The 67535-nt window shown below is 51.2% G+C and overlaps 1 pseudogene; it reads right to left on the bottom strand.

Moving 5' to 3' along the window:
- Window positions 1–9187: 9187 nt before the first annotated feature.
- On the bottom strand, window positions 9188–57702 carry LOC121165953 (annotated as a pseudogene).
- Between the last annotated feature and the right edge of the window lie 9833 nt (window positions 57703–67535).

Consider the following 67535-nt stretch of genomic DNA (forward strand, 5'->3'; position numbering starts at 1 on the left):
AGGTTTTAAACTCAGCTTTCGAGAGAAATAGAAAAAGGAAAGGGGGAGAGCAGCTAACAAGCCACAAGCCATTAGAGGACGGGAAACAAACTCATCAGAGGCCAGAATGGGTAATTTTGTCTAGTTTGCTCAGAACAAAAGCCATCAGAAAGGTGTGACTGGTGCCTTCTGTTCTCATGGTGACCAGTGGGGTCACTGACTCCTTGCCTTCTCCCAGTGGAACTGGAAACTCAGAGGAGAAACCAGCACTTAGCCCCTTTTCCCTCAGGGCAGTGGGGACTCCACCTAGCCTGTTAGGTAGACCTGTGGATTTTCAAAAAACCTTGCCCTGTTTCTCACTGTACTGGGGGCCCTGCCCATTAGCCCATCTCAGGCCTTATAGTAGCACAACCTGCCTGCTGTACCTCACAAACCAATCCCAGCTGGGAAACCCTGGAGAGCTCCAGGACGAAGTGGCTGGCACAGTCAGGAAGGCACCGTCATCCCAACAGGTGTCTGTGCTGTGTGCAAAGATGCTGTGAAATACAGGAGCTGAGGGGTGTGAGGGAGAAACCCCCGGGGACCATGCCGCTTGGGTGGCAGGTGTTTTTAACAAGAAGAGTGAGAATTTAATCATGTTTGCCACTGAAAGGATGGCAAAGTTCAGCTCTGTGTTTACTCTGGTAGAAGGTGCTCTCATCATCAATGCTGTAAAATCTCAAGGAAGAAAAGTAGGCCAGGATCCCTATCAGGTAGAGAGGCAGTCCCGCCCTCCAGGAGTTGCATTACAGATGCAGCTTTTGCTGTCCTGTCCTTACCAGGAAGTGAGATTCCTGCTGGCGGTGCTGGTCCTCCCGAGCTTGGGAGAGAGGTGTGGGCAGTTTTCAGGCTGAGCAGCCGTGGCTCTCCTGTGCCCTCATGTTCTCTCCATCTGAACAACAAAAGACAAGACATGGCTTCACGTTGATCCTGAAAATGTAGAACTTAGGTGGGGAGGGGGGATTCTGAAGTCTGAACACAGGTCACACAGAGTGGGGTTCACTTTCGCTAACTGATCCTTCAGACACAGTGAGTCCAGGCACACTAGCGTGTAATGATGAGCAGACGGAGAAAAGCTTTGTGGAGACAGCAAGTGCCATGTCTAGGTCTTCTGGCATCAGGAGAGAGCAGTGACCATGAGGGTCACTTGTGCCTGTAATTCTGAACGTCATTTCAGCCTTATGGCCATGGTCTGCTCATTGGAAATGTCCTGAGTGGCAGAGCATGGCTAAACATGATACCACTAATTTGTACACAGTGAAGTTTCAACTGGAACAAGGAAACTTTCAAGAGAAAGATGTTGCTAGGTACTCACAATGGGTGGTTACATTCTGTGAGATGATCTCGGCCCTGGAGAACCCCGGAGAACCCCAGAGCGCTTTGAGCATCTTGAAATTTTAAATTGACTTAGTGATGCAGCCATTCATAGAGACAATGGCTCTGTTTGCTTATGGCGATGAGAGAGGCAGGGCTGAGCATGTTTAATAAAATATTGAAATAGAAACAGCCTTCTTTATAATACATAGGAATAAGTCAAGTTTTAGTTTAACTCATGGGAGAGCATAGTGATATGTAACTGGAATATTGATTTAGGTAGTTAATTTTTTAAAAATTGAAACCTTAAATTACTTCTGATGCCAGAACAGGATGATTTTGGGAGTCTCCAAGCTGTAGAAGGAAACGCCCTCAGAAGCACCTTGCCCTCATCGCCTTCCACGGAAACCATCCTTGGGGCGAAGCAGGGCTGAGCGAGCTGAGCTCTCCCCTGAACCTCGCCCACCCACACACTCGACCCTACCTCCCCTGCAACCCTTGCCTAGCAGCCCTGCCCATCAGTCCCCTGGTCTCCTGTGTGGATTGCAGAGGGACTCACCTGAGCAGTCAGGTGGAGGGATGCTACAGGTGCAGGGATGCCCCCAAGAAGTACCTGCAGTGTTTTAAGAAAGGACGTCTGAGCTCAGCTCTCTGTGGACGTCACTGTAGTGTCTGTACTGAGGTGACAAGACCCCACTTGGGAACACAGGCCACACAGTCCCCAGTGGGATGCGTCACCTGCCTCTTCACTTTTCTTTATTCTCCCTGGGTAACAGCAGTCAGGGGAGAACGGTACTCACAACTTTCTCCATGTTCCCTGGCAGGGGGCGGGTGTGTGTGTGTGTGTGTGTGTGTGTGTGTGTGTGTGTGTGTGTGTGTGTGTGTGTGTGTGTGTGTGTGTGTGTGTGTGTGTGTGTGTGTGTGTGTGTCACAAGGGACCCAGCCTTGTGAATAACACTGAGGTTGGTCCTGAGGTCACGTTATCCTAATCCAGGACACACTATGCAATGGTCCTGCCTCCTGTGAGTCCCTGGTGGCTCCGGGTCTTCTCCCTACAGTGTGTGATGGGCACCCTCTCCCACGGTCCACCCTCACATGGAGCACCTGGTTTCCAGTGTTATTGGTCCTGTGTCCTTGAGTTCCAGACTCTCAATGTTCATAACTCAAACTTGAAAGAGTGCTTAAGAACAATAAAACAATGTGGTAGATATTGTGATTCAGCAGGAGATGAACCCCGTGGCTTAGGCCTGTACCCCAAACAGCGTGCCTGGGATGTAGTCCTGCTTGTTTCCCATCCAGTTTCCTGCTGATGTGCACTCTGGGGGACACCAGGTGATGGCTCAGGTAATTGGGTTCCTGCTACCCACATGGGAGGCCAGGATGGATGTCCCAGGCCCTGGCTTTGGCTTTGGCACAGCCCTGGCTGTTGCAGACATTGAGCCAGCAGATGGAAGGTCTCCCCCACCGCCTGTAAACAGGAGCAGGACTAGAGGTTGGGGTTTGAGCAGTCACAGGTGGAGGCTAATGACTGACAACAGAGGCGAGCCTGGAGCTCTGAGGGAACTGGTGGCTGGTCTTGGAGGGCGGTGGAGAATGACCCAAGGCCTGGGGACCCTGCACTCAACGTGGGAGTCCTGCAAGAGGTTCCTGGGTTTGGCTTCAGATCAACTCAGCTCCAGCCATCATGACCGTTTGGAAAGTGAAGCAGCAGATGGTAGACTTTCTGTCTCCATCTCTTCCTTTCTCTGTTAATCTGTCTCTCAAATAAAAATAAATCTTTTTTTAAAAAGAATAGCTGTGATGTAACATTTTATAAAGACAGAACTGGGTAGGAAAAGAAAGATGTTACAACTGAATCAACAAAATTACAAAGACTTATTATGAACTATGGCAGTTGTTTGCCAACAAATTGGAAAAATTTACAAGAAATTGTTAGCTCAAGCCTGGCGGCGTAGCCTAGCAACTAAAGTCCTCGCCTTGAATGCACTGGGATCCCATATGGACACCAGTTCTAGTCCTGGTGGCTCTACTTCCCATCCAGCTCCCTGCTTGTGGCCTGGAAAAGCAGTAGAGGATGGCCCAAAGCCTTGGGACTCTGTACCCATCTGGGAGACCTGGAAGAAGCTCCTGGCTCCTGGCTTTAGATCAGCTCAATTCTGGTCATTGCAGCCATTTGGGGGGTGAACCAGCAGATGGAAAATCTTCCTGCCTCTCCTTTTCTCTGTACATCTGTCTTTCTAATTTAAAAAATCAAAATATGATGCAGTGCATCATATGATTATCACAATAAAAAGCATTTGATAAGATCAACATCCTTTCCTGTAAACATCCTTTTAAAAAGCAGTTAAAAAAGAAACTTGTCTCAATGCAATAAGGGCAATATATGACAAACCCACAGCAGGAAAAATGTTGGAAGCATTTCCACTAAGATTCAGAACCAGACAAGGATGCCTATTCTCACCACTATTATTCAATAGAGTTCTGAGAATTTTAGCCCCAGCTATTAGGCAAGAAAAAGAAATGAGAGGTATGGAAACTGGAGAAGAGAAAATCAAATAATCTCTGCAGATGACAAGACTTTTATGTAGGGGAACCGAGAATCCACCAAGAGACTGTTCAAGCACATGTGTTAAGCCAGTAAAGTGGCAGGTTATAAAATCAACTATAAAAAGCTAACAGCATTCTTAAATACCAACAGTATTCTGGCCAGGAAAGAACCTATAAAATCAGTTCTAGTCACAATAGCCACAAAAATGTAAATGTTCTAGGATAAATTTAATCAAGAATGTGCAAGAACTCTGCAATGAAAATTGTAAGACATTAATGAAAGAAATAGAAGACAAAAAGTCTCCCGGGTTTGTGGATTGAAAGTATTAGTATCATCCCATACTACTCAAAGCCACTGGATCAACGCATTCCCTAACAAAGGTCCACGGATATTCTTCACAGGAATAAAAAAAAAACATCCTAAATTCACATAGAAACACAAAAATGGAAGCCAAGCTGGAGGAATAGCAGTGGATTTGTTTCATCCCTCTGGGATTCTCTCTGTGCTCATGTGTGCTTTTGAAACTGCCTTTGCGCAATCACAGACGATCCCCTCGCACGTGTCATCAGTCACCTCAGTAAGGAGTTTCCAGGTCATGTCCATCTCTGACCTGCTTAGCACTCCACTTAGGTCTTCTCTGTCCTCATGGCTTCATTTTAGTAGACTGTGTGTGTCCAGAAACCTATTTCTTTTAGATCATCCAATTTTGGGGGATATAGCTGTTTGTAATAATTCCTAATGACCATTTTATTCCTGTGTTATTTATTTTAACCTTTTTTCCTATTTTATTAATTTGTATTTGGCCATCCTCTCTTTGGTTAGTTGGACAATGGTCTGTTTATTTTTCCATTCCACAGATCTTTTGTACTTTTTTGCTTCAATTTTGTTTATTTCCTAATTTTGATTATTTCTCTCATCCTATTAATTTGGGTTTTGTTTGTTCTTATTTTCAGGTCCTTCAGATGCATTGTTAGATTATTTATTTGCTGCCTTTCTAATTTCTCAGTGTTGACACCCATTGCTCTAAATTTGCCTCTCAATTTTGCTTTGGCTATATCCCATATGTATTGATATGTTGTGTTGTCATCTTCCTTTGTTTCTAGAATTTGTTGTTGTTGTTGTTATTGTTGTTGTTGTTGTTGTTCAGCTGACCCAATGTTCATTCAGGGGTGTGTTGATAAGTCTCTGTGCCAGAGTGTCTTAAGGGTTAATTTCCAGCTTCACTCCTTTGTGATTGGAAAATAGTGTGTTCTAGAGAAAAGATGGTTTTCTGTGTTTTCGACTAGGAGGAATCTCTTTTGGTGAGGTAGCTCTGGGGGTGAGGAACGCCTTTGCCTCCTTCAGGTGTCTGCTACAGCAGGTGATGGGGTGTTGGGGCCATGCTGCACCCCTACTGCCCCACCCAATCCTGACGAGAAGCCTTGAGTTCCATGTTCCTCCCAGTCATCCTGTGGGTGCTCAGTGCAGACCACCTGCCCCCTTCATCTCCTTGGCTTTCCCAGAGCCTGAAGGTTCCATGAGTGTCCCAAGAGAGGGGACACAGAGACCAGCTCCCTGGGGGTGTCAAGACGCTAATGACATTCATGACACATTCAACCCCTACACACACACACAGTGTCCTGACTGCCCTGTGTATGTCCTTCCCCTAACACAAGACAGAAACTTGCCTTGCAGGAAGAATCTGGGAAAGACTGGAAAGACTGGAAGCACCCTTCACTGCCTCCAGGCAGCTCTGGCTCACAGCTGAGCTGCCCTGGCTTGGGGCAGAGACTGACAGATGTGAATGCAATGGTTTTGCTCATCCATCCCAGAGCAGCTGTTCTCAGATCTGTGTCCTTCTGAGCGGTGAAACATCATCAGATCCCACAGTTATGATAATTGTGTTGTGTTTTTTTTTGTTTTTTTGCTTTGTTTTGTTTTGTTTTGTTTTTGTTTGTCTATGTTATTCCTATTGAAACTAACTGTGGCTGAAAGGGAGTTGAGACTTCCTTTGCTTCCTTCTTGCTGACATTCCTCTTGGTGTTTAGAAATGAGAGCCGAGATGTCCCTGCCCTGGGCTGTCCTCACGTGCATGTGTGTCCATGTGCAGAGTGCGTGTGTATTGATTTGCCTGTCTCCTACTGAGCTGAGTAGGAGTTCACTTGAAGTAATCCAGTAAAGTTCACTTCTCTTTCTGTAATCCAGCAACTTGGGGGTCACTCAAGACTTCTTTCTTGCCTTTCTGCATCCTCCCTTTGAAGAAGCAAGCTGGCCAGCCGGCGTCCACCAAATACTTTCTAGTTACCCCTTTGTTCAACCCTAGAGGCAGTTCTAGAATTGTTCACCTGTTCTGCAAGAAGCAAATTTGCTGATGAATGAATACAGTGTAATGTTTGACCTCAGTTTCATTTTTCTTTTTGAAAAATTCATTATTTAACTTGAAAAAATTACAGAGGGGAAGAGACAGAGAGAGAAATCTTCCTTCCACTGGTTCACTCCCCAAATGGCCGCAACAGTCACAGCTGGGCTGGTCCAAAACTGGGAGCTAGGAGCTTCTTCTGGATCTCGCACATGGGTGCTGGTGCCCAAGGACTTTGGCTTTCTTTCACTGCCTTCCCAGAGAGCTGGGTTGGAAATGGAGTACCTAGACACAAACAAGTGCCCCTGTGGGATGCTGGAGCCTCTGGGAGACAAATGGCCTGGATCTCCAACACACCATCTCCACAATTCCATTTTCTATTGTCTTATAGTATCTAGTCAAACCATCAGTTATCAAAATTTTGCAAATCATGTCCTTTTCTTAGGTTACAAACATTAGAGTTCATTGCTTACTTTATAAAATTCTGCAGATTTTGACAAATACACAGAATCCTATATCCATCACCCACTGATAGTGCCGATCTCTCACCTTAATATTTCCCCAGGTTCGTCTTCTTTGTTTCAACCATGGCCCAACTTGCACACCTGAAAACCAGTATGGGTTTTCCACCCTGCAATACTTCCTTTCCAGGAATGTTCAGTGAGTGGAATCATAAAGCAGGTGGCCTTTCCAGTATGGCTTGTTTCACACCATAAAGTGTGTCTGCACTTTAGTTATACTGTTGAGTTCACCAATAGCCTACTCCTTGGCTCAACAGAAATTCAGCCTCTGAAAGGACAGTATTGGTTTATCCTGGCCACTACTGCTGTGTCCCAATGCTTGCACCTTAAGCTGATTATGAAGGAAGCTGCTATGAGCACCCGCATACAGGGTGGATATGCGGTTGGTTCAAACCCAAAGACGTGCTTGCTAGGTCATTTGTTAAATCCGTGTAAGGATATTAAACTGTCATGCCATGTTCCATAGAGGTTGGGTCATGTTGCAGTCCCACTACCATCAGTGAGAATTCTTGCGCCAGAATGTGTTGTGGTTGTGCTTGGTGCCGAGGTTGCCATCTAACTGATGTTTAGGCGTCATAGTTTTAATTTCATTTCCCTGATGACATGTGTCCCTGATGTCCATGTCTTCTGTATATTTCTCAATTGAATCGTGTTTTCTTCTTTACATTCTGTCCATTTTCTTTTTTGTTGTTGTTGTTCATTTTCATAGTTGTATGGTATTCTAATATGTTAATTGTTTGGACAGAGTTCTATATTGTAAATGCAGGAGATCTTATGTGTTTTAATTACTTTAAATTTAAAAAGTATATCTAGCATGGTGTTTTGAGCAAATTACAAGATCTTCTTACTCAAATTATGTCTTTAGAAGATAATCATAAGGGAAAATTTACTGGGTCTAAGTATGAAGAATGATATGAGGTATCTTCAAAAAGTTTGTGAAAATAGGATTAAAAGATATTTGTTTTGATACCAAATGTTTTTGAAATTCATGAGTTTTATCGAATATGCATTTTCATTTTTGATGACCCCCACATGCATAGGTTTAAAAGTTTTTGATCAAAATAAACTTACTGCGCAGTTCAATTTTTCATGAACTTCTTGTATCCCTGTATTTCTAGGGGATAGAATGGAGGTAGTTTTTGGTTTTGTAACTGTTTCCTAGATAGCTCTTTGGAAACATTGAGCTCTGTATGAGTTTATCAGCTAGGAATTAGTAAACGTCTGGTGGTGTCTTACAAATTTTGTTCTAATTTAGAGATTCTATACCTCTGTAATGCTCATTCCACAAACTGTTTCTGGACTGGGTTATTTTCCACGTATTGATTTATTGCCTAAATTCTGTGTTTTAACCTCATATGCAACATTTTATCTAGAAAGTTCTAGGCCCAGAAGTGCCCAGGGCATTGCAGAGTGTTACAACAACACAGAGTGTTTTATCTGAATCCACCACAAATGTCTCCACTTTCCTTTGGAGAAGTTTAAAGTGGTATTTGAATCAGTAGGAGATAATCTTCAAGTTATTGTTTGATTAAAAAAAAAAGCATAATATTTAAAAACTGGGAAAACTGCATTTCATTCAGCACCTTAAAAATCTTGTCATTTTTTGTTTCTGAGAAATTTTTTCACTAGTGGTTAAAACCTGATTGGAAACTTCTTCAGTATGGGAAAATACACGAAGCACACAATTTGCCCCCTTATCATTTTTAACTGCACAGTTCAGTGGCATTAAGTGTATCCCTTTGTTAGAGAGCCGCAACTACCATCCATTTCCAGAACTATCTCTTCTTCTTGTGTTGAAACTCTCTATGCCCCCCGCTCCCAGCGCCCTTCTGCCAGCCCTTGGCCACCTTGTGTGAAGAGATTCATTTGTTTTTTCATGACGCAGTGATTTCACTCAGCATGCTATCTTCAAGGTTTAGCTGTATTGAGCCATGTGCGAGGAAAATGTGGCATTGTTTGTGCAAGCCACATTTTATTTACACACTCAAGTGGTTGTTGGGTCTCTTCCACCTTTGGCTGTGGTAATGATGCTACTGGGAGTTTTGATGTGCAAATAACTGTGCTAGTTCCTGTATGCAATTCTTTTTGGCATGTGCATAAGGGTAGAATTGGTGGATATGTGGTAACTTATTTGCATACATAGTTTGACCAAGTGCAAATCACTATTGAATGATCAGAAAGTGGTGCGGAATTTTCTAAGTGTCTGGATCACATCATACAGTGACAAGTGAGATCTACTCATACTTCTGTGTGAGGGGCCACACACACAGAAAGTACATCTGTGTTCACTCAAGCACACATGTGGTCCCGTGATCTAGTATGACCCTGCCATATACACACATCTAAGTAAATAACTCAGATAAAGCTCAACTCCACATGATTCCTAACCCAGTACAGTGGATGTCATGCTTAAGCCTGGGAAAGCATTTCTGCAGCCAGAGCAGCAGCTCATCTAGGAAGCTTACCCGTCCTTTGAGAGTTAAATATCCAGATGGATTTCAGCAAGATGACTAAACGTTTTTCAGTACAGATGAACACCAAAGGACTGATTGTGGCATAGCTGTGGGCCATGATAATGTAGACACGATAAAAAGTAGGGTTGGTGTTCCAAATGACTCTAGAGAAAGAGAAAATGCATTCCAGGATGGACATGACCGTGAAGACGCCCATGAGCAGCAGGATGGTGCGGGTGGCCCTCAGCTCTGGGGAGGCTTGTGGAGAAAGGCTGGTGCTGTGAAGGTGTCGGGACTGCCTCTTATGCCTGCACAGGAGAGTCACCATGTAGCCACTGGAGAGCACCATGAGCCCTATGAGGGGGACTTCTCTCAAAGTCACCAACATTGAAAATATCTGTCTGAAGAAGTCGCTCATGGGCCAATGAGAGCAGAATTCACCGAGGAACAGTGCATTGTCTGAGGTCCCATTGGAGATTGCCATGGTGGTGTATGTGAGGTGACTGCTGACAGCCATATAGAAGACCCACAGGAGAACGAGAGAGCCTAGGCTGTGACCAGAGTGTGTCTGTTTGAACTTGGCCAACCAGGAGCTCCTGGGGCTGAGGGTGATGGCCTGGAGGACACTGAGCAGGCAGGTGATACACAGCGAGAAGCCCCGCAGCACCCGGTACATGTAGATAACTGCTTTACATGTCATATCATCCAAGATGCCCCAGGACCCAAACAGGTCTGTGGCCATGAACCCCGAAATAACCAGTATCACCAGGTGAGTGAGGGCCAGGAGCGCTATGGGTAGGTCTGTGGGCCTGGGTCTGTGCTGTAGTAAGAGTTTGAGGATGTGGGAGAAAAGAAGGAAGGCATTGGCTGAGATCCCAATGCCGATTTCAGTGTAATAGGTATATCTCATTTAAGTGGTTTGATATAGTTTGCTTTGCTCTTTTTATTCACATTATAGGCGAAAGAAGCATATATATATATATATCTGAGGAGAAAATGAGGAATAATCTTTCGTTACAAATATTGGAACCTTCATTTCTCTCCACCCACACCACCAATGGACGCCCAAGTTCCCCTCCACCACAAAGAGGCCCCCTCTGTTTTGTCATGACTGCATTGTGCATAGCGTCTTTGATCTCCAGTCTCGATAAGCTTTCCTCCACATTGAAAGCTACCACAGGTCCAGGACCCTACTCAGGACGCCTGCATCCCCTGTCAGGGCCTACTCTCCTGCAATATGCACAACCCTGAGAGGGACCTGGTTCCTCGAGATACTGTGTGGGAGTGTGGGTGAAGTCTACATACCAAGCATAGAATTAGATCTGAAACACAATGGCATCTTAGAAATATTTTTTGTTAAGCAGGTCCTTATGTGTATGATAGAAGAGACTTTAAGTTTATTCTTTTAATAGTTGGTCAACTCTGCCTAAGGGAGAAACGATGTTAAAAATTACAATAACGGAATATTGTAACACCTTTACTTAGGGAACTCCTTTGTCATTTTGGGTCTTTTCTCTGACTTTCCCAAGCTGTTCCCACCCCATACCAGCTTTGATCGCATGTCAGAAGCTGTAGCCTAGGAGCAGAGCCCAGGGATCAGCTCTCAGCAGAACATGTGGGTAGGAAGTAGGACCACACACATAAAAGTTTCAGGTTCACCCAACATTAAAGTTTAATTAAAGCCCAGAAAATCAATTCATTCCCCCAACAGATCTCCATAGGAGCCCAAACTTTCATCTCCCAAAGGTAAACAATATCTCTATAGCTTTATGAGACCCAGTGCAAAAATTATAATGTACTTTAGCCCAGGGGCTGGTATATGTCCTCTGGAAAACACAGCTTTGGTTCAATTCCATTCTGATATAGGAGAAGCGTAACATATAAAATGGATCCCAATTGCATAGAGACAAAGAAACAGCATTTAACAGTGGGAGGTGTTGGGAGAGATGGTTCGTGGATCCTTAGACCACGGGCTCTGTAGGAAAAGAAACTAAGAGGAAGCAGGAGTGATGGGACTGACATTGTGGCAAGGGGGGTTAGGCTGCTGCCTAGAATGCCGGCATCCCATGTGGGTGCTATTTCATACCCTGGCTGCTCCACTTGTGATCCAGTTCTCTGCTACCGTGGCCCAAGTGTTGAGGCCTGTGCTCTCTCTGTAGCTCTGCCATTCAGATAAAGAAATCTTTGAAAGGAAAAAAAGTAAAGGAAGCTGCAATGTTAGTCATGTACCCGGGATACCATTTCAGGTAGTATCAGAGAATTGGATTTTCCTAAAAGGAAAAATTCTCTAGCGGTTTAAACATAAATAAATAAATAAATAAATACCAGCTTATCTTTCTCGCAAGCAGTGGTCAGGCAAGGTGAGGTGACTTCGTTCTCCCATTCAGCATACGTGGGTCTGCCCCTTGGAAGATGAGAAGAAGGCGCCCTAGCAATACGCGCACGTCTTATGTGCAGAAGAGGGGAACCTCCCCTGAGAGTTCTTCCTTTGTGGGAAAGTCAATCAACACAGCTGCAGTGGAACACAGTCGAAAAATCCCTTTAAATCTAGGAATACATCACGTGCTCTGGTGCCCCCACTGCCGGGGATAGATCTGGAAGACAGGAAACCATCATGTCAAAGACCACCTGACCCTGCACCCCCTCGAGAGGCCAGGGGGATGGGAGGGGGAAATGGAGGAAGTTAGGGTGCCAAATCAGAGTCAGCTTGAGGGACTCAGGCCCTGGGGTCACACAGCAGAGGGGGCTGACTACGGCTCGTTCTGCCCCGATATATGTATCATGAGCAAATGGAAGAGGGATGTCCTGAGACGCCGTCACAGCATCGTGTCAAGGACCTGATGTGCTTGGCGCGCGCTGCTTTAAAGTCATCTGTACCCTATAAGATTGAATCGACACATTTAAAAATGTGTAAATAAAATATTTTATGAGAAAAATAATAATAAAAAAGAAAAACATTAATCAAAGAACAGTTGTTTTCCATGCAATATGGGTCCATGTGATCAGCAGCATATTGCCCTAAATGGTATTCTTGTCTTCAATGTCATTAAAGATGGCACATGCCTAGTTTTGTATACTTTCTCCTATAAATAAAATATGCAGACTGATGGAATTTGTAACTCCTTAGGAAGAAAAGTACTGTTGTGACAATATGGGAAAAATCAGTCAGGGGGTAAAAATTGGGGGGAGGGGAATCCCAGACTATACAGACTTATATAATCAATTTCAAAAATTAAAATTAAAAAATAAAATATGCACTAATTAGAAGAATCACTTTAAACAGATGCACATTAGTTCATGAATGACATAGTTCTGAAACTTTCTATTATGTCATCTCTGCAAAGTCTTTAATTTAGTCTGATTTGATTTTTTAAGACTCGTGCACATAGTGATGTAAACTCCCTGGGCAGCTTGCTGTGGGCATGAATGAATCAGGGGTGTCTGACTGCGTATGTTCAGCATCCCTTGAAAAAAAGCAAGGTGACGCTTTGTCACCATCCTTGCATTTGGAATCATCTACCTGCAGGAGCACAAGCTGCAGAGTGACATCATTCATTAAAAAGCTGTGAGCTTCACACTGGGAGAAGAGCAGGTGACAAGAGCGTACACTCACTTTCTCCTCCGGATACCCAGGTGATTGTTTAATCACCCAAGACCACAGCAAGCATGGAGAACTCGGTCATGAAATGGGGAGAAAATAACAGAATGCGTCATAAAACCAGGAGCTACAACTTACCGTTCCCTCATCGCATGCACCTGCCTGAGTGATGCTTAGATTGTCACAAGATAACATAGTATGTAATTGAGTTAGTGCTGCAGCAAGCTCCGAAAGGGCATCTTAGTAAGAGAAAAAAGAAAAGAAAAATAGAAACCTAAGCTAATTATTACCTGGGGAAAATCCTCTATTTTTCTGTACCCGGAATTGAAAGGGCTGAGCACCTTAGAAGCAGCCCTCCCCAATGCTTTTCACAAAGATCCCCCCTCTGGGCTAAGCATGGCAGACACAGCCGATGTCTCCTCTGCAGCTTCCACCCCACTCACCACTGCCCCGTGTCCCCTCGGTCCCTGCCCGTCTGTGCATTGAAGAGCCACTCACCAGGCAGGCGTGTGTAGAGGATTCCACGCACCTGAGAAGCACCTGAGCACTTTAAGGGAGGGCCATGCTGAGCTCATCTCTCTGCGGATGTCATGTTGGTGTCTGCACAGAGCTGACATGACCTCGCCTGGGAGCACAGAACATGGAGTCCCCAGTGGGCATGTCACCTGTCTCCATGTCTCTCTTATCTCCTGGATAATTACCATCTGGGGAGGTCCGAGCTCAAAACTTTGCCTGAGTGAGAGGGTCAGCAGGGGCCAACCCCGTCATTCTGACTGTGAGGTCATGTTAGTCCCCCCACACTCCACGCTGTACAGTGGCCCATGGGACTCCAAGGTCCTCTTCCCACAGTGAGGACCCCTTCCCCTCGTGTCCACTCTCTCCTGGAACACCTGCTCCCTGGGTGTTGCTGGCCCTATTCCCGTGCTCTCAGGTTCAAGGTCCGCTCTGTGACTCTGATTGAAAAGTAGATTTAATAAAAATAAAATGAAAAGGAGGCAGAGAGAGATTTTCCATCTACTGGTGTACTCCCCAAATGGTCATAATTGACCAGGGCTGGGCCAGGCTGAAGCTGAGGGCCCAGGGCTTCATCCAGGTCTCGCACGTGAGCAGCATCTTCTGCTGCTTTTTCTAGAGACATTAGCAGGGAAGGTGGAGCAGGTGGGACATGAACTCGCACTCAGTCGACCTCTCAGGGGCAGCTTAACCCACTGTGCCCCTGACATCCTTTGTGTTTGCCATGTCTGTCAGGCATCGATGTCACAGCAGGGCTAATTATTTCCAGGAATGATTAGAAGGGACTCTTCTCTTTCAGTGCTTGGGAAGGATTGGTGTAGGTTCTGCTTTAAGTGTTTGGTAGAATTCATCCATGAGGCCCTCAAGTCCAGGGCTGGTCACCAAGGGGAGGGTTTTGGCAAACAACCGAATCTCCTTGCTGGTTTTCATCTGCAGATCTCCCATTGCCATGTGACTGGTCGTGGCTGGTGTGCTGTTTCTAGACTTCTGTCCGCGTCCCTGTGCTTGTGTGACCAGTGCTGTGTGGTTGTGGCTGTTCCTCCTCCTTGCCCTTTGCTCTTGGGGTGGCACCAGTCCCCACGTCCTCTCCTTCTGCTGGACTCTTCTCGCTTTCTTTCCTGAGTTGATCTGCTTTGTAGATGACACATTTAAGTCCTGTTTCCAAGATCCCTTTGTGTTTGCTGATTTTCTCTGTTCTGTAAATCTGTGTTCTAGCTGTTGGTTTCTTCCTTTTGTGTGGGCTAGGTTAATATGTTCTGTTTGTCTGAGTCCTTCATTTGTAATGTTGGGTTGTTGCTACAGCCTCTTTCTTCTTCCTTCACTTGCGCATCTATAACTGTAAATGTGTGCCTTTGCACTGCTTCCCTGCAACCCCAGGTTCTGCTGTGCTGTGTTGCTATTTTTCCTCTTGTCTCTGTGCATTTATTTTAAGGTTGATGTATCAGAGAGGTAGACAGAGCGAGGCCAGCCATTGCTCCCATTTGCCCTGTCACTCCCCAGATGCCAGCACAGCCAGGGTCGGGCCAGGACTCTCCCGGGTTTGGAGGCAAGAACTGAGATCTCCTACTGGCATGACAGGGCCCAGCTGCTCGGGCCATCCTGTTGCCTCCCAGACTCCACACTGGTGGCAGGTGGAACTGTGGGAGGTGGAACCAGGAGCCAGTCCAGGTCCTGACACGGGATGCGGGCACCCCACCTGGCGTCTGCCTGCCAGGCCAGGCACCCGCCCACCTAGAGGGCGTCTAATGGTCCTTGCGATTTGTCCTCTGGCCTTGCGGTCCTATAGGAGCATGCCGTATCCTTTCCACCACTTTGTGAATGTTCCAGTTTTCATGCTGCGGTTGATTTCCCACTGCCTCCCTGTGTGGACGAGGAAGACACCGTCCATTGGGGGCCACGCCTGCTGCCCTAGTCCTGTGAGATGCCGGGCTGGGGGTGGGGGTCTGCTTTCCCTGTCTGCTACTTCCTACTGTTGTTTTTTTTTAGTTTACTGTCATCATCAAAATTGATTTTTTTATCTAGCAGTTTTTAATATTTCAGCATGAATACTTTGTAAATATTATTCACATACACATACTGTCTTTGCTGCTGTTTTGTTGATCTGTTATTTCCCTGTTTTGATTATTTTGTTCTGTTTTTCTACTGTTTATTTTCCTCTTTTGTTGTTGTTTATATTTTATGCACTTCCAGTTCTTGGCTTGACATCTTTTATTCCTAGATTTTATTTCCCCTCGTGTTTAATGTTGTTATTTGAACAGCATGATCGACTTAATTAGGACTCTTAGTGTAGTTAATAGAGCTGGTGTCATTTTACTTTTCTTCATGGTTTTCCTCCCTATTTGTGTTTCCTCATTTACTGTTTTTTATTATTATTTTCCACGATACAGTTGTGTAGGTACAAGGGTTCTTTCCCCCCCTCCTCTTCCTCCCTGTTTCCCTCCCACCATCTCCCCACCATCTTCCCCTGAATTATCACAGTGCTATAGTCCCTCCCTAACAGTTACAAGCTTAACTTTCCACTACTGAAACGCATCCTGGCATGGTAGGTACAGCAAAGGTAGGAACTCTGGTGTCGTACTGTGCAGTTGCCGTGGGAGCAGAGAGGCGGCTGCACGCTGCCTTTACTTCCGGGTATGCTAGTCTCCATCATGCAGTTCACCTGTGAGAACGCATGTCCCTACTTAACTACTTACATCTGTTAATCTTGTGCTTTGCATAAAGGATGCCTTAGAGCAGAGAACCTGGTATCTGTCTTTTGGGGGTTGGCTTATTTCACTGAGCATAATGGTCTCCAGTTGGGACCATTTTATTGCAAACTGTAGGGTTTCATTCTTTCTCTGGCCGAGTAGTATTCCGTAGAGTAGCTGTACCACTGTTTCTTACCCATTCCTCTTTCAACAGGCATCTGTTTTCAGGTTTTCACTATTGTGAGCTGTGCTGCTATAAATAGTTGCAGGTCGCGTTTTTGGTTCGTTCATACAGGAACGTTACCTGTTAGTAACATCAGCACAGTGAGTGTTGGTCATCTTCATTTTTTGTCAGAATTGTCCTGAGTGACTAGACAGTGTGACCAGCGGCTGGGGCTCCCTCTGGGAGGAGTCCTCCAAGGACCCCAGGTCCTCAGGACCATCAGCCACCGCGGCCAGTGGAGTAGCATGCCTGTCAGGTGGCTGCAGTTAATTGTTTACAGCCTGAGCAGTCAAGTGGCCACAGGCCGTTGTGCAGCCAGCCCAGGGTTGTGATAGAACCGTGTTGGTGAGATCTGTGGGTCCCAGTGCAGGTGCTTGATCCGGGTCCAGGGCCCCCCAGGGAATTTTATTTAACACGGTGGGCTTCCTCTCTGGCAATTTTTTTCTTCATTGAGAGATGGATTAAGCAACATCTTCATCAAATTGGGAACACCTGGTGCAGGTCCTGAGTTCCGGCCTGGGTTCCTGACTGTTGACCTTCAGTCACTGCTTCGGGCGCTTGGCCAGAGCAAGGGCTGCTTAGAGCTGGGCGCAGGACGCAGCCTTGGGGCGTGTCCTGGGCCCGCACCTCCTGTGCCATGGGCCAGGATGACTTGGCGGCCCCAGGGACGTCTGTGAGTGAGGGTCTCTCTGGCCCAGCCTGGGAGTCCCGGCCCGCGCGGGGATCCGTCCTCCGGTTGGGCGGCGCGGGCGAGCCAATCAGTCCCGGGCTCGGGTGAGCTGGTGAGGAGGAAGGGCGAGCTCGGGGCTCGCTCCCGGCGCCTGCAAGTCGCGGTTCCCCCACCTTGGCGTCAGAACCCCAGATTCTGTGGCTCCCCGATCCCGGAGCTCGCCCGCAGCGGCTGCCTGCGCTCTGGGTCGCTGTGGCCCACGCCACGCTCCTGGCTCTCCTGGATACCCACTTGCAGGACCGGCCTCCTGGGACTCGGTAGCTCCCCTCGCCAACTCGTCAACAGGTGAGCCACATCCCTGGCGACCCCTGCCTCCTGCACTCTGTACTGTGGGTCTGGCTCGCTGGGGAACCGCGCCCAGGAGGGCACACAAGCAGACCGGTGCGTGGAGCACCTGGGGCAACTTGCTGGGGGCTCTGAGGCGGAGAGGCTGGGCCGGGTTCTTGCGAGTCGGGAAGCTGCCCAGGGCTAAGGCCGCCAGCTCCGAGGGTGAGGTGAGCCGGCAGCGTCTCTGCGCCTGCCTTGGGATTAGAACTGCCTGCTGGTTGAGTCCGGCTCTGCCCTCTTAGGGAGTCAGGTGTTAACGTTCTGGGTTATTCTGTACTGACCCTGGGAGCAATCTGGTCAGAAGTGAGGAGGCTAAGGACTGTATCCCAGGGCAAAAACCATGGGGCGGGTGGGGGTGTCTCAATGTAGACAGTTGGAGAGGGACCAGGAGGCTGAGGGGCCTGCAGGGCCCCTGTGTGAGCCCGGGCTGGGGTCTTCCTGGCCTGGGCCTCTGCTCCTCCCTTTGTGCCTGGGCTGCAGGGAGAGGCGCGGCTCGCTCGCGGCCTGGGGCGGTGTGAGCGCCTGGAGCAGCCAAGTGGTGCAGTGTGAGCTCCCGGATACGGAGTACAGGACCAAGAGTTCTGAGGCCTGTGGTTTTGGTAATGGCGTTTCTGCACTGGTCGGCGTCAGGTGTGCCTGCTGCACACTGAATGGACATAGCAATGGTCTGTGGCCCCATCTCCAGTCCGCCAGCCAGGAAAGAGGCTCATGGGGAGCAGGGCTGGGAGCGCTTTAGGCTGGCCTCTTCCCCTCCCAGCGTTCTTGCTGCAGTCTGAATATTTGTGGAGATGCAAAATGAAACCAAATTCTGTTACCTGCTCATTCACTTCCATATTGGTAGTTTTGTTGCCAAAAGCATTTTAGGACTATTCTGCATTATAAAGTGGTTTTCTTTCTTTTTAAAAATTTTTGGAGTGATTACTGGCTATTTTTACTGCTTAGAGGTTTTAAGAACCAGCCTTAAACTCATCTTGAACTGTTTACTGGAAAGACTGGTTACCCGAGTCTTCTGTGCACTGACAATGCTGACAGGTGTTTCAAGGTGTTTGCTCAGGGTGTTAGGGGTGCGGCTGCACCAGGTTCTGGGCGCATGCGCATTAGTACACCTGCGCGTTGGTGCCCACACTTGGGGCTCCAGGAGGGTGGGGGATCGGTTCTGGGGTGTGAGATAGGTTCTGGGGCAGGACGGAGGATCCGCTCCACCTGCGGAGGGAGAGGAAAGGACTGAAGCCCCGCCGCCTGGCTCATCTCCCTCTGCCCCCACTCTCCGTAACCCCCTACCAGCCCGAATGACTGCACAGCCTCTGTTACCTGAGGTGAAGGACTTAGCTCAGCACCCAGCCCGCCAGCCTCCACCCCTGCCCTCCATTCTGTGTCCTCTCTCCCTGCCATGACCTGCCTACCGTGTGTGGTTAATCTGCAACTCAAATCTACAACACCGGTTCAAATCCTGACGTCTGTGGCCTTCCGTTCCCTCCTGCCCTTGACTCCATTCGTGAGATTCTAGAACTGAGTCTTTTCCCCCAAATTTAGTCTCCTCTCTTGATCCATCTGGTCTCCCACATGGTTGGCAGTAGCACACATACTTGGGCCCTCCTCTCTTGCTTTCCTGAGTGTATTAGCAGGGAGGTGGCTGGAAAGGGGACAGTCGGGCACTCAAGTCAGTTCTGTGATAATGGGAGGCGAGCATCAAGCAGTGGCATAGCTCACTGTGCTGCAGTGCTGGCCCCCACTTCTGCTCTGTCTGAGCTCTGCAGAGTCCGGGTTCCCTGTCAGCTGAGGAGCCAGACAGAAAAAACAATGTAGGAAAAGCACAGCTATCCATTCATTGCCTAATTTCCCCACATTAGGATTTTTAGTCATCTGGAATATTATGGGCTTGATTCCACTGTGATTAAGAACGTGTTGATAGCGATTATTATCTTCTGTAATTTTCGACTTGTCAGACTTGAGCAATCTTAGAAGATATTTTATTGGTGGACTTCAAAAGAATGAAAATTCTCTGACAACTGAATCAAGACCTTGGTTCATTACAGGGCTTTTTTTGTTTGTTTTTTCTGTATCTTCAGTTCTTCCTCACCAGCCTTACTTTCCTGTTCATGAGGGGCTGTGCCAAAGCCCAAGGCTTGGATGGTAAAGTGTTGGTTTCTTCTTAGTTTCAGTTAAGTTTAAAATTGTACTTTTCTTGAAACTTTCAGCACTTGATGGTGCTTTTTTTTAGCCCTAACCATACGCTTTACCCAAAATGTTATTTTGACTGCAATATATAAAAAGTTTTCCAATTTGGAGTTACCTTTTTCTTTTTAAAAACTGTCTATTTGCAGAACATCAAATATAGAAAAAGAGATCTTCTATCCACTGATAGGCGGTAGTGGCAGGTTCTAGTCCAGGCCAAAGTCAGGAGCCAGGGACTGCATCCAGGTCTCCCACATGGGTGGAAGGGGCCCAAGTCCTTGGGTCGTCCCCTTCTGAGCTCCCAGGGGCATCAGCAGGGAGCTGGAGCAGAAGCAGGGCCGCTTGCATAGTTTGCAGACATTTTCTCCCATTCTGTTAACTGCCTCCTCATCTTGTTGATGGTTTCCTCTGTGGTCCAGAAGCGCCTTAGCTTGGTTTAATGCCATTGGCTCATTTTGGTTTTGGTTGCTTGTGCTTTTGGGATACGTTCCAAGAAGTCTTTGCCTTTGTGTCTGTCTTGCAAAGATCATTTGTATTTTCCTCTAGCAATTTTATGGTCTCAGATCACAGCTCTAGATCCTTGATCCATTTAGTGTTGATTTTGTAAAAGGTGCAAGGTGGGTCAGAGGGAGGTGTCTTGTTTCGTGCTTTGCGCATGTAGATCCAGTTTTCCCAGCACCATTTGTTGCCGAGATTATCCTTTCTCCCTGGATTGCATTTGGTTTGCTTCTCAAGCTGGGCCTGGCTCGGTAGCCTAGCAGTTGGAGTCGTCGCCTTGCACACACCAGAATCACATATGGACACCAATTTAATCCTGGCAGCCCTGCTTTTCATCCAGCTCCCTGCTTGTGGCCTGGGAAGGCAGTTGAGGATGGCCCAAAGCCTTGGGACCCTGCACCCATGTGGGAGACCTGGAGGAGGCTCCTGGTTCTTGGTTTCAGACTGGTGCAGCTCCGGCTGCTGCAGCCGCTTGGGGGGTGAAACAATGGGCAGAGGATCTTCCTGTCTCTCCTCCTCCGTATATCTGACTTTCTAATATAAACTTTTTAAAAGTGGTTGGATATAGATATGGGGGTTCATTTCTGGGATTTCCGTTTTGTTCCACTGATCTTCAGGTGTGTTTTTGCACCAGTACCAGGATGTCTGATCAGTTCTGCCTGTGTTGACGTCTGGTATTGTGATGGCACCAGCTCTGTTTTTGCTGTTTAAGATTGCTTTTGTTATTCAGGGTCTCTTGTGTTTCTGTACATATTTTAGCACCTTTTTTTTTCTATGAGAAGAATGCTGAAGGTGTTTTTGATTGGGATCGCATTGAATCTCTATGTAGTTTTTGGTAAACTGACATCTGACAATATTAACCATACCAGTTCATGAACGTGGGAAATTTTCCTATGTTTTGACATCTTCAATTTTCTTTTAATGCTTTGTAATTTTCTTGTTTTTAAAATAAAGATTTATTTTTATTGGAAGGATAGATCTATAGAGTAAAGAGAAAGATCTTCTGTCTGCTGGTTCATCCCCCAAATGGCTGCAAAGGCTGGAGCTGAGCCAATGTGAAACCAGGAGCCACAAAGTTCTTCCGGGTCTCCCACATTGGTGCAGGATCTTAAAGACTTGAACCATCCCCTGCAGCTTTCCCAGGCCACAGGCTGAGGGCTGGATGGGAAGCGGAGCAGCTTGGACACGAGCCATTGCTTAGATGGGACGCTGGCGCTTGAAGGTGGAGGATTAGCTTGTTGAGCCACTATTATACAAGGAACTGACCTGCAAGTTCTTCCTCAGTCATGGAACTGTTTGTGTACACAAAGGCCATTGATTTTTGTGTGTTGAGACCTTACCAAACTCTCGTGAGTTCCAATAGTCTCTAGGTAGAGTCTCGGTTCCCCCATGTAGAGGATCATGTCAGCTGCCAGCAGGAATAGCTCGGCTTCCTCCTTTCCAGTTTGCATCCATTTGATTTCTTTGTCTTGCCCAAAGGTTTGGCTATAACTTCCTGGACTGTGCTGGATGGCAGTGTGAGAGTTCTGGGTCTCAGTGGAAAAGCCTGCACCTGCTCCCCATTGGATATAATGTTGACGTTGGGATTTTTAGGTGTCACCTTAATTGTTGGAGGAATGTTCCTGCTCCCCAGTTTGCTTGAGGTTTTCTGCATGAAAGGATGCTGAGTTTTATCACATGCTTTCTCTGTATCTACCGAGATAATCAGAAGATTTTTATTTTTCAGCTTGTTAATGTGTCACATTTACTGATTTGCACATATTGAAGCGTCCCTGCATGCCAGGGATAAAGCTCACTTGGTTTGGGTGAATGATCTTGCTGAGGTGTTGCCGGATTTGATTAGCTAGTATTTTGGAGGATTTTTGCATCTATGTTCATCAGGGATATTGGTCCGTAGTTTTCTTTGTTGTATCTTTTTCTGGTTTGGGAATGAAGGTGATGCTGGCCTCACAGAAGCAGCTTGGGGGATTTCCTCCCTTTCGGTTGGTTTGGATGGTTTGAGGAGAATTGGAGTGAGTTCTTGGAAAGCTTGGTAGAAGTCAGCAGTGAAGCTCTCTTCCCGGGCCTGCCTTTGTTAGAAGGGTCTTCATTGCTGACTCAGTCTTTGTTATTGATCTATTTAAGTTTTCTGTGTCATCAGGACTCAATTTAGGTAGCTGGTCCATGTCCAAAAGTCTATCCATTTTTTTCTAGATTTTCAAGTTTGTTGGCATATACCTGTTTGTATTAATTTCTGATGATTCTTTGCATACCTGAGTTATTGGTTGTTATATTTTCCTTTTCATCTCTGAATTTACTGATTTGGGTTTTCTCTGCTTTGTTTTTTAATTAGTTGGGCTAGTGGTGTATTTGTTAATTTTTTTCAAAAAACAACTCTTCACTGATCTTACGTTTTGAGGGGTTCAATTTTTGTTTGTTATCTGATTGTAATTATTTCTGCTAACTTGTGGTTTGGTTTGTTGTTTTTTGGTTCCTTGAGATGCATTGATAGATTATCTGATGCCTTTTGGATTTCTTGATAGTTGCTATAAACTGCCCTCTTGCTTGGCTTTTGCCATCTCCTATGCATTCCGGTATGTTGTTTAGTGTCTTCATTCGTTCCCAGGAACTTTCCGACTTCCCTTTTGATATCTTCCGTGATCCACTGTTCACTCAGTAACTTGTTGTTCATTCCCTATGAGTAATTGTTAGGGTTCCTTCAGTGTTGATTTCCGGCTTCATTCCTTGGTGGTCAGAAAAGATGCCTGGTATGATTTCAATGATTTTGAATTTCCTGAGGCTTGCTCTAATGGCTCAGCATGGGGCTGTCCTAGAGCAGACTCCGTGAACTGATGAAAAGACTGTGTGTTCTGTGTTTTTAGGATAGAATGTTCTGTTGGTGATGATTAGGTCTGTTTGGTCCATCGTAGAGACTAGCTTGTTGTTACCTTGTTAATTTTCTGCCTATTCAATCTGTCCAATGATGAAAGTGGGGATTTGAGCCCCCATTATTACTATATGGGGTCTGTGTGTCCCTTCAGATCTATTAACATTTGTTTTAAATACCCAGATGCCCTGGCACTGGGTGCATATACCTTTACTATAATCACTTCTTCTTTGTTGTTAAATCAATCCCTTGATCGTTGTGTAATGTCTTCATGTCTTTAATAGTTTTTATGTTAAAGTCTACTTTGTCTGATATTAGAATAACTACACCTGTTCTTTTTTTCTCATGGAATATATTTGTCCATCCTTTTCATTTTCAGCCTATTTTTGTTGGTGAGGTCTGTTATTGTAGGCAGCAAATAGATGGATCCATTCAGCCAGTCTGTATCTTTTGATTGGAGACTTTAGGCTGTTTGTATACAGTATTATTATTGAAAGGTAACAACTTGGTCCTGTCACTTTCCCGTAAATATTGTTTAACTTTCCTTTGTACTTTTAGCAGAAGATTTTCTACCATCACATTCTTTTGTTGTGTGATTATTCATCTCTCTCTGAGTAGCACATCCTTAAGCATCATTCATAAGGCTGGAGGGGTGGTGGTGACGTCTTTTGGTTTGTATGTTTTAGAAGGTCTTTATTTTGCCTTTGTGTATAAATAAGAGCTTTACTGGATGTAGTTTTGAGGGGTTGCAGTTTGTTTTAGGACCTGGACTATGTCTTTCCACTCTCTCCTAGCTTGCAGTGTTTCTGATGAGAAATCAGCTGTTATTCTAAGCGGGGAGCCTGCGCGAGTAGCCTGGCTTTTCTCTGTGCACGCTGCAGACTCTTTCTTCCTGATTGGCTGTTGGACGTTTGACTCTAATGTGCTGTGACGGTCATTTCTGATTATGCCTGTTGGGGTTCTGTGTGCTTCCTGTGCCTGGATGCCCCCTTCTTCCTCCACACTAGCTAAGTTTTCTGCCCTTGTTTCACTTCTGGTGGATTCTTTGTTTCCACACCTTGAGGAACTCCTCAGGTATGTATGTGTGATCGCTTGATAATGTCTTGAACGCTGTTTTGAGGCATTCTGATTTTTTTTTCTTCTTTGTCCAGCTGAGATAATTCCAAGATTTTGTCCTCTGTCTCAGATATTCTTGTTTCTGCTTCCCCAAGCATGTTGTTGAGGCTTGTCACCGTATTTTCTGTTTGGTGTGTTGGGTTTTTCCTTTCTGATGTTTGTTTGATTTCTCCGCTGAACCTCAATCTCGTTGCAGAATCTGTCCTCCGTGTCATGTATGGATTTCTTTATCTCGATCATTTGTTCCTGTGCATTTCATAATCCTGTGATCACTGTTATTTGTTTTCAGGCATTTTATTGTCTCTTCATCTTCACATCCTTGTGGAGAATCATAATGTTTTCCTTGCAGCTACTGTGCCCTCCTCGACTTGAAAATGGTGCTGGCTCCTCCTTAGTCTGGGCGCCTGGCGTGAGGCACAGGGGAGAGAGATGAGATCTCACCCCACGCAGACCTAGTGACACTCTAACCCCCTTCCACCCAGCCTCTTGCTCTGTTGGAGTATTCCAGAACCCCTGGTTTTTCAACTCAAGCTCCTAAGACTCCTCCTCAACCACTCCTCCTTCACTGCCCCATGGCAATCACTGGTAATTCCTATTTAATTCCAGGTGTCACATCAGCCCCTTTTTTCTTTCCTGTCTCTACTCTGGCCACTCATCTGGGGGAGGTTACTAGTGCAGTGTCTGCTGCCTGGCCTGCTGTGACTCCAGCTTGTCTGCAAATGTCTCTTTGTGTCCCCTGTCTGACCCCTCTCTCTTAACTGAGAAATTCTTCCTTGTTGGGAAAAATCTGGCTGGTGTGTCCCCCTCATTTGTTTTCTTTGCCTTCCACCTTTGCCACCTTCTCCTGCCCCCCGCCGGGATGTGGCTTTGCTCACTTGTGCATGCCTTCCTTGTTTGGCCTTTACTCCTAATAACTTCTGAAAGGAAAGAGAAGGAGACAGGACCTGCTGGCATTGGCCAGAGCATCCCAACCAGGGGGACAATTTCTATTCCGCATGCCATCTGCTTGGTTTTCAGTGATGGAAAAAGACGGTGTCAGAGTTGACCCTTAGTGTGGTCTCAGGACTGGGCACCACCCCCCAACACTTAGCTGGTGCCCCCGCCTCTCTGCCATTCTCTGGAGCTTACTTTCTTTCCCTCGTGTCCTTCTCCCACTCCGATTTTGGCCCTCTCCAAACCAGGTTCCTGCCTGGCTGAGCTGTGCAGCCACAGCTGCCTGACCTCTCTCCCCTTTGCCCTGACCCTCCGCTGCTCTGCAGCTTGCCATGGCTGTCCAGTGCCTTGGGGGAGCAGGCACAGACTTCCAGGTTGGACCCCAAAGGCCTTTCCCATTGTGCTCCCCTAGGCTCCCGGCTGCTGCAGCTCCCACCTTCCCACCCTGGTGGCTTCCCTGTCCTGGAGACACCAGGTCTTCCTCCCATGGGGCCTGCCTTGGGCAGCTGGCTGACCCGCAGGTGTCTCAGCCTGTGCCCTGTCCGTCCTTCATGCACTGTGGCAGGTTTCACCTCTGTTCCCCCGCTGTGTTCTTGTGCCTTCTGTGACCCCCACCCATTTGGCCTCTGTGGCAATGGCCGCACACAGGCTTGGCTGCTGGCCTGGGACTCAAGGCCCCTTGCTGCTGGAGGTGAAGGCTGGGGGAGGTCACTCCCTGCTGGGGCCCAGGGCTCTGGATGTGGCCCTGGCTTAGCTGAGGACCAGCTCTGTGACCCAGGCTCCTGAGTGCCACACCCCTCACCTGCACACGGGGGACACACAGTGCCCTGTGGTGCCTTAGCCTGGGCCCTGGTGCAGACTCAGGCAATCGGTGCTGATCCTGGTGGCACAACACAGATCTGAGGACTTGGTGGAGGAAGCTGTCACCAGGGCAGAGCTAAGGGCCTCTCCCTGGCCCTGTGGGGTTCCCTGGACCCCTGCTCTGGGTGCCAGCTTCTGGGTCAACCACTCCAGGAGGTGGGGAACCTCCCTGTCCCGCCCACAGCTGTAGCTCCAGCCATGCAGTGACTGCCGCGTTGTAGGTGTTCAGTAAGGGTTTCTGACCCACTGAGTTAGCCACCCTTTCTTTGGCCTTCTGTCTTCTAGAGGAAGTGCAGGGTTTGGTTTAAGTCAGAGGAGCCTGTCTGAGTTGGGCTTGGAGAAGCCAACGCCGTCTAAACTGAGCGGGACCAGGAAGAGCCATGGAGAAGCAGGACAAGGTGGAGAAGCCCTCCAAGCACCTGCACCGACATGGTGAGTGGAGACGGGCTGTGTGGGCTGCGGGGGGCATGGCACAGAGAGCTGCAGCTCAGGGCTGTGTGTGCAGTTCCCATCGTGTGTCCTTGCCACGGGCTGCCCTGCCCATGCCACACTGCCCTGTGAGGCCCACTTTGTGTTGGGGATGCATTTTTAATTGCATTTTGTGCATCTTTCAAGTTAGAACGACCATTTCTGACTGGCAGTGGAGTGTGTGGTATCCAGAAAATGCAGTGGATACGGAAGTGGATAAAACAAGCCAGGAATAGCCCATCACTCCGTCCCCAGGAGCAATCGATGCAGCATCTTGGTTGCCGTGTTGGGGACATTTCTCTGCCTTGGTTCTGTGATTTGTTTCCTAGGGGAGGTTGTCTTGGATGCGCATTCTGCATTATGTATTTGGTGATGATTCAGATGCCTTCCTGCGTATTTTCTTCAGCATTTCCCATAGTCTTCATTTGTGCTGAGTGCAGGATCCTTCACGGGCTGACAGGAAGGTCATTCCCTCGAGCACGCCCTGGGCTTGGGAACCTGGGAACCGGGAGTCAACCGGGAGTGATTTCAGGGCCTTGTAAGCTGTGACACACTTGAAAGTTTAGTGGATGATGAACTAACTGCCTTGTTCCTCCTGGGTCCTGTGCAGGAAGCTGCTCCTGCCCGTTCCAGCAGAGGGAGCCAGTCTGCACATCCAACCCTCCCTACCTCCCTTGTTCTGTCATTGCAGTGGCTGTAGCCCCAGGAGAGGGGAGTCCAGCACACCCTGTGGACCCGGCAGGTGCTCTCCACGCCACCTGCTGCTCCCATTTAATGCTCCTGGTGAGCACTGGCCAGGGCCTGTTCCTCGCTCTGTGTTTTGCTCAGGTGCCCAGTGCTGAGGTGATGTGTACAGAATCACAGCTCCAGGATTCTGGGGGTCCAGGGTCCCTCCCTCCCCCCTCGACCATCAGTCAGCCTCCTGTGTCTGCAGTGCCTCCTGCTGGGGAGCAGTGAGCTGTCCCTGGGGCCTGTGCCAGGCTGAGGGGGCCTAGAGAAGGGGTGTGGGAGCAGTGGGGACTGGGAACCAGGGAAGGCCCCGCTGCTGCTTGGGGAGTGGCACGAAGAGAACCAAGAGGTATGTCCTTAAACAGTATTATTTTTTTATTGTTTTTGCTTTGCATTGGCGCATGAATTTAGAGAGAAGCAATAGTTTGCCAACGTCAAGTTCTCCATCCCTGATTTTGGGGTCTCCTCTTAACTCAGATTTTTTTTGTTATTTCATCATTAGTGGTTACCTGTTTCATTCCATGGGTATTGTGGGTGATTCCTGTAAGCAAATCCCTGGGTGGTGTTTGCTCAGATGGACAGCGCCCTTCAGGAACACTTCCTGAGGTGTTTGCACAGCGTGTGGGAAACGGGGCGAGGAAAGGAACCGCTGTCCCTGGGGGTTATTGCCTGTCAGGCGGCACCTGACAGGTGTGATCTCAGAAACTTCCTGGGGAATAACGGCATGCAGCTCCAGGTTAGTCTCCAAAGTACATCTATCTACGTGTCATTTTCCAGGGACACTGTGACATTTGCTGGTCCTGGTGACAAACTGATCGTGTCCATGAGCCTGGGGCTGTGGTGGGGCTGGGGTCTCTAGGGTCACCATTCGCTCGTGAGGAGAGAGCACGAGGCTGCCATCTGGGTCCAGCAGGGACGCGGTCCATCGGCCACCTGAACTGCACCGCCCGCCTTCGGTGACAGGAGCATCCGGGCCACGTGGTTTGTTCATTTAAAGAGAGACAGAGACAGAGCCACCACGTGCTGGCTCACTACCCAGATGGCCGCAATGGCCAGTGCTGGGCCAGGCCAAAGCCAGAAGCCAGAGGCCTTTTCTGCGTTTCCCACGTGGGCGGCAGGGACCCAAACACGTGGGCCATCTTCTGCTTTCCCAGGCTTTTAGCAGAGAGCAGAATGAGCAGTGGAACAGCTGGGATACAAACCCTGCCGTGTGGTACTTGCTGCACCACAGCAGCCCCTGTCATGTTTTGCTGGTGGAAATATCTAGTTTTGGCAGATTTACATGATTTTAACAGGGGGCTAAGGAGGAAACGCGTTTTCTGTTGGTGAAAATGCTGCCATGCAGTTTTGGTTGCACTGAGTGCGGGGTTGAATTGCGCCCCCTGCTGGCGCTTCCGCGGAGGCGCGGGCTGTGGTCTTCCAGGTTCAACAGCCTGCAGGGCAAAGCCTGCTGAAGAGCCCGCTCACCCTGCAAGGCTCGGGCGGCCGGCACCCTCCCCGGCTCCTGGGGCCCCCTCGGGGGTCTGCAGTTTATACTGCAAGGGTCCTCTTGGGCTGCCTTCCCTGCCTGGGGACGTCCACGTCTTTCCTGGAGACACCCCCTTCCCTGCGTGAGTGAACTTGTCAAGGCCTGTTTTGATGGTGGGAAGCTCAGAGTCTACTCCGCATAAAACTACATGTTCTTATTTTTAAAGGGGGTACTACAGGAGGTGGAACCTCTATTTTTGCTTTTAGCAAAAATATCCAACATTTCTTGTGGCTTTTGCACACTGGAGGGAATGTGCGCCCCCTGCTGGCTTTTGTGCAGAGGTGCGGGTCTTTGGAGGATGGCACCAAGCTGCCCGGAGGTGGGGGCAAAGCCTCCTGAAGCCAGAGCCCCCGGCCCAGCACCCTCCCAGCTCTCGGGAGCTCTCAGTCCATCCTGAGGAAACACTGAGAACTCTTCTTTAAGATTTATTCACTTTTATTGGCAAGGCAGACACAGAGAGGAGAGAGAAAGATCATCTGTCCGCTGGTTCAATCCCCAAACAGCCGCAGTGGATGGAGCTGAGCTGATCTGAAGCCAGGAGCTTCTTCCAGGTCTCCCACGCGGAGGCAGGGTTCCAAGGCTTTGGGCCGCCTCCACTGCTTTCCCAGGCCCCAAGCAGGGAGCTGGATGGGAAGTGGAGCAGCCGAGACATAAACCAGCCACCTGCATGGGATCCTGGCCATACAAGGTGAGGACTTCTCCACTAGGCTATCACACCAGACCCCTGTGAACTTTTTGCACTTTTAAAAGGGTTTTGAACATCAGTCTCCGTAAATTGGTCCTCTTGGGCTGCTTTCCCTGACCTGGGCATGGCATCCATGTCTTCTCTGAAGATGCCTGTGCCTGTGAGTGTAATTCCTGAGGCTGCTGCCCATGGCCACTCTGTGTCCCTCCTCTCCCCCCCCCCGGGCACTCCTGCCTCCCAGAGTGCTGCGTGCTCCTGTTCCAGGCCAGAGCTGAGGCAGGTGCCTCCTGTCCCGACAGAGAGAGGGGATCCTCCCGTGGGGAGCTCGCGGAGCCCGCCCTGCTTTCTGTCTGGGCTGACTCCACTCCTCAGGGTTGTTACTGTGAGAGGAAAGAGCTCAGGGGCCTTGGCTACCTGGCATGGCTGCCACCCAGTGAAGCCAGGACGTGTCCAGGCCACCGCCCTCCCCACCTCTGCTGTCCCAGCCATGCTGTGACAAGGTGCAGGATGTTGGTGACAAGCAGACTTGGAGTCCTGGCTCAGCCTCCACTGCAGGTCACCTGCTCTGGCCTGTCACCTCATTGGCCAGTGGAGATGGTGGCCTCCCACCCCCGAGGGCAGCCCTGAGGCTCATGGGAGCAAGTGGCTGCTTCGCACAGACCTGCACACAGTGGGGGTCAGAGCTGGCTGGGGGTGGCAGCAGTGGGGTGGGAGAAGGGAGCAGTGCTGGCCTTGACCTTCAGCAAGGGCAGGAAGATAAACCTCCCCCTGGCCCAGGGAGTGCAGGAGGCTCAGCAGGCCAGCTGTCCCTCTGTCCCTGCCACGAGAGAACAGCATGCGGTGACCGCAGGACCTGCGTCATGCCTTTCAGATCAGGCCGAGGTTCTGGGTGCCTGATACTGAACACTGGTCACCTTGTCACCAAACAGCCTGGGCTTCACTGTGGATTTTTAATCTTTGATATATCTTTTAAATGCATTTTAAAATTTTACCTAAAAGGCAGTCCCAGTGCCAACGCTGTGGTGTACCAGGCTAATCCTTCACCTGCAGCTCTGTCCCATAGGTGGTTCATGTCCTGGCACCTCCACTTCTGGTCAGCCCCCTGCCGAGGGCCTGGGAAAGCAGTGGACGATGGCCCAAGGCCTTGGGCTCTTGTGCCCATGTGGGAGACCTGGAGTAATCCCCCCACTTCACACCGGCCCAGCTGTGGCCACAGTGGCCATGTGGGGAATAAACCAGCTAATGTAAGAGTTCTCTTGCTCACTCTGCAATTCTGAATTTCAAGTAAAATGGATTTTTAAAAAATTAAGTCAGTAACAGATACAGTGAGCAGTCAAGACATCCTCCCTCTGCCAGTCACGTTCAAGGTGACCACAACCATCCCGAGCTGGACCAGGAGCTCCCCCAGGTCTCCCATGGATCCAGTACTTGAGCCCCAGTCTGCTGCCTCTCTGGGTGCCCATTAGCAGGAAGTGGGGTCAGAAGTGGAGCGAGGGCTAAACCCGGTCCCTGACTGAGGAGGCGCGCAGCCCCAGCCATGCCTGGGCCTACGGTACTTCCTGGGAGGCAACCAGTAGGACTAAGTCACAAAAATGAACATCTTCAGGACTTGATGGGACCTCATGTTAACAAGCTGCGCAGGGGCCAGCGCTGTGACTTAGTAGGCTAAGCCCGTCTGTGACGCCACCGTCCCATGTGAGTGTCAGGTCGTGCACCGGGTGCTCCACGTCCAGTTCAGCTCCCTGATAATGGCCTGAGAAGGCAGGAGAGGAGGGCTTTAGACCTTGGGGCCCTGCACCCACGTGAAGACCTAGAAGCAGCTCCTGGCTTTGGACCGGCTCAGCTCCAGCCACTGCGGCCATTTGGGGAGTGAACCAGCAGGTGGCGCTCCGTCTCTCCTTCTCTCCGTAATAAGTACTGAAAAGGGAAGAAACTGTCCAGCACTCTCCCTGTCTTCACTAAGCCTGGGGGGGGGGGGGGGGGACAACAGCAAAGTGACACGGAGAGACAGGTCTTCCACCTTCTGTGTCACTCCCCAAACAGCCACATGGCTGGGCTGGGTCAGGGCGAAGCCAAGAGCCCACAGCTTCATCTGGATCTCCCGGGCGGGTGACACGCTCCAAGCGCTTGGGCCGTCATCCACTGCTTCTCCAGGCGCGTTGGCAGGAGCAGCTGGGCCTTGACCTGGTGCCCCTACGTGGGATGGCAGGTGGCAGCGCTCTGCCACAGCGCTGCTCCCTCCCCACCATCCTTTTCCATCTGAGCTCCTCATTGACGCTCCTCCCGGGATGTCAGATGCCCCAAGGCTGGCAGTCTGTCCGGAGCCGGGGCACTGCAGAGGGTGCCAGTGCTGATCCTGGGTCCATCATGGTGGAGGATCAGAAGCAGGACTGGCCCCTGGAGCACTCCCACTTGGGGAGCTAGGAGGAGCACGAGGCAGGCCGGCTGGTCCAGGGCTCTTCCTCCTCCCATCCGCTACCCACTGTCTCGGATCCCACCTCGGGTCTATATGGGGAATGGGGTTGTACCATTTCAGGTCCCACGGCGAGACATGAAGTTTAGGTTCCTGAGCAGAGGAAGGCCCAGGGCTGAGGTCTCTCATGCACCCCAAGAGCTCTCCCCACCCCAGGCTGCCCCTCTCTGCCCCTGGCTGCCCTGTTGCAGGGGAGTGCCACGGAGAGGGACAGGTGCCCAGCAGGGCCCCGTCAGAGGACTGCGTCCTGCCAGTCCCTGGTCAGCACTGCGTGGATGCAGCGTCCTCTCCTTTCTCCTGCTTGGATCCCCATCTCCTGGCTCCTTCTCCCTGTGTGCTTGGTGGTTTTACTGGAGTAGGTCATCTGGTAATTTCTGGGAAGACCAGTGTCAGATATTCTGAGACCTCATATATCTGAAAAGACATTTCTGTACCTATTCTGCATGGTTTGATAGAGCATTGCTAGTTAAAAGTCATTCAGCATTTTGGAGGCATCATCATCTAAGGTCCTCAGTGTCCTTTGCCAGGACACTGCTGCGCTCGGCTCCTCCAGTTCTTCCCTTTGGCACACACGGGGCTCCTCCCACTCCAGCCCGCTGCTCCCTCCCCAGCCGTCTCTGTCCCGTTCCTGTACCTGCTTTCCCATCTCTCCAGCTGGGACCTTCCTCTCCTGCTCCCTTGTCCCCAGCTCCCACGTTTCTCTCCCCAGCCCTGTGTGTCATGGTGGCCCTGTGTCGCTCCTTCTGTTTCCCTGTCCCCCTTCCCTTGTCCAAGTCTCCCTGTATCTCCTTCCCACCGTGACCTCGCCTGTCCCTGACACCTCCCTCACACTGACTGCTCCCTCCCCATCTCCTCTTTGACCCAGTCCAATCTGTGCCCCCTCTTCCCCCGTGACCTGATGTGTATTTCCCCAGTGGCTCGTGAAATTGAGCATATTTGGTTATGTCCGGACTTGGGAGCTGTCTACTGAGACCATCTGGGTGGGTTGTCCTGCGCACCCTGGACACCAGTTCCCGGACGAACAGCTGCCCAGAAGCTGCTCAGGTGGACCCAGAATATCCCACTTTCTAGTGCACATTTGTTTGAGGTTTTATTCACAGTGTTACAAATGCCGACAACCGGAAGGGCGTCTGCTCCTTTTCTGGGTAGTTTCCTGCTGCATTTGCATACCCACTTTCCCCAGAAGCATTCCGGGACAGTGCTTTCTTGGGTGTGTGTTTGGTGACGCATGAGTAACTTACCACGTGAAGGTCCATTTCCAGGGTCTGTATTCTGTTGCAGTGGTTTGTGTGTTTTATTTCTTAGGTTTCAGGGGCAGCCCAATGGCTCAACAGGCTAATCCTCCACCTGTGGTGCTGGCACCCCATATGGGTGCTGGTTCCACTTCTGATCCAGCTCTCTGCTTATGGCCTGGGTAAGCTGTGATGGCTCCTTGGGCCCCTGCACCCACATGGGACACCCAAAACGTACTCCTGGCTCCTTCAGAAGGGCTAGCTCTGGCTATTGTAGCCATTTGGGGAGTGTACCCGAGGATGGAAGCTCTCCTTTGTAAATCTGCCTTATCCAATAGAAAATCTCTAAAAAACAAAGCTTTTAAAGTCGGGGGATTTCCACCTTCTAGTTCACTCCCCTGTTGGCTGTAACACCAGCTGAAGCCAGGAACACCATCCGGTCTCCCAAGTGGGTAGGAGGGGCCCAAGGACTCAAGCGACTCGCCCCCTCTTCCCGGCACACTCGGGAGCGGAGTGGCTGGGGCTCGGACTGGGTCGTCAGCACTGAGAGTTTAACTCACTGTACCCCACAGACCTCTGTGTCCTTTTAATTGCCATTACCTGCTGTTACTTAACAGCCTGTATTATGTCTTTTATTAAGATTTATTGGGGTCAGTGCTGTGGTGCAATAGGGTAAGCCTCCACCCATGGCTCTGGCATCCCCTGTGGGCACCAGTTCCTATCCTGGACCAGCTCCCTACTTACGGTCTGCTAAAGCGACAAAGGATGGGAGACTCAGAAGGAGCTCCTGGCTCCCAGTCTCAGATCAACTCCAGGCACGTTGGCCATTTGGGGAGAACTGACAAATGGAAGATCTTTTATTTGAAGGCAGATTTAGAGGAGGAGAGGAGAAACAGGTGCCCACAGGGAAGGCTGGCATTACAGGTGGTGAGTTAACTGGCGATGCCTTGAGTGTCCTTTAGTGGCTGAGGGTGTGTCTGTGTGGGGGACGCACTGGGGCCTTGAGTGAGAGGAGCTGGAGTCAGCCTGCCGTGACTCTGCCCGGGGGTCTGTTAGATCCTTGCTTGCGCCCACCCTCGGATAATCCTTGGCGGCGTGTCTGGGAAGGAGCGCTCTTCTGCTTAGTTCCCCAGTGCTGCAGGACACGGTTCAGGTCTCTGCGTTGGGTCCTGCAGCATGACCCAGTTTAGAGCTCTAACAGTCCCTACGAACAGTGTCTAGGTTTCCTGTAGAATCATACGGACTTGCCCTTCCCATTTGTCGGCCTTTCATTTCTGTCTCCTGGCTGATGTTCTGGACCCACTGCCAGTACTGGACAGAACAAGTGCGAGTGGGTCCCTCTCTGTCTGGTCCCAGCCTTAGGGGAAATGATTTCACGGATGTGGGTGGCGGGTCTGTCACCCACGGCCGTGATGTGGAGGGGTGCTGCTTCCATGCCTGGTTGGTTCAGGGTTTGACCATGCATGCCTGTGGAATTTACTGAGTTTTCTGGGTTGAGCACTACTCACCAGCACTCTGGCAGGGCTGCGTGTCCCTCTGACCACGTGGGAATGCAGAGCTGTCCCAGCGTCCACAGGGAGGGCTCGCCAGTCACGGGGATGCGTTTCCCGTGCTGTTTGTGTGGTTTGCTGTCTCAGTTGAGAACCTTCTCGTCTGTGTCCACTAGTGATCGTGGCCACAGCTCACTGTTTCCTTGTGGCCCACCCCCCTTCAGTGCTGGGAACAACAGGTTAGCTTTGCACCCAAGTTCCACCAAGCTGTGGAGGAAGGACTGTCCAGCCTGGTGTCTGACTGTGGCTGACTTTGCTGTTTCAGCACCAACAGTGACCTTTTATGTGTTTGATTTCAAAACACGTGCAAGCACTCCGGCTGACATAGCAAGAACCTGCGGGGCAGAGGTAAGGCTCTTGCCTGTGGGCTTCTCTTGCAGAATTCCACGTTAGAGAAGGAAAAGCACAGGGTGCTGTGCGCGGCCCACGCAGCATGCGGTGCTCCCTGTGTGGGCCCCAGGACCACTTCAGGTGCCAGCCAGGTGAGCCCTGTGGGAAGTGGGCCCAGGAGGGGTAGGCTGGGTGGGTATCTTGCTGCTCATGCACTCTGTGGAGACAGTGCAGCGGGCAAACTGGGACAGCCAGTCCAGGCAGCACCTAGTGGCCACTGCCCCAAGGAGCACTGCTCCACTGCAGCTCCCAGACACCTCCTCCCTGCCAAGAAAGAACACAGCCAACCCGGTCAGCAGCTGGGTGAGGAGCCCATGGCCCTGGACCCTGCACAGGGCACCTGCCCCTCCGGGCACAAGTGCAGGGCACAGTCAAGCTGGTGTGCAGTGAAGCCACCAGGCTCTGCAGACTGTGACACTCATGTTCCTGGGTGGGTCCTGGCCCACGTCACAGTGCACTTCGCTGTGATTGGCTGACAGGTGCCCAGCCGTCTCTAATGTGTGGACTCACAGGACAGGCCCTCCGTGCCTGGAGCAGGCACTGGCAGTTCCAGTTCCCAGCACTCTGGCCTCTACTCTACCCCAGGGGGCTGCACGCTGCTACTGCAGGCCACGATCACCGGGCCCTTGGGTGCAGCCTGGAAACAGATGAGTCAGCCTGTGTTGCCCCGAGTGGGGCTCAAACAGGAAAACCTGGGAGCAGGGCTCACCTCAAGGCCCGGCTGCAGCACCGTGACTACACAGGGTCATCTGTGAGAGAGGGGAAGGAGGCCCCAAAAGGGGTGACCAGGGCATTTTCAAGTCATTCTGGACTGTGAGGCAGCCCCGGGGCGACCTCCCCTCCAAACTGTGGAGTGAAGGGGCAGAGGCTTCCCTCTGTCCACTAAAGGCCCCATCGTGGCCTCTGCCAAAACCTGGATCCCACAGAGAGGAGAAACCCTTCCCTCGCTTTCCACGCACCCAAGGGCCCAGGGCGTCGTGAGCCAGGCCCCTCGTGGACCGAGGCCGAGTTTGCTTGCAGTCTCTCCATCTTTCACCAACAAGCGGGGACACTGATCCACAGCCTCCAGCACCTGCAGGCCGGCAGGACTCTGGGTGTCACAGCCGAATCCTCCAAGGGGTGGCCGGTAGCTGTGGGAGAGGAAGTGCGTCATGGGCAGCATGAAGGGCATGCACAGGGTCCCACGTTCATGGGGGCCCAGGCCTCGGTGGAGAGCTGCAAGGCAGGCAATGCAGTCTCCAGGACCCGGTGAGGTGTGCCGCTTCCTGCCCGGACCTTCCCCGGCAGCAGCAAGGATACGGCCAGGAGTGTGGGGCGGACGGCAGCAGGGCCACAAGTGAGGGCTGTATGCTCGCTCCATCTGCAGGGGTATGCTCCCGCATGGTGGGCACCACGGCAGGGCAGCCCAGGCCTCCGTTCTGGGAGCAGGCTGTGGGCAGCCAGCAGAGCTCCTGGAGTTGGTCTCCCCTCCCTACAGGCGCCCTGCTTAGATCATCCAGCTGAGAGGCTCCAGTGGTTCTGGAGGTGTGCTTTCCCACACAAGCTGGTGGCTTCCCGGGCCTGAGGTCAGTGAGCACAGCTTGCAGGGCCTGGAGTCTGCCCTCGGTGCTGCAGGGAGGAACCTAGCCCCTCAGTTGGGCAGGGTCCCAAGGGCTGGAACGCCAGCTCTAATTCCAAACCAGCTCCATCTCCATGGGCAGGAGACTCAGCATCTCTGAGCCTGTTTCCCATTGTGGAATGGCACCAGCACCGTGGGGGACTGCCACAGGGCCTGTCACTCCTCTTCTCAGGCAGGGCAGAGACCCAGCCCAGCCTCCAGGCCACACCTGCCTGCACCTGCACCTGGCCCCCAGGACCCCGACTGGGCTGTACCATGCAGTGATTCCCCGCTCAACATCACTGCACAGCAAAGTGCAGGAAACCACCGAGGCTGAGCGAGACTCACCTTGTGGTTCCAGGGTCTCCCACAGCCTCCAGGCCTTCCTGCTGGGCAGTCTGACAGGATGCTGGCTCCTGTTTCCCCATCAGCGGCTCCTCCACAATAGCCTGGGGTCACAGGGTGGACATTCACTCCCGTGCCTGGGCCCAAGGCGCCCCGAGTTCCTTGGTAATGCCTTTCCCTGTAGTTGCCTTCTGTTTGGGTTTGACCGTCCCCAGAATCAGGGCTGGGCCCAGAGAGGTGTGCACCATGTCCCCTTCAGCAGCAAGACCCCCACCTCACCTGTCATGGCCCTGACCCCAGACCCCACGGGGGGTACCCCTCCTTTCACCCGAAGGTGCCTGGGAGACCAACTTGGGAGACTCATCCAGCAGGGATTCCTATCCAACCAAGAAGTGGCCTCTGGCCCCACAGGATTGGAGTTCCTGTCCCAGGCCTGCTCATGTTGGCACAGTGGGGCTGCAACTCTCAGGAGGCCAGCCCAGCAGACACACGTCCTTCTCAGGCTTGCTGGCACCGCCCTAGGAGAGGACCTGTGATTGAGCCTGGTCCCTCCCCAAGGCTGATCTCCCCAGGAGGAGCCGAAACCCCTCTGGTACCCCACCTGGGACCCAGGAAGGGAACACACTGTCAGCAGGAGTCACCCCAAGACTCCCCGACTGCGTGTCAGGTCCTCAATGTGGCCCTGGGCGACCCGGAGCTCTAGCCAGGGTGTTCATGTTGGGTCCCACACTGCCCTAAGCTCACTGCAGGAGGTCTACAGTCCTGTAGCAGCGACTACAGGCCAAGTCCTTCCCCCAGCCCTGGGCCTGGCAAGGGAGGGCCAGCCACCTCAGACCACGTGTGCCCCTCCACGGGTGCACAGCCAGGAAGAAGGCTGCACAATGCTCTCAGCCCCCTGCCCCAGGGGACTTGTGACTGCTCTGTCCTCGACATGCGAGCAGAGGCCGAGGACAAGCACCAGCCTCACGCCGACTCGGAGCCAGCACCTGCTTCCTTCCTCAGCTTCTGAAAAAGATCTCTTACCAGGGCCAGTGTGGTGACGTGGCATGCTGATCTTCCGCCTGCAGGACTGCCATCCTGTAAGGGTGCTGATTTGAGTCCTGGATGTTCCACTTCCAATCTAGTTACCTGCCTGTGCCTTGGAAAGCAGTGGAGAATGGCCCAAGGCCTTGTGACCCTGCGCTCACGTGGGAGACCCGGAAGAAGTTCCTGGCTTGGATCAGTTCAGCTCTGGCGTTGGGGCCATTTGGGGAGTGAAGTGTGGATGGAAGATCTGGCACTCCTTTTTCTCTCTGTAAATATATGCTTCTAAGATAAAAATAAATCTTAACAATAACCTCCCTAAAATCTTTTTTTTTTTTTTTTTTTTTTTTTTTTTTTTTTTTAAAGATTTATTTTTATTATTTTTTCATTGGAAAGGTGGATATACAGAGAGGAGAGACAGAGAGGAAGATCTTCCGTCCGATGATTCACTCCCCAAGTGAGCGCAACAGGTCGATACTATGCCGATCCGAAGCCAGGAGCCTCTTCCGGGTCTCCCACGCGGGTGCAGGTTCCCAAAGCTTTGGGCCGTCCTCGACTGCTTTCCCAGGCCACAGGCAGGGAGCTGGAAGGGAAGCGGGGCTGCCGGGATTAGAACCGGCACCCATATGGGATCCCGGGTGTGCAAGGCGAGGACCTTTAACCACTTGCGCCACCGCGCCGGGCCCAACCTCCCTAAAATCTTTAAGATCTCTATTGCTCTGCCTTTGAAATAAATATATATTTTAAAATGTGCATGGCCTCCAAATTCCAGCTGCTTCCCCAGCCTCCCGGCCAGCTCTGCTTCCCCCCATGCTGGCTCCTACTCCCCTCCCCGCCGCAGCCGGGAGCAGGACTCTGATGTTCACAGACTCCCTTTCCCTCTCTGCCCACCTGGTGCTGGCACCCCGTCCTGGGCCTGCCAGGCTGTGTCTCCCTGCCCCTCAGCTGCAGTCTTCTTGCCCCCAGAGCAGACTCCTTCCTGTCCCCAAGGGCAGGCACTTCCTCAGACTCCAGCCCCCTCAAGGCACACTCTCACCTCGGTCTCCCACGGCTCACAGCATCCTGAGGCCATTTCTGCACCCCGCTCCCATGCCTGGCACTGCTGACAGAACCAACTCTACATCTGAGTTCAGGGCTGGGAGGGCAGCAGTTACTGTATGAGAAGTGCACAGAGCTCTCCTGCACAGGGGGGCTGGCGCAGGACTGTTGGAGGGTCCAGCATGAGGACACACAACCAGCCCTGGGCCGGGAGGTGGGAGCTACTGCTGGGTCCTCAACAGCATCCCCAGGACCAGCACGGTTGGTGTGTGTGTGGGGGGGGAGGGTGTCAGCAGAAGAAGCCCACAGCCAAGTGCAGGCGGGCCGGCGCAGACCACTCACCTCAAAGCTGAGAAGGATGCTAGGTCACACAGCCTGGGCTCGTGCAGGTAGACCCCACGGAGCTGCAGCACCTTGCTCGCGCACTGCCAGGCAGCCTCAGAGCCAGCACCTGCAGGAGTCCATGGAGACATTAGCTCAGCCCAGCCCCTTCCCGAAGGTGGGGCAAGCTAGAGAGCCTTTCTCAACCCCGCCCACTGGCTGGTGGGTCCACCTAGCCATGGCCTTCTGCACCACCTCCCTGAACTGCCCAACTCAGAGTGGCTACAAATAGGAACTCAGATGGAAGGCTGGAGGTGCCCAGAGGTGGGGACAGGCCCAGGCCAACAGACAGCCACAGCAGGATGACGGCCTGGCTTGAAACCCGAGGCCTGGGGCTTCAAGGTTTATAGCTGTGCTGGGTCTGTGGGCCTCACAGAGTGACACGGGGGCCTCGGCACCCCACTGCCACCCACTGCCCCTGGTCTCCAAATGCTACCACAGGTGTGATGCAATTCCCTACTAACCCCCAAGACAGTCCCCACATCTACATGTCTCTGGGCTACACAGCTCCTCAGGAATTCTGCCTCCTCTGGGGGACTGGCAAGCAGCCCCCCCAAAACTCCTGCACCGAGGGGCTTTCTGGATGGAGCACAGCACACGGGAGAAGCCTGAACTTGGGACCTGACAGGTTAGGGTTGGGTGTCAGGGTCACGGCCTCCAGTGGGTCACTTCCATGTGCCATCTCCTCGGTTGAACAGGGCCTGCACGTGCCCCCGGCCCTGACCCATGAGAGGAGAGCTCTCACAAGGGCCCCTTCCCCAGGGTCCCCGTCTCTGCTGTCACCTCCACAGCGCCAGGGTGGTCACGGGCTATTTACAGTTCAGGGGCAAAAAGAACCAAGGGAAGACTGAAGAGACCAAGGGTGTGGGCGCCCAGCCTGGCCCCCCCAACTCACTGCCCAATCGCCCTCAAGCTGGGATCCTGGGGCACATATTGTGGTGCAGTGGGTTCACCCATCACCTGGAACCCCGGCATCCTGTATCAGAGTGCTGGTTCGAGTCCCAGCTGCTCCACATTTCTGATCCAGTTTGTCATTACACTAAGAAGTCAGCAGATGATACATGAGTCACCCGTGTCCCTGCCACCCACATGGATGCCACCTTGGTGGAGTTCCTGGTTCCTGGCTTCAGCCTGGCCCAGCCTGGCTACTGAGGGCATCTGAGGAGTGAGTCAGCCAATGGAAGGTCTGTCTCATCCTCTCTGCCTTTCAACTACGTATTTTTTTTTTAAGATTTATTTTATTTTTATTTTTATTGGAAAGGTGGATATACAGAGAGGAGAGACAGAGAGGAAGATCTTCCGTCCAATGGTTCACTCCCCAGGCGGCCACAACAGCTGGAGCTGAGCCGATCCGAAGCCAGGAGCCTCTTCCGGGTCTCCCACGTGGGTGCAGGGTCCCAAAGCTTTGGGCCATCCTTGACTGCTTTCCCGGGCCACAGGCAGGGAGCTGGATGGGAAGTGGGGCTGCTGGGATTAGAACCGGTGCTCATACGGGATCCCGAGCGTGCAAGGCGAGGACCTTAACCACTGTGCCATCGCGCCGGGCCCGTCAGTATGTTTTAAAGGGGGTGAGGGCAGGACCTCCCAGAAGAGCGGCCTCTTCCTGCCTCCTCCAGCAGGATACCCACCCTCTCCTCTCTCCTTCACGAGGACAAACTCAGGGGACAGGACAGCACCTTCTTCACTCTAAACCCAAGCCCAGGCACCGTGCCAGGACATGCCCAGGCGGCCCAGCTCACAGCAGCTGCCCGGGGGGACAGCAGAGGCAGGACAGCCCTGCAGCAGGTCCCTGGCCCCCACTTACTCACCCGGCAATTTCCTGAGCATCCCAGCCAGTGCTGCCCACAATGAATCGTCCACTGCTGAGGATGTTCACGGCCACCTGCAGGAGACCAGGAAATGGTCAGGGGTCCTAAAGGAGGCAGAGGCCACAGAGCCAACATCACTTGCCTAGTTCCTGGAAACAGAGGGCAGGGCCCGGGAACACCGGTCCACACTGGGCCAAGGGAGTCACCCACTGTCTTTGGGCTGGGAGCACAGTCCAGGGTGGAAGGAAGCACCGTCCTTCACCTCAGGGGAGATGCAGGCACTGCGGCAGCTCCCACCAACCCCCTGGTGTCGCCTGCCCTCCCCCAGCTTAGGCCAGTGCACACCCACGTCCCACCACCCCACACCGATTCCAGTCTTTCAGGCAGGCAGGCAGGAGAGACCGACGGACCTGCTGGGGCTGCGAGCTGCCAACACCCCAGTGATGCTTCTGGGTCATGACCCACTGACAGAGCCACAGTGACCGCCCTGAGCCCCACAGCAGCTTCTGCAGGACACGCAAGCCCACGTCCTCTGCTCCGTACCACTGCCTCCCACTGACGTGACCCCGCAGCATGACCCAGGAGCTCCGCAGTACCTCTCCTCTCCCACCGCTCCCCGGTCCTGAGACCCAGGGCAGGTAACGAGCAGCAGGGAGAGACCAGCACCCACCAGCACCCACCAGCACCCACCAGCCCACTCAGTTTTCACTTGCCTTTTGTCCTTTTTGTGGTCTCTGCAACCACTCGAGTGGGTCACACATCTTAGTGTTACAGAGATACCACAAGCAATCCTATTAGCAACCAAGAACACGAGTGATCTACTTTGCCTTTCATGTTCAGCCTTTTCCACCTCTCTCAACAGCAAATGTCTGTCTGCTGCTGAGGGACGGGGGAAGAAGCTCGCACTGCTGCTGGAGGAAGCAGCCCTGGCCCCCCTTTCCAGCAGCCAACCTGGTCATGCAGGCGAAGACCACTGACCCAACACCCCCAACTAGGCAACTGGGAAACCACATGTACCACACAAGGTGGCTGGGAACAGGAAGAGGCGAAGACAACGACAAATGCCAAACACTGTGACACGGAGGAACTCTGCAGTGTCAGATGTTAACATATTAGGGGCCACCTGTCATCACAGCAGCCTCGGCTTCTGCCTGTGGTGTCAGCATCCCATGTGGGTGCTGGTTTGAGTCCCAGTGGCTTCATCTCCAACCGAGCTCCCTGCTAATGGCCTGGGAAGGTAACGGAGAAGGGGCCAAGTGCCTGGGCCCTGCACTCACGTGGGAGACCTTGAAGCTCTGGCTCCTGGCTTCAGACCTGCCCAGCTCTGGCTCTGACAGCCATTAGAGGAGTTAACCAGTGGATGGAAGATCTGTGTCCCTCCTCCTGTGTAACTCTGGCCTTTCAAATAAAAATCAATCTTTTTAAAGATGTTAACATACTCAAGTTGTTGTGATTTGTTAGTGAAAACACTTAGACTGCAAAACCGCATAATGTGACGGGGACCCTGTTAGAAGGTGTAGAAAGACGCGTGCACCCCAGGACGGCAGGGGCTCCTGTCGGGGTGGGCTCCGGGCGAGTTCATCTCTTCTCTGTCTCTACTTTGTGTGTCGTGCCTGGGTCACACGAGCAGAAACCTGACTCTGCACACAGCCCGGTGCCAGGGGTCCTTCTGCCTTTCCTTCCACATTCACTGAGCAGCCTGAAGTACCAGGAGTTTGGGCGTAAGACTTTTCATCTGAGCCTTACCCACAATACCCCCAGGGAGGGACTGCATGACCCCTGCTTCGGGGTCAAGGTGCATTGAGACCCCCCAACCCACAAAAAACAGCCCAAGATAAAAATGGGCAAATTGGTGTTTCTTCAAGGAAAAGACACAAATGGACAGTAACACAAGGAAAGATGAAGCTTAGTTAAGGAGAAGCAAACCAAACACACAGTGAGCTACCTGCCACCCAACAGGACAATGGGCACTAACCAGTGTTGGTGAGGATGAGAGAGCAGAAGCTCCAACACACACACACACACACACACACACTTTCTCTCTGGCACGTGGCTGGCAGGAACAAAAATGGCATAGCTGCTGTGTAAAGCAAAATGGCAGCTTTGCAAAAAATTATACACAATCCCAGATGGGCCCGCAATTCTACAACAGAATGTATTTCCCATTCAGAATCTGACATCCGGGAGCCGGCAGGTGACACAGCGGTCGGTTAAGTCTTCATTTTGGATGCCCACAACCCGCCCCCCCCCCCCGGTGGAGTACCTTGGCTCCTAATTCTAGCTTCCTGTAAGAAGCACTCCAAGAGCCAGCAGGAGAGACAAGGACCCGGCCCCTGTCACCCAGGCAGGAGAGCTAAACTGAGTTCCTGGGAGCTTGCGTGATGGTGGAACAGCTGATCCTCCACCTGTGGCACCAGCATCCCATATGGACGCCGGTTCGAGTCCCACTGCTCCATTTCTGATTCAGCTGTTGGTGTGCCCGGGAAGGCAGTGGAGGATGGCCCAAGGGGCCCCTGTGCCCACGTGGGAGACCTGGAACACGCCCTGCTGACCAGCCCAGTCCTGGCTGTTATGGCCATTTGGGGAGTGACCCAACGGATGGAAAGGCTCTCTTTCTCTTCTCTCCCTCTGTAAGCCTTTCAAGTAAAATAAATAAATCTCAAACAATTGAGTTACAGGTGACGGTCAGCACTGGCTGTGGCAAGCATCTGGGGAGTTTCTAAAAGATGAAAATTCTGTTCATCTTCCTTTCAAATAAAAAGAAGTAGAGAAGGGGTGGAAGAAATCTTCTATCTGCTGATTCACTCCCAGATGGCCCCAACAGGCCAGACGGGGCCAAAGCCGGCAGCCCTGAACTCCTACAGGGTCTCCCATGGGGGCGGCAGGGCCTGGGCTTTTTTCTGCTGTCTCCCCAGCACCTAGGCAGGGAGCAGGACTGAAGGCAGAGTAGCTGGGATTCAAGCTGGTACTCTGCTATGCAAGGCAAGTGGTGGTTTAATCTGCTTTGCTGCAATTGCTGCCCGCCCCCAAAATAAGTTTTCAACAAAACTGAAATATTTCACAGCATCATCACTGATCTTAGCTAACAGTGCAAACAATCCACATATCCATCATGGTGTTTTTTATCACTGGATAAATACAATGTGCTCCGCCCATACAGTAGAGTACTATTCAGTCATAAAAAGGAACGATGTCCTGGGAGAGCATGGTGGCACATCAGGCTAACCTTCTACCTGCAGCACCAGCATCCCATATGGGTGACAGTTCGTGTCCTGACTGTTCCTCTTCCAATCTAGCTCCCTGCTTATGGCCTGGGAAAGCAGCGGAGCACAGATCAAGTTCTTGGGTTCCTGCACCCACATGAGAGACCAAGAGGAGGCTCCAGGCTTCAGGCTTCAGTTTAGCTGAGCTCTGGCCATTGTGGCCATTTGGGCAGTGAACAAGTTATTGAAATATCTCTCACCTTCTCTGTAAGTCTGCCTTTCAGGTAAAAATAAATGTTTACAAAGGGGGAGATGCTGGGGACAATGCAGTCCTGACTGATGCTACAACATGGCTGGACCTTGAAAACATGATGCTAAATAAAAGAAGTATGAACCCAACCTTCTGCATGGTGCATCCCTTAGGTGCGCCAGGTCAGGTCCCAGCTGCTCTGCTCCTGACCCTGCTTCCTGATTCTGGCCTGGAAAAGCAGTGGAGGATGGCCTGCACCCAACGGGAGACCCGGAAGAAGCTCGTGGCTCCTAGCTTTGGATCAGCTCAGCTCTGGCCACTGGGTCCATCTGAAGAGTGAACCACTGGATGCAGGATCTCTTTCTCTCTCTGACTTTCCTTTTCTGTGTAACTCTGCCTTTCAAATGAAAATAAAATAGATCTTCAAAAAAAACAGGTCTGTGTGCCCCACTGACCCAGCAGCTTGCCGGTTCTGTCAAGACAACAGTTCAAGTCCCCTGCTAACTCAGCACTTTGCAAGTCCCATCTAGAAAATAGGGCCATGTTCTCCACCGACTTAGAGCCTCGACCAATGACCAGGCAGGGAGCTGTGCACATGGCAGCAACTGAGAAGCCTGCCCACACACCAGAGAACTCACAGGGAGCTGGCCCAGGAAAAGCCTCCCCTCACGGCCAGGGCAGACCTGGGCAGCGGAACTGAACCCCGGCCCCCTGCGACTGTGGAATCTTGTGCAGAACTGTGGGAAATCTGTGACTGCATGACTAGGTGAAGTGGGCAGCTGGGTCACAGGGCACTGGAAGAACCACCCAGTTCTCCTGCATGGCGCTGGTGCTGGCAGGGTGGGGACTATGGCTACGGTGGCACAGCCTCAGCCGCCAATCACCTGGAGTTGAGTGATCCCCGCCTCCCCGTGAAGAAAGAGGTGATCCACCGCCCAACCTGGGTGTCACCCCGGACTGTCACCAACACTGGAGCACCGACCGGAAGATGCGGCCCCTCCCAGGACACACCCCTGACAGTCACTGAAAGATCAGCTCCTCCATTAAGACTCGGGAACTCAGTTCAGGATCAAAACATCGAAGGAGAAAACCCACAGGGCTGCTGAAATGCTCAAGAGAGAGGAGACAGAGCAGCAAGAAGCCAGAAACAGACTTAGAATGCAAGAAGGAAGAGGCTGAGGAAGTGCCCGAAAATTAAAACAAAAACACAAGGTTCCTCAAAGACATCGAGAAGCGAATGCAGGAATTCAGGAAACCGATGTACAACACGGCTGAAGCTTCCCCTGTGAAACGCAAGCCCGGGAGAGAAACCAAACTGAAATGCCAGGGACGAGGAACTCACTAGGCCAAGTAAGAAATACAACGGGCAGCTTCAAGGACAGGCAGGCAGAAGGAACAATCTGACCTTGGAGACAAATTGTTTCAAGGTTCTCACTCAGCCAAAACTTAAGAAGAAACGAGGGGGAAATAAACCACACCTCCTTCCCTTCCCTGGCCTGGGCGTTGGTCTGCAGCCCGGCGTGGCCTCAGGCAGGGGTGATCACCTGCCAAGGAAGGGTGGGGGCCAGGGCTGGAACCATACAGGCTAGAACCACGTGGCTGGGGATGGTAGCCTGGCCCAGCCAGGAGAGGAGGGCAGGGCTGGAGACGGGACCTGGGGCAGAGCCGCACCACATAGCATGGGCTTCCTGGAAGAAGGCAGATATCTGGGCCGGTCGGGCCAGGGTGGTGTCCTGGCCCAGCAGGGAGGAGCCTTGGCACAGACCATGACCCACGAAAGACAAACCTGCATACTCCAAGTAGGTGGACTCTGAACACCTCTTCAAAGGAGAAGTACAGCCTGTGCGGCCTCTGCATTGAGGCTGCGGCACTTGAAGGCAGACATGCTTTTCCAGCCTCTCGCTCCTCTCGGAAAGCTGCTAGTGCATCTCGGTTTGTCACATGACAGTATTTATAAAAACATAATAAAGCAACTACATTTATAAGCAGTTTTCGCCAACACTTCAGGTCAAATTTTTAGAAAAGATTTATTTATTTTTATTGGAAAGTCAGGTACACAGAGAGGAGGAGAGAGAGACAGGAAGATCTTCCATCTGATGATTCACTAGTGAGCGCAATAGCCAGTGCTGCACCGTCCAAAGCCAGGAGCCAGGAACTTCCTCCAGGTCTCCCACGTGGGTGCAGGGTCCCAAGGCCATCTTTGATTGCTTTCCCAGGCCTCAAGCAGGGAGCTGGATGGGAAGCGGAGCTGCCAGGAGTAGAACCAGTGCCCATATTGGATCCTGAAGTATGTAAGGTGAGGACTTTAGCCATTAGGCCATAGCACCAGGCCCCTTCAGGACAACTTCTGTAGCAAGTCCCCAAGTTTGCAGGCACTCTGTCTAAAGCAGTCATAGACTGACAGGCCTTGGAATAAATATTAGCCTGTCAGGGAGAGGCAGGCCAGGGCTGAGGTCCTGGTTAGTCCCCACCCCGGCATGTTACCACACAGGTCTGGGAGCAGTCAGCCAGGGACCTGAGGCTGGGGTACCAGGCAGCTGGCACCTGTGGCACATTGAAGTGCCAGTCTGGCAGTAGGCAGGCGGGGGCCCTAGGTAGGCCACACTCTCAGCATCCCACAGTGCCTGTCTGAGCCTGGCCAGGGGCTTCAAGCCGGAGTAATAGGGGTTTGCGGGGAGAGCACCAATGGCCTTTGACAAGCCAGGCACATGACGGGGTTTGGGCGGGCCACAGCCACTGTGCTAGTCTGGGAAAAGCAGACCAGGGACCTGACAGGCTCTAGGCAGCTCCACCTGCAGCATGCAACCACACTGGGCCAGGGGCGGAGCACGGGGTCCTCGCTGGGGGCCTCCACCAATGGCCTTTGACTTCACCAAGAAATCTGGGCTTTACATCTGGCTGGTCCCAGATGGAACAGGGTCTCTGATCTCAGAGCCTGGGGGTGTGTCCCAGCATCAGAACCCGCAGGCCATATAGACCCCCCTCCGATGCTGACTCCTGTGCAAGGAGGGGGTCATGCCCAGGTGCCCACACAGGATGGGTTGTCCTGACCCATGAACCAGTCGAGGCCTTTGGTGCCACTTCAAGACAGAAAAGAACAGTGACTTCATAGAGTGGCGGTGACAATGCGGGGACCAGCCACTGGCACCAGCTATACTTTCTGTGGCCCGTGAGATGGCTTCATTAGATGAGACAGGGAGAAGTCCACAAACCCGGGAGGTGCAAGGCAGACACCCTCCTCAGCAGGAGGCAGCCACAGGAGAGGAGATCCGCCTCAGACCCCTAAGAACAGGGGTCGGAAATCTCCGAGGAGGAATGAAATGGGCCAGGCAGGCAGCAAGCTTCGAGTCACACCCTTCCCCATCCTATGTAATACGGTCTGCCTACTTGTCAACTGAGCCCTTCCCCAGGATGCAGTGCCCCCACTGGGACTTGGGAGTGGACTCACGCAACCACTCCCCCTTCCCAGACTTACAAGAAGCCAGGCAATGGGGAGGGACGCCCCCTCTCCCCTGGACACAAGAACAAAGCAGAAACACCTCTCACCCACCTTTCACCTCTCACCCATTCTTATCTTTGAAAGCATGTCTGTCATTTCAACTTTTAAATAAAACTTTACAAAAAACAGAGAGAGAGAGACACCAAGTCACTGCTTCCAATAACCAACAACAACCCTCAACACAAATGGCCTAAACTTTCCAATTCAAACTATAGACTGAGGGCTGGCATGGTGGTATAGCAAGCTAATCCTCCACCCACAGGGCCAGCATCTGATACAGGCACTGATTCGTGTCCTGGCTATTCCACTTCCAATCCAACTCCTGGAAGAGGCTCCCGGCTTTGGACAGGTTCAGTCCTGGCTAGTGCAGCCATTTGGGAAATAAAACCGTGGATTAAAGATCTCTCTCTCCCTCTCTCTGCAGCTCCGCCTTTCAAAAAAAAGATTAAATAACTCATTTAAAAAAAATATCTAGGGCCCGGTGCGGTGGCGCAGTGGTTAAGGTCCTCGCCTTGCACGCCCAGGATCCCATATGGGCGCCGGTTCTATCCCGGCAGCCCTGCTTCCCTTCCAGCTCCCTGCCTGTGGCCCGAGAAAGCAGTTGAGGACGGCCCAAAGCTTTGGGACCTGCACCCACGTGGGAGACCCGGAAGAGGCTCCTGGCTTCGGATCAGCATAGCATCAGCCATTGCGCTCACTTGGGGAGTGAACCATTGGACGGAAGATCTTCCTCTCTGTCTCTCCTCTCTGTATATCCACCTTTCCAATAAAAAAAAAAAATAATAATAATAATAATAATAAAAGCCAGGCCTGTGTATTTGCTGGCTACAAGGAACACACCTAACAAAGATACGTGCAGACTAAAAGTGAAATCATGGAAAAAGACACTCCACACACAAAGGGAAAATGAGCAGCTGTAGCCATCTTATACCACACAAAGTAGGTCATAACACAAGAACTACTGAAAGAGATGAACAGGGCCGGCACAGCGGCCTAGTGGCTAAATCCTCGCCTTGCACACAACAGGATCCCATATGGGCAACAGTAAGTATCCCAGCTGCTCCACTTTCCATGCAGGTCCCTGTCGGTGGCCTGGAAGGCAGCAAAGGATGGGCCCAAAGCCTTGGGACCCTGTACCCGCGTGGCAAACTCAGAGGAAGCTCCTGGCTCCCGGCTTTGGATCGGCTTGACTTCAGCAGTTGTGACCACTTCGGGAGTGAACCGGTGAACTCTCTCTTTGTGAATTTGCCTTTCCAATAGGAATAAATAGTACTTCAAGAAAAAGAAAGGAAACCAAACAAACAAAAACAAAACTGCAGGTATTGGCCTAGGTTGCCTAGGTTGCCTAACACATAGGCAAGTGTTACACAGCTGGGAGAAAAGCAGCCAATAGCGGTGGCCTTCCTGGGCCTGGTTAATGCCAAATTAGTGGCAACTATACTAGTATGCCAGCATAGTCACCTATTCATTAGTATTTTTAAAATATATGGGGACCCCATGAGCACAATTTGGCACCAGGAGCCCCATGGACTCTCAGATACAGGGACTGTGGCTTGACCAGGGAAAGGGACAAAGGGATGTGTGGGAGGGAGGCCCACTGAGGGAGTACGCTGCAGGTGAATGACTTCCGAGGGACTTCCATTGACAAAGCCACCGTACTGCTGACCATGTAATGCATGTGAGGACTGGGCCTCCTAGTGGCTCAGAGCAGTGGGCAGCATGCCCAGATGCACATGGAGGATATGGCAGTCCACTGGGGCCTGCAGAGGACACCTGGTACCATAGCAGAGGATGGAGGACAGAACAAAATGGTCAACTACTCCAACCAGGAATTGACAATAAATATCTGGGTGATTGGAGACTCTAAGGTTGACAATGTCAGCAGAAGGACCTCGAAAGGATTTCTTCATCCATGGATTGGCAAGACTGACAGCATTCCAGAACTATCAAAACCACTTGAGCAGAACCCTTGGAGCATGCTCCACATCAGGGACTTGGAATGACAGCAGGTGGCAGTCCCCATCCCTGGGCACTGAGGGGGTTGGGAGGCTGATTGCGGTTTCTCCCCTTATCTCCTCCTTTCCCCCAGATACAGGAAGAAAAAGAAAAATTTGGAAAAAATGGTCTCACTCACATTCCCCTAACTCTCAACTCTTCCCACCCTAACCAAGTATGTAAATAACATCAAAAATAAAATTAAACAGTATCTTAAAAAGGGGGGAGGGAGGAAGAAGGATATTATGTAATGATTAAGAGATCAATTCAGGGCCTGGTGCGGTGGCGCAGTGGTTAAGGTCCTCGCCTTGCACGCCCGGGATCCCATATGGGCGCCGGTTCTAATCCCGCCGGCCCCTCTTCCCATCCAGCTCCCCGCTTGTGGCCTGGGAAAGCAGTCGAGGACGGCCCAAAGCTTTGGGACCCTGCACCCACGTGGGAGACCCGGAAGAGGCTCCTGGCTTCGGATCGGCATAGCATCGACCGTTGCGCTCACTTGGGAAGTGAATCACTGGACGGAAGATCTTCCTCTCTGTCTCTCCTCTCTGTATAACCGCCTTTCCAATAAAAATAAATAAATCTTTAAAAAAAAAAAAGAGATCAATTCAAACAGTCGTGACTATAGTAAATGTACGTGTATCCAATGCCAGGACACCTGACTATGGATTCAATTTAGATCCAATTATTAATGGATCTAAAGGGAGACACAGACTCCAATACAGAAATGAAGGAAGACTTCAACACTCCACTTTCACTAATTGACAGATCAACTAGAAAAAAAAAAAAAAGATAAATGAAAAAAAAAAAGACAAAGAAACAACAGAGCTAATCTATACTACAGATGAATGGGCCTTGCTGTACAGCATTTCATCTCACAGATGCAAAACACACATTCTCTTCAGTCATGAACCTTCTCTAGGATAGGCCACACGAGAAGCCACACAGCAAACCTCAGGAAATTCAAACAAACTGAAACCATACCATCTAACTTATCAGAACAAGAGAGAACAAACTGAAAATCAACAATTCAAGAAACTGCAAAAAATATTTAAACACGGGCCCAGCGCGGCAACCTAGAAGCTACATCCTTGCCTTGCATGCACTGGGATCTCATATGGGTTCTGGTTCAAGTCCTGGCTGTTCCACTTTCCATCCAGCTCTCTGCTTGTGACCTGGGAAAGCAAGATGGCCCACTTCCTAGGGATCCTGCACCCATGTGGGAGACCCAAAAGAAACTCCTGGCTTCGGATTAGCTCAGCTCCGGCCGTTGTGGCCAGCTGGAGAGCGACCGGTAGATAGAAGATCTTTCTTTGTCTCTCCTCTCTGTAAATTTGCTTTCCAATAAAACACAGACAAATCTTTAAGAGTATATATTTAAACACGGGGAGACTGAGCAACTTACTACTGAATGAACAATGGGTCAAAGAGGAAATCAAAAAGCAAAATTAAAAAATTCCTGGAAATGAATGAAGACAACAGCACAAAATGTTAAAATGTAATGAGATACAAGGAAAGCAGTGCCAGGAGGAAAGCTCACAGCATTTAGGGCCGGTATGAAGAATTCAGCAAGGCACCAAGTATACAATCCAGCAATGCACCTCAAGGTTCTAGAAAAACACCAGCAAGCCAAAACAGAATGAGAAGAAATAACTAGAGAATAAACAAAATGGAAATAAAGATACAGAAGATCAATGAATTTGAAGAACTAGCTTGAGAGAAAGTCAACACACCATTGGCCCAAATAACCAAAGTAAATAAATAAGGGGAGACAACCCACATTAATAAAAACAGAGATGAAAATGGAAAAATTATGAACATCACAAATATACAAAGAATCATCAGATATTACTACAAGCAGGTATAAGCCAAAAAATGGAAGAACAAAAAATGCAGATTTCTAGATACATACAATCTACCAAAACTTAGTCAAAAAGACACAGAAAACCTAAACAGACCACGGACTAGGATGGAGACTGAACAGTAACAGACTCTCCCAAATAAAGGCCCAGGACTGGATGGCTTCACCCTCAAGAACTAACGTCAATTCTTCACAAGCTATTCAAAACAGAAATGGAGGAAATCTTCCCAACGTCTTTTATGCTGCAAGCATCGCTTTAATTTCGAAACTAGAAAATGGTGTCACAAAAAGGCAACTACAGTCCAGTATCCCTGATGAATACAGATGCAAAAAACCCTTGTACTAGCTAATCAAATCCAACACGAAATCAGAAAGACCATTCACCCGTTGTCAGGTGAGGTTCATCCCAGGTATGAAGGGATGGTTCAGCATCTGCAATCCATTAAATGTGATACATCACATTAACAACCTGAAGAATAAAAACTATATGATTATCTCAATACATGTAAAGAAAGCACCTGATAGGGCCCAGCAAGGTAGCCTAGTGGAAATCCTCACCTTGCATGCACCTGGATCCCATATGCATGCGGGTTCATATCCGACGGCCCCACTTCCCATCCAGCTCCCTGCCTGTGGCCTGGGAAAGCAGTGGGGACGGCCCAACGCCTTGGAACCCTGCACCTGCGTGGGAGACCTGGAAGAAACTCCTGGCTTTGGATTTGCTGAACTTCAGCTGTTGTGGCTATCTAGGGAGCGAACCAGCAGACAGAGGATCTTTGTCCTTCCTTCTCTCTGTGTATCTGCCTTTCCAGTTAAAATAAATCTTTGATGAAAAAAGGAAAGCACTTGATAAAATGCAACATCTTCTCATGCTAAAAGCCATAAGCAAATTGGGCATGCAAGGGTCACTGCTCAACACAATCAAGGCAACATATAAAAATTCGATACAGTCCTGGAAGCTTCGGCCAGAGCTGCCGGTCTGCAGAGGGCACGGCTCTCCACGAAGGGCGAGAACGGCCTCTGTGCACACAAGCTGCTGCACGGCTGAGAGAGCTGTGACATCAGTCCATTCACAGCAGCAGCGAAAACACACAAACTTAAATACCTACAAAAACACTACGAAACATTAAAGAAAGGAAAACAACAAAACATGGAAAATCTGCCATGTTCATGGATTAGAACATCATCAAAACATCCATTTCACAGAAAGTAATTTACAGATTCAATGATTCCAATCCAGATAGCTACAACATTCTTCTCAGATCTAGAAAAAAACAATGCTAAAATTCATGCGGGAACACAGGAGAGCACCAAGAGGTGAGTCAATATTAAACAACAAAAGCAAAGCTGCAGGCGTGACAACGCCAGGCTTTAAGATGCACCGCAGGGTAGCGGTACTCAAAGCAGCCTGTGGAAAAACAGCCGCAAAGATCAACAAAGCAGAACAAAAACCCAGAAATGAATCCACACTTCTACACCCAGCAACTTTCCAACAAGCGAACCGCAATCAATCCAGGGAGAAAAGACAGTGTCTTCAACAGATGGTGCTGGGAAAACTGGATCTACAGGTAAGAAACAAGACCCTGGGCCCAGTATGATAGCCTAGTGGTTAAATCCTCACCTTGCAACCGCAGGGATCCCATACAGACACTGGTTCGTGCCCCGGATACCCCATTTCCATTCATCTCTCTGCTTGTGCCCTGGGAAAGCAGTCAAGGACAGCCCAAAGCTTTGGGACTCTACACCCGCACGCAAGACCGGGAAGAAGCGCCTGGCTCCTGATCAGCTCAACTCCAGCCATTGCAGTCACTCAGGGAGTGAACCAGCAGACAGAAAATCTATCTCCTTCTCTTTGTAAATCTGACTTTCCAATAAAAAATTTTTAAATTAAAAAAAAAATCTAAAGAAATAAAGAAAGAAACCTTAGACACCTAACACCTTAGACAAAAATTAACTCGAAATGGGTCAAGGATTTAAATCTACTTACTGGGCCTGGTGCAGCAGCCTAGTGGCTAAGGTCCTTATCTTGCATGCACTGGGATCCCATATGGACACAGGTTTATGTCCCAGCTGCTCTGCTTCCCTTCCAGCTCCCTGCTTGCGGCCTGGGAAAGCAGTGGAGGATGGCCCAAAGCCTTGGGACCCTGCACACACCCCCGCCCCCCGTGGGAAACCCAGAAGAGACTCCTGATTCCTGGCTTCGGATCAGCTCAGCTCCAGCCATTGCGGCCGCTTATGGAGTAAGCCATCAGACAGAAGCCCTTCCTCTCTGTCTCTTCTCCTCTCTGTGTATCTACCTTTCCAATAAAAATAAATAAATCTTAAAAACAGAAAAAAAGGAATACTACTCAGCCATTAAAAATACTCTGTTGCAAAGAATGAAATCTTTAGCAAAAAGGATCCAGCTAGAAACCAACATGCTTAGTGAAATAAGCCAGCTGCCAAGACAAATACCGTAGGTAGGCTCTGAGCGGAGAGGGCTTGTACAAGGAGCACAAGAACAAAACGTCACCTCTGTGAGACTAAGACGCTGGGAATTAAGTGCTGCTCCCAGCCCGGGTCTACACTCCCGGCAACCGCACAGCCACCTGTCTCCTTCCTCTGTCTGCTATCTTATATATGACATCTTTATACACTGGAATCTTAAAGTTGTCATTGTAAAACAAAAGAATAAGCCATTGAAGTAACTTGGGGGAGAAAAATAAGGAGAGTGGAGTAATAGGAAAAAGAAGAGGGGCAAAGGGAGGAATCCCTATGCATATAAATATAGATTTATATAAATATGAATGTAAACATGTATCATGAACAGCACAAAACCTATTTGTTTTATATAAATAAGTTACAAAAGATTTCCCCCAAAAAACCTGCTACTGTAAATGAAAAACTATATATACTAATAATTGAAGCAAACTATAACATGAAATAATAGTTAGGACAGAAGAAGAGTTGATACTCGAAAGACTAAAGGAGGTAACTGCAAAGAAATGATGTATTTCTCAGCTTTGGGATCCGACACGTACAGACTAGATGAGAATTCAGCATTAGTAGACGCCACTGAGATATCCTCATGCCTGTTAGTTCAACAGGCATATTAATGGACTACAGGTATTAATGGACTACAACTTTTTTTGTTGTTGTTGTTCCGAAAGGCAGATTTTATAAAGAGAAGGAGAAAGGGGTCTTCCATCCACTATTTTATTCCGAAAATGGCCACAACAGCCGGAACTAGCTGATCCAAAGCCAGGTGCTTCATCCAGTGTGCACATGGGTGCAGGGGTCCAAGACTTCAGCCATCCTTCACTGTTAAATTAATTCAGGACATAAAACCAACCTAGAACAATCTGTATCCTTTTTATACATGGGTAGCTAACTTGCCAAAAACAAAACAAAAACAATCCTGGGCTGGTGTGGTGGCGCTACAGACTAACGCTCTGCCTGCAGCACGGGCAGCCCACTTGGGCACCCATTCAAGTCCTGGCTGCTCCACTTCTGGTCAAGCTTCCTGCCTACAAGGGAGTGGAAGCTGGCACAAGTCCTTGCACCCCCATGCAATGTGGAGACCTGAAAGACGTTCCCAGCTCCGGATAGGTTCAGTCCCCACTGCTCAGGACAGTTCCCCAGAGGTGCCCAGGCCTGTCCTTCAGGGTCCAGAAGTGCTGCATCTCCAAGTGCCACCAACTTGGGAGCTCAGAAGCCGCCTGTCCTTGGTGGCAGTAGCAGCTCCAGGAACTGCCCAGGGATGCCTGTGGTGTTTTCCCTGTAGAAGCCCCAGGCCCATCAGGGACACTGGCCGTGGTAGTCTCAGCTGACAGAATGTGGACACCTGTGACAAGCCCCTCCTGCCAGGCCTCACTGACACCCAGCCCCAGCCCAAGTCCCGGGGGCCCTTGTGCGACACCCCCCAGCAGGGACCCGCTCTCTGGCTAACCACCAGCTGTGTGGCGGGGGGTTGCTGGACCCACCTCTCTCTCACTGCCCAGTGATAACCGCACCACACGTGTGTGTGTGCACATGGTGCGGAGGGTGTAGTGTACAATACACAGCATGCAGTGTGCAGCAGGCTCTGCTATCCGGAACATGCCTTTGGACTCGAACAAGCTGGATGAACATTCAGAAGTGTAGGATACGCCCTGCACGTCCACGACTCCCCACCCTCCCAAGCCCCTGCAGCATTTCATCTGGGACAAGGACTGGAGCCGCCGTGTCCTCACCTGGATCAGGCCCGCATGCAGACACAGCACCACGAAGCTCTTGCCCCCGTGACTGACTTTCCACCAGGTAGATGACACAGATCAGGTGGCGTGGGATCCCATAAAGGCCAGGACTCAGCTGGCACGGAGTTGATTTCTGAAAGAAAGAAAATAGAAAGGTACATGGCGTAGCTAGCAGCAGAGGCCACCCACCCCAGCAGGGGGCATTCTCCAAGGAGGCCCCACATTCACTCATGCACTTATGCCACAGGGCTTCCTGAGCGCCTCCCAAGGGGCGGGCAGGTCCCAGCAGGTCAAGACCACCCCTTCCCTTCCCTCAAGGAGCGGACATCTCAGGCAGAGACAAACAGAAATCAGTCAGCAGGAACAAGCAAGACAAGTCATTTAACACTGCATGCTAAGAAGAAACTAAACCAAGTCCGGTGTGGTAGCCTAGTGATTAAAGTCCTCACTTGGCACGTGCCGGGATCCCATATGGGTGCTGGTTCGTGTCCCGGAGGTCCCATTTCCCATCCAGCTCCGTGCTTGCGGCCTGGGAAAGCAGTGGAGGACGGCCCAAAGCCTTGGGACCCTGCACCCGTGTAGGGGACCCAGACGAGGCTCCTAGCTTCTGATTTCAGACTGACTCAGCTTTGGCTGTTGAGGACACTTGGCGAGTGAATCAATGGATGGAAGATCTTCCTCTCTCTCTCTCCTCCTCTCTGTATATCTGACTTCCCAATAAAAGGGGGTGGGGGGATAAACCAGGTGGGGAAGGGGAACAGCTTGAGGACAAGAGCCCTCCAGGAGAGGTCAGTGTCGGCACAGCAGGACCTAAAGCTAGGCTGAGGTAGATTCCTACCCTCCTTGGGGTGTGGGATCAGGAATCCGGGGATGGGGGGCAGCCTGTGAGGAGGAGGGGGCCCTTAGGCAGCCCCTTCCTCACATCAGTGCTGGGTTAGCAATCCCCTCCAAGCTGCAGCTGGAGCCTTCCCCGTCCTAAAGGCATTTGGCCCCAGCCACAGGGCCCGCCTTCTAACCTTCCCCACCTGGATGTGATCAGCTCAGGGCCGTCAGCACAGAGCTTCTCCCCAGAGTAAAAGAAAGCTTACCTAGCACAGCACTGACAAATGCCACACGGAGTAGGGGTCTAATACTCAGAATGAGTCGGGGGAAATGAATGCAACATTCTCAGGGTGAGTGTTCAGCGGGAAAGATACACCCGAGTGAGGAGGGGTCGAGAGCCAGCCCACCACCACCGCCACCTGCCCTTTAATTACACCCTCCCCACCCTGCGGGCAGGTGTGAGGCCTCAAGGAGGACCGAGCAAGGGTCAAGGGTCCCCCTCCTAGTTCCCCACACTTCCTCCCGGGCCCAATCCCTCCCGAGTCCCTGTCCCAGCTTCCCTGCCTTTGCGGTTGCTAAAGCATCAACCTGAACCTGTGCAAGAACCTTCTGGACGGCCACAATGACTACCTCTTCTGACCCAGGGCCTGCGCACTGCCCACGGGCCTGGGGCCGGCCAGCCGACACTGGGGACCCCACAAGAAGGGTGCGGGAATCCAGGGGAGCTCCGGCAGGTTCCAGAGGGGCACCCTGGTCTGAGCTGGGCTTGGGGGGGTCCCCCGCACGGCCGAGGCGCGCGTGGCCTGACCAACACCCTCACCAAGGAGACCCCCCCTTTCCGCCGGAAGGCTCCGGAGGACACAGGCCTGGGGGCTCCGACAGAGTCCGACGCCATTCGCCTCACGACCCTGGGGCGGCCGGACAGGGCTCACCTCAGCTGCCCCATCTTTGCACCCGGGTAAGAGCTCCAGCGACCAAGCCCAGCTGAGCTGCCTGGGGCACCAGGGACGCGCCTCAGCACCGCGCCCTGCGCCGCGCTGCCTGATGACGCTGCCTGATGACGACACCGGAAGTCTTCTTAAATTAAGAGAGCTCAGTGGCACGTGTTTTCAAAAGCAACATTTAACACTGCAAGACTTTTGGGGCTGGCACAGTGGCTAAACTGACTAATCCTTCACCTGTAAGCGTCAACATCCCATCCATATGGGCACAGGTTCGTGTCCGGCTTCTCCGCTTTCCACCCAACTCCCTGCTTGTGGTTTGGGGAGGCAGTCGAGGACGGCTCAAGGCCTTGGGACCCTGCACCTGAGTGGGAGACCCGAAAGAATCTACTGGCTTCGGATCAGCTCAGTTCTGGTCGTTGTGGCCATTGGGGAGTTAACCCAGCAGTTCCCTCTCCTCTCTGCAAATCTACCTTTGCAATAAAAATAAATCTTTTAAGAAGAATGCCTTTTTAGATTTCTGTGAACGGTCACATGACCGAGAAAGACACACAGGCAGATACCTGCTGACTGGCTTCCCAGGTGCCGGTAGCTCCAGGGACTTGGAGTGTGCCAGGTGGGAGGCGGTGGGGGGACTTAGCCCAGCCGACACTGGGTTGCAAACAGAAGTGCGAGGAGTGTGAGAACAATGCAGTAGGCAGGCAGGCAAACACCTATACTTCACCCATTGAGCCACCAGCTAACGTGCACAGAGAAAAGAATTTCAGGGATGCATGGTGGAGTGTGTGCTTGGCAGACATTCCGAGACAAAGCAGAGGGCCTCCTTTGCATGCGCATCTTTGCACAGGCCTGGAGTCGTGGAGGGCCTCACCACCCCTTGTCTGTCATTTTGTCATCCCTTGGAATGTCACCTGATCCTTTACGCCCGACGGTAGGGCTGCTTGTCCACGCTGTGCTTGGAACTGTCACGGGTTATTCTGACCTTGTGGGAACTTGGCTGCCCTGCCCCCCATGCACCTGCTTTCCCACCACTGGCACTAAGCTTTTGTGAAAGTATATAAACCCTCGCTTTCTTTGTCTCGGTGTGTCATCCTGTGAGGTGATGGCCGCCCCGCTGCCACACTACAGACTTGCCACACTACAGAGTTGTGCACGACCTCTTGTGCTCCGTTCATTAGTCCCCAACAGCACGACTCTGACGTTTCCTCATTTGTACGCATGAGAACGGTATCTCACAGGAGGTTTGTGAAGATGAAACAAACCACAGGAAAGCACTAGGCAGAATGAACGATGCTGCTACTGTTTCTTTTTCTTTTTGAGAACTAGTTTGACAGTGAGAAGCCTGGTAGTCTGAGGCCCCCATTTTCCCCATGTTAGCCTCTGGGTAGAAGCACCCCGTATCAGACACTCTGACACACAGTTCCCCTTCTCCAGGCTTTCAAGTGTCCCCCCCCCACCCCCACCTAGTACTTCTGAAGGTCGCTTCTGTGGGTGGGGCCACCTCGGTACAGCTGACTCCTGGACACAAACAAGTTCATGTTCACAGTGGGTTATGCGGAGGCCACCTGGTGGAGGGTCCCAGGCATCGGTTGGAGTGGAGAACTGCAACCTGCCCTCAGACGCCCAAAGGGTGTCACCGTGGGTGTCAGGGTCTAGTCTGTGCCCCTTCCTCCTGGTGGGACCTGCTCATCTTGTCCATTCTACTCCCCACCCTCACCACCTTGGGGCACCCCACTTCCTGTCTGAGCCTCCAGCTCTCCACCTGCAAAGGATGAACTCAGCACAAAATATGCGCTCCTAGGAGGGTTAGAGAGTCTTACAATGAAGTCCCCCTACCCCTGCTACTCATCTTGAGTCCTAGGTCTAGCAGGCCAACTATACGCAGGATAGGGGTATGGGGGCAGGTCAACTTAGCAGGGGTGCTAAGGGGCCAGGAGAGCTGCTCAAGCAACAGAAGCAAAATACCTTGGGTTGTCCCTTGTGCTTCAAGTCCACAGTGAAGTCCACCCTGGACTCCCACAATGGAATGCAAGTAACAGGCAAATTCTCTCAGACAGGAATTGCTCCTCCCTCTGCTGCCTCCGAGAGAGGGGCTTGGGGTGCAGCTCACTGGCAGCCAAGGAGGGAGGGAGGGAGTGTGTGAGTGTGTGTGTGTGTGTGTGTCTCTTTCTCTTTCTTTGTCTCTTGGTCCCAGGGCGCCCCCTTGTGGTCCACGCCGACTGACCGCAGGACAGCAGGAGTCCCGCCCTGGGGCAAACTGGCTTCATCAGCTGTAACTGTGCCCTGTGTAAGAACACCTCTCCTCTTAGGCACTCCCAGGGCCTGGCACTAGCTTGAATTCCTTTTGATTCAGAGGAACTAGCTACAGCTCATCGGAGGAGAGTAACTGTATTTCTGCCTGCAGTACTTTGCAGGAAAGTTGTAGGGTTTTCCTTTTTTCCCATGTGCACCCAATCTTGTCCTGCTGACCAGATTCTTGTGAACTCTCAGCACCTGGCACCGTCCTACACACAGCTGCCTCCTCAGCGGCTGCCTACACCAGGCACCCATGGTGATTTTCCCAGTGCATGGAGACCCAGAAGCAGCTTTGGTTCCGCCCAACTCCCACCATTGTGGCCACTTGGAGAATAAACCAGCAGATGAAAGATCTGTCCTTCTCTCCGTAAATCTGATCTGCCTTTTCAATCAAAATAAAAAATCTTTTTTAAAAGAAAGCTCCCAAAATCTTGGGAAGGGGCACCTTGAGTTTACTCACAGTGTACAATAATGGGGCCAGAAAACATTTTTGCAGCCCTAAATTTCAACCTTTTCAAAAAATAACATCCACTTAGTCACTAGTGGCTAAAGTCCTTGCCTTGAACCCACCAGGATCCCATATGGGCGCTGGTTCTAATCCTGGCAGCTCTGCTTGCCAGGCAGCCAGCTCCCTGCTTGTGGCCTGGGAAAGCAGTTGAGGACGGCCCAAAGCCTTGGGACCCTGCACCCATGTAGGAGACCTGGAAGAAGCTTCTGACTCCTGGCTTCACACTGGCTCAGCTCTGGCCACTGCAACCACTTGGGGAGTGAAGCATTTTGGACGGAAAATCTTTCTCTCTGTATCTCCTTCTCTCTGTGTTATCTGCCTTTCCAATAAATATTTTTAAAAATAACATCCGAAAAGGCAAGATGTTAGTACATAAACACAACCTGATCTTTTCAACAGCGGAAGTGAGACAGAAAGGCAGGAGTTGTAAAATGGTGGAGTGGTCACTCCTACCTGTTCTTGCACGCTGGCGTGGGATGGGAGCCCCAAGTCCAAGTTGGCCCAGGTGGAATGTTCATCCGTTCCAAAGCCACCCACGCAGAAGCCCTGCTGGGAGAGACCCTGACCTTTACACACAGGAGTGACCAGTGGCAGCCAGGCAATGAGTCTTGATGTCCACACCGCAGGCCAGAGTCCACACTGCCGAATAGTACAGGTATAAGTGGGCCCAGCCGGTTCGCGATCTATGCTGCTGCTGCTGTGTTGGCCAGTGTGCTCAATAAGCTGCAGCTGTTGTAGGCTTATGTTGGCTTCCACACCGGAGCCTACTTGAGAGAGTGGGGGAGGCCGATCCCAGACGCCACCTTGTCAGGACGTGGAAGTGACCTCACGGGGGAAGGGCAGCGTGGTGAGCCTTCGCACAGCTCACTTTCCCCAGGAACTGCAGTGAAGGGATGAGAACAACGTCCAGCCGTCAACCTTAGTGATGATACACGGGGGAACCGTACTCGACCCCAGTGTGAGCAGCTGGGACACACACGCATGCACTCTCACACACACGTGCACTTGCACAGACAGCGGTGGATCCTTCTAGCTCCCTCTTCTGGTGGTGCCCAGCTCAGACGCAGGTGGACTTCAAATGCAACAGGAAGTACCATGGTGGTAACAAAACCCAGCATAGCGCTCACCTAGGGATGGGTTTGGGTTGGCACCTAAGGAAATTTCAACAGAAGAGTGAAGGAAGATGGCACTGCATTGAAATAAAAGTATCTGAAAAAAATTCACATACTGGGATCTGGAATTTCCCACCAAAGTCCATCCCAAGAACAGCGTGATATGAAACATAGCAAAAGTAACAGCAACCAAAGTCGCTGAAACAAGACTATCTGTGCATATTGAAGCCAGCATCACAGACTAACAAACACCTAATGTTTGGCATGTGCCACAATGGTGTTAACATTTCCCGTTAACGTTACTGTTTATGAACAATAACTACGCCAGAGAACAGAAATATTGGTCACCCGCCGCAGTGCGAGTCAGCACACCCAAGTTCAGCTTAGCAGCCAGGTGGGTGAGCCCTGCTCAGAGTGGTCAGGGTTCCCTAAGCGGTGAGGATTTGCCCTTGTGTTCCCTCTCAGCAGCTGCACTGGTCCCTCGTGCTCGACAGAAACCGGAGCAGCCTGGTGAGCTGTACTCTCACTACTGCCACCTGCAGGACTGGGGGGAAGCTCCTACCGGAAACACACAAGGCAGCGCTGTAATCAGAATGCTGAGAAAAGCAAGGCAGCCGAGGATGACTTCCCACACAGACATTCCCACGACTCCTCCCAAACAGTAGGCTTGGGCTCAAACATCTCTCCACTGTAGGGTTTCCACCAAGTGTTGGTGTGGCAGCGGAAAATCAGGTTGAGCCACACCTATCTTACCTTAATAAAGAAATAGTGTCTCTACTACACCCAGCTTTAGCGTTAAACACACGGGTAGCTTTTCATGGGTCCCTATACCATGTTTTAAGCGTAATACTCTCATAAGCTTCAACCGTTCTTTATGCAATTGGCTAAAAATTTCAGCAGATCTTAAAGGCAGTTGGAATGTGAGGTCACTGTCACATCCACTGATCCCCCGTGCTTCTGTGAGGTCCGTCTGGTTCGCTCACAGGCCGCACGATTGTGCGGGAACATGGTTATCTTCAGTGACTTCTTCCTGTTTTACTTCCTGGGTTGTTTCCATGACTTCCTTGGGCTCTTTCTGTAGTACTGTGAGATTAAAGTTCTTTTCCTGGATTGAAGAAAAGACTTGCAATTTACCTGAGGCCTAGCTGTACTTAGTTTCATAAAAAAAAAAAAAAGATTTTTAAGCGTAATACTCTCATAAGCTTCAACCGTTCTTTAAAAAAAGATTTTTTTTTTTTTTTTTTTGGAAAGGCAGATTTACAGCGCCAGAAAGATCTCCTATCTGCTGGTTCACTCCCCAAGTGGCTGCAATGGCCAGAGCTATGCAGATCTGAAGCCAGAAGCCTCTTCCAGGTCTCCCACGCGGGTGCAGGGTCCCAAGGCTTTCCCAGGTCACAGGCAGGGAGCTGGATGGGAAGTGGAGCAGCCAGAACAAGAATAAGTGCCTATATGGCATCCCAGCAGTTACAAGGTGAGGATTTAGCCACTAGTCCATTGTGCCAGACCCTAGTTTGATGATCTTTAAGAAACACTGCCTGTTAGTTTTTCTTCAGTTAGCGTGTAAGTTTCCATAAAGTATTACCTGTACGGGTAAAGGTATTTCATCACTTCTAAGCAAATATAAGGCAGAGACTTGTCCTGCAGTTACTTGTTTATTCTAGTCCATCAATCAGCATTACAAGGCGTAGCTTTCTCCATAGCCATTCCGTGTTTGACACCATGATCCTGCGTCAACCACAAACACGCAGGGCACCGCTGGCAGTGTGCAGTCAGGCCAGGCGAACGTGAAGGCAACTCGCCCCTTTTGCCCCACACGTTCACCGGATGACTGCCCTCACCCTGTGAGGTCATCTGCTTACAGAAAAATTCTCTGCTGTATCCAGTGGACTTTTCTTGTCCTCTAACTTTATTACGTCAGTTGCCGAATGGTTTTCTAGTTTGTTAGGTCTTTTCCTCTTTCTTTTTGCATTTTTTACTTTTAGTTTTCCATTTCCTTTTTTTTTTCCAATGCCTTCATCTTTACCCCTTTTCCAAATCTGCCTTTTCTCTGCATTTTTCTCATTTTTAAATTTAGAAGCATTAATCATCTATTACTGTTGTGTTGTTCATATAGCTAGTATTTTATATTAATGTATTTCCTACAGTTGGCATTGAAATCAGTGTCGCTAGGTTAGTACAGCTGGTGTGTAATCCAGCATGGTTAGCGAGTGTATGTAGACAGGGCAGGTAGGAGACCATCACATAGAAGCACCTGCAGACTTCTCTGATGGGGAAGATGTTATTGGCATTTCAGGCTCTGAAAGACCACTGATGTGTACCGCTCAGGCCAAGCAAAGCCAAGCTGCCATTGTTAATCAGGACGCCAGTTGAGCACGGAGGTTGATAGGAAACACTACAGGGACTCACCAGCACTCAGCAAAGGTTTACTCAAGTGGATTTAATGAAGACCAGGAATCACCTCAAAAGAACCAAGCTCTGAACACTGTGCATGGTAATGGGGTTCACCAACAAAGGAAAGCTACTCCCCTGGGGGTGGCAAAGCAGGCGGCCTGGCCACATGAGGCCCTGAATTGGCTCAGGAGGAGGGTGCCAGCCGTGCTTGGCTGCCGTCTGAAGGGCAACGTGCACAGGGGCCTGAAATTGGGCAGCATCCAGAAGGATACTCGATGCTGAACACCCTGACCTTGGCCTGGGATGTAGGCGTTGCCGATGAGAACACCTTGTGGAAGCCCCCAGTCAGGTGCTCTGGAGATGCTGGGTGACCCAAGCTGGCGTGCGGGGCATGGAGGTGATCAGCATGCCGTGGTCATGGACATCTTGCCGTTTGGCGGAAATAGTGGGTGCAGCAGCAGGAGGGAACACTCATGCCAGAACATCAGGTTACCTGTCTGAGAAGCTGAGAGCTGAAAGGAGATACTTTGGAAGGCTTTCCTGACGTTCATGCCCAAACCAGACCACACTGCGGGGCAACTGATGGCTCAGCGTGGGCCAGGAAGAAACCCCTGGCAGACCCTGTGCAGCCTGGCTTGTCAGTGGGACCCTCAAATCATGGTAGTCATGGTCAGCCTAGGCTCTCAGCCCAGGACAAATATGAGAGTCCTTGTCAACGCATAAATACGACAATGCCATGGCCACACCCCCTCATGCTGGGTGGTAAGCTAGCCCAACAGAAGGGTCCCACCAACAGCATCAGGCATGTCCAGTCTTTGGGATCCCCAAAGCTCCACTGGGTTTCTCCGTGCACCAGAGTTGAATCCCACCCTTCCTACCTTTCTGAGTGTCCCTCCCAGGCTCTGCTGCCCTGGCAGGCCTGGGAATCAGGACAGAATATGGACAAAAGAATGCCTGGCCGTTGCCTACTCAGTCTGCAGTCAGAGAACCCCCACTCCCAGTTCGACCCCTGGCAAGACCTCGAAGCTGCCCCTTCCGGCCTCTGCACCAGGAGCAGAGGAAAGAAATGGTTCCCACAGCATAGCTGAGTGTGATTCTCCCCGGGCCGGGCAGCCACATGGCTGTGACTTCAGCCACTCCTTCCAGCAGGAGCCAGGACTGGCAATGGGCCCTAAGAGGGGACAGTAAGAGCCAAAGGGGATATGCGTCCTTAGGGGGTAAGGGAATACACAAGATCCAGGGCTAGCAACGGTCTCTAAGAGAGGACACAAGAGCCGAGAGTGATATGGAATCCATAGGTTATAGTAGCAGCAAAGGACAGAGGGCGCATCAAGGGGATATTATAAGATCCAGGACCAGCAGGGGTCCCCAAGAGGGGATGGCAAGAGCTGAGAGTGATACGGAATCCATAGGTTATGGCAGCACCCAAGAACAGAGGGAGCATCAGAGGGATATTATAATACCCAGGGCCACCAGGGGTCCCTAAGAGGGAACGGCAAGAGGCCAGAGTGATATACAATTGTTGGACTACAGTAGCAGCCATGAACAGATGGAGTCCCCAAGGGGGTCCCTAAGAGGGGACAGCAAGAGCAGAAGTGACATGGGCTCCTTGGGCTAGAGCAGTACCCATGAGCAGAAGGGAGTCCTTAGGGGGAATACACAAGAGCAGCACCAGCTTTGGTCCCTAATAGGGGAGGGCAAGAGCTGTGGAAGTTAATGGTTAAGTTACAGTAGCAGCCAAGGACAGAGGACGCATCAAGGGGATACTATAAGACCCAGGGCCACCAGGGGTCCCTAAGAAGGGACGGCAAGAGCTGAGAGTGACATGGAATCCATAGGTTATAGTTGCAGCCAACGACAGAGGACGAGTCAATAGGATACTGTAAGATTCAGGGCTACCAGGGGTCCCTAAGAGGGGACGGCAAGAGGCCTGGGTGATATGGGATCCTTAGGATACAGCAGCAGCCATGGCCTGCAAGGGGTCCCTAACAGAATAGCGAACTTTCTCCCAAGGGGCTCTGCTGCCTGCCTCTCCCCCAAAGCAGCCTCTGGAGTCTGGAGGCAGGTGACTCCCGTGGAGTCAGTGGACAACTTGGGGAAAATCTCAAAGAGGAAGACTAGTCAAGACCTAGGCTGCTTTTCACATTTGCAAACTTTTCCCATGAATAAAAAATCCTAATTGTTTGCATTTATGGAGTACAGTGTGACTGTCTGGGTACAGCTGCAGGTCGGAGCTGGGTAAGAAGTCCCCACTGCTGCCCATTCTAGAAGCTGGGCCCAGAGGCCCTTCTGCAGTGGATAAGGTAGGGGGTAGGGTGGGAGAAATATCCTGGTTTCCCCTGCCAGGCGTTCAGTTCGACATGACACCCCCTGCAAAACCCTGAGCGAGCTGAGAGAAGGGGTTGCAGGAGAGGCCGCCTGGCAGTGGGGGAGATGAGGGGACAGGTGGGCAGAGGGCCTCTCTGCCTGCACCTGCGGAAGCTGCTGGAGGGGTCACCTCTCCCAGAGCCACTAACCCTTGCCCCACTTTTCTCAACCTTCTAGCTTTCTTGGGGAAGGCACACAGCTCTGAGTGAGGGACCCTTTTCTCCCAAATCTGACAGTGAAATGAATCTGCTGAGGCGATTTGTAGGGGCTTTGGCCTCCTCTGGGCAGGCAGTGACTTGGGGTCGCATGTACTCCAGCTTGAGAAGGTCCAAACGAGCACTTGGAACCCATCCACAAAATGAGATTAAAAAGTGATTTCAGGGAATCATCAAGGGACTCCCCGCCCCCCCCCTGCCCCATAGCAACAAAGAAGTCATAGTAGTTGCCCAAGGGACAAGGCTCTGAGCCGGACAGAAACACTGGCTCTGGGTGCCACCTTCACATGACCCGGGGGCCATTTTTTCAACAGGTGGGAACATCAGGTCATGCTCACACGACTCACCCTGCCCTGCCCGAGTGACGTCCCATGGACCAGTCGGGAGTCAGGGAGGTGGTGTGGGTGTGGGGCTAAGGGGACTTAAAGGTCACTTATCGTGCTGCTGAGTTTCCTGAGTGGGACAAAGCCAGTGGAGGGGAGAGAGTCCCATCTTATGCCAGGGGTGGCTGCTAGGGGCTTTAACAAGGTGCACTAACACAGACCAAGGGCAGGCCTTACTTGGGAATCAGAGACTGGCCACGGGAACCTAGACTCCCACGGCATGGGTGCTGGACCCAGTTATGCGGGGTGGCAAAGCACAGAGCTAGAACTGGAGCGGAAAAGGGTTCCAAGTGAGCAGACAGCATGGCAGTCACCGTACATAGCACCCAGCAACCTTAAGGCTGACCTGGGAGCAGGTGGTGGGGGCTGTCCAACCAGCGGCAAAAAGCCCAAGGGAGGATGTTTGGGTGTTGGGGGCTGGGACACTGGCACAATGAATGTCTCCATCTGAAAAGCCTGCCTGACCCCTGAAAGCTTCGACTTCTTGCACTGGCAAAAATGTACCATTCTTGGTGG

This window comes from Ochotona curzoniae, unplaced genomic scaffold (assembly GCF_017591425.1).
Source record: "Ochotona curzoniae isolate NIBS_2020 unplaced genomic scaffold, NIBS_Ocur_1.0 contig_908, whole genome shotgun sequence".
Taxonomy (NCBI): Eukaryota; Metazoa; Chordata; class Mammalia; order Lagomorpha; family Ochotonidae; genus Ochotona; species Ochotona curzoniae.